Source organism: Symphalangus syndactylus, chromosome 13 (assembly GCF_028878055.3).
Source record: "Symphalangus syndactylus isolate Jambi chromosome 13, NHGRI_mSymSyn1-v2.1_pri, whole genome shotgun sequence".
NCBI lineage: Eukaryota > Metazoa > Chordata > Mammalia > Primates > Hylobatidae > Symphalangus > Symphalangus syndactylus.
The window spans coordinates 52,773,376-52,845,464 of NC_072435.2; the positions used below are offsets into that span (position 1 = coordinate 52,773,376).

General features: G+C 44.3%; 1 protein-coding gene and 1 long non-coding RNA gene across 3 annotated transcripts; one reads left to right on the forward strand and one right to left on the reverse strand.

Moving 5' to 3' along the window:
- Positions 1 to 30,513: 30,513 nt before the first annotated feature.
- On the reverse strand, positions 30,514 to 35,586 carry UQCRFS1 (ubiquinol-cytochrome c reductase, Rieske iron-sulfur polypeptide 1). 2 transcript variants are annotated; one of them, XM_063615041.1, is made up of 3 exons: positions 35,356 to 35,457; positions 35,205 to 35,298; positions 30,514 to 31,406 (listed from the first exon to the last, which is right to left on the reverse strand). In XM_063615041.1, the coding sequence occupies exons 1-3, from the start codon at positions 35,416 to 35,418 to the stop codon at positions 30,796 to 30,798; spliced, it is 768 nt and encodes a 255-aa protein (XP_063471111.1). In that variant the 5' UTR covers positions 35,419 to 35,457; the 3' UTR covers positions 30,514 to 30,795. The 2 variants fall into 2 exon arrangements, with proteins under 2 accessions (XP_063471111.1, XP_055093164.1); XM_055237189.2 differs by having other exon boundaries at positions 35,205 to 35,586.
- LOC129459898 (uncharacterized) lies at positions 35,530 to 38,670 on the forward strand. Its single transcript, XR_008650093.2, has 3 exons — positions 35,530 to 35,742; positions 36,022 to 36,180; positions 37,587 to 38,670. It is a non-coding gene; the product is annotated as an uncharacterized lncRNA (long non-coding RNA).
- The last annotated feature ends 33,419 nt before the right edge of the window (positions 38,671 to 72,089 follow it).

Sequence of the window (72,089 nt, forward strand, 5' to 3'; positions counted from 1 at the left end):
CATTTAAAGAAGGACTAATATCAATCCTACTCAAACTGTTCTGAAAAATAGAGATGGAAAGAAAGAATACTTCAAAACTTATTCTACAAGGCCAGTGTTACCCTGATACCAGAACCAAACAAAGACACATTTTGAAAAGGAGAACTACAGGCCAATATCTCTGATGAACATTGATGCAAAAATGTTCAACAAAATACTAGCAAACTGAATTCAACAAAACATTAAAAAGATTGCTCATCATGACCAAGTAGGATTTATTCCAGGAATGCAAGGGTGGTTCGACATACATAAATCAATCGATATGATACATCATATCAACAGAATGAGTACAAAAACCATATGACCATTTCAATTGATGCTGAAAACGCATTTGATAAAGTTCAATATCACTTCATGATAAAAATCCTAAAAAAAACTAGGCATAGAGGGAACATAACATATTAAAAGTCACATATGGCAGACCCACAGCTAGTACCATACCTAATAGGGAAAAACTAAAAGCCCTTTCCTCTTAGATCTGGAACACAGTATGGATGCCCACTTTCACCACTTGCTCTAGATGGGATTTCCAGTACTATGTTATTCATTATAATACTGGAAATCCTAGCTAGAGCAATCAGACAAGAGAAAGAAATAAGATCCAAATTGGAAAGGAAGAAATCAAATTATCCTTGTTTGCAGATGATATGATCTTATATTTGGAAAAAACTGGACTCCACCAAAAAACTATTAGAACTGATAAACAAATTCAGTAAAGTTGGCTGAGCACAGTGGCTCATGCCTCTAATTCCAGCAATTTGGGAGGCCAAGGTGAGAGAGTTACTTGAGGCTAGAAGTTCAAGATCAGCCTGGACAACATAGTGAGACCCCATCTCTACAAAATATGGTTTTGAAAATTATCTGGGCATGGTAGCACACCCCTGTAGTCCCAGCTACTCAGGAGACTGAGGCAGGAGGAGCACCTGAGCCTGCACTCTAGCCTCGGTAACAGAGCAAGACCCTGTCCCAAAGGAAAGAAAAAAGAAAAACATTCAGTAAAGTTGCAGGATACAAAATCAACATACAAACATCAGTAGGAATTCTATATGCCAAAAATGAATAATTTGAAAAGAAATTTTAAAAAGTAATTCTATTTATAATGGCCACAAATAAAATAAAATACCTAGGAATTAATGGCAAAGAAGTGAAAGATCTCTACAAAGCAAACCATAAAATGCTGATGAAAGAAACTGAAGAGGACACACACACCCACAAAAAAAAGATATTTCATATTCATAGATTGGAAGAATCAATATTGTTAAAACAGTTATACTACCCAAAGCAATCTACAGATTCAATGCAATTCCCATCAAAATGCCAGTGGCATTCTTCACAGAAACAATAAAACAATTGTAAAATTTATATGGAATCACAAAAGACCCAAACTAGCCAAAACTACCCTGAGGAAAAAAAACAAAAAAAAAGAGGAATTATATTACCTGACTTCAAATTATACTACAGAGCTACAGTAACCAAAACAGCATGGTACTGGCATAAAAACAGACACATAGACCAATGGAACAGAATAAAGAACCCAGAAATAAATCCACACACCTACAGTGAACTCACTTTTTACAAAGGTGCCAAGAACATACATTGGGGAGAAGGCATTCTCTTTAATAAATTGTGCTGGGAAAACTAGATATTCACATTCAGAAAAATGAAACTAGACCCCTATTTTTCACCATATACAAAAATCAAATAAAAATTGATTAAATACTTAAATCTAAGACCTGAAACTATGAAACTACTAAAAGAAAACATTGGGGAAACTCTCCAAGACATTGGTCTGGGCAAAATTTTTTTGAGTAATACCCCACAAGCACAGGCAACCAAAGCAAAAATAGACAAATGGGATTACATCAAGTTAAAAAGCTTCTGCAGAGCAAAGAGGATACAATCAACAAAATAAGAAACAACCCCAAGAATAGTAAAAAATATTTGCCAACTACCCATATGACAAGGAATTAATAACTAAAATATATAAGGAGTTCAAACAACTCCATAGGAAAAAAATCCTAATAATCCAATTAAAAAACAGAAAAAAGATCTAAACAGATCTTTCTCAAAAAAAGACATACAAATGGCAAACAGGCATATGAAAAAGTGCTCAACATCACTGATCTTCAGAGAAATGTAAATTAATGAGATACCATCTCACCCCAATTAAAATGGCTTTTATCCAAAAGACAGGCAGTAATAAATACTGGCAAGGATGTGAAGAAAAGGGGACAGACCCTTGTACACTGTTGGTGGAAATGTAAGTTAGTACAACTAAGGAGAAGAGTTTAGAAGTTCCTCAAAAAGCTAAAAATTGAGCTACTGTATGATCCAGCAATTCCACTGCTGGGTATATACCCCAGAGAAAAGAAATTAGTGCATCAAAGAGATACTCCCGTGTTTGTTGCAGCACTGCTCACAATAGTCAAGATTTTTTTTTTTTTTTTTTTGAGACGGAGTCTCACTCTGTTGCCCAGGATGGAGTGCAGGGGCACGATCTCGGCTCACTGCAAGCTCCGCCTCCCAGGTTCATGCCATTCTCCTGCCTCAGCCTCCCGAATAGCTGGGACTACAGGAGCCTGCCACTGTGCCTGGCTAATTTTTTTGTATTTTTTAGTAGAGACGGGTTTTCACCATGTTAGCCAGGATGGTCTCAATCTCCTGACCTCATGATCCTCCCGCCTTGGCCTCCCAAAGTGCTGGGATTACAGGCTTGAGCCACTGCGCCCGGCCAATAGCCAAGATTTGGAATCAACCTAAGAGTCCATCCACAGATGAATGGATAATGAAACTGTGTTACTTCTACACAATGGTGTACTGTCCAGCCATGAAAAGAATGAGATCCAGTCATTTGCAACGACACAGGTGAACTGGAGATCATTATGTTAAGTGAAATAAGCCAGGTACGGAAAGACAAACATCATGTGTTCTCACTTATTTGTGGGATCTAAAAATCAAAAAGATTGGAGTCATGGACATAGAGAGTAGAAGGATGGTTACCAGAGGATGGGAAGGGTGGTGGGGATAGGGGGAGACAGGAATAGTTAATGGACACAAAAATATAGAATAAATAACAGCCAGTATTATATTTGATAGCACAAGAGGGATTATACTCAATAATAACTTTATTGTATATTTTAAAACAACTAAAAGGGTATAATTGGATTGTCTACAACACAAAGGATAAATGTTTGAGGGGATGATACCCAATTTCCATAATGTGATTATTATTCATTGCATGCCTGTACCAAAATATCTCATGTACCCAGGAAGTATATACAGTATGTACCCACAAAAATTAAAAATTATAAAATTTAAAAAAAAGAAATAATAGAGATCATAGGACATCTGAAACATTATGTTTAAAGTAACAAAAGGGAAAGAAAGTGTCAACATAAAATTCTATATCTAATGAAAATATCCTTTAAAAATGAAGGTGAAATAAAGACGTATGCAGCTAAGAGGAAGGGGAGAAAAATCTGTCACCTGTAAACAATAAATGCTAAAGAGAAATGATGCCAGATGGAAATTCAGATCTAAAGGAAGAAATTAAAAGCACTGGAAATGATAAACATGTTGGTAAATATAATTTTTTTTTCTTTACTGAAAGAACCATATGGACAGATGTTATTTGACTGTGCTTCTCAAGGTGTTCATCCACCCATGACTCAAGCTTCATACTGTCGCTCCAAGTCTTGGAAATTGTTTTGGGTTTTTGTTGTCATTGTTTTTGTTGAGGCAGTGTCTCACTCTTTTGCCTAGGCTGGAGTGCAGTAGTATGATTTATGGCTCACTGCAGCCTTGAATTCCCGGGCTCAGGTGATCCTCCCACCTCAGCCTCCCAAGTAGCTGGGACTACAGGCACATGTCACCATGTCCAGATTTTGCTTTTAATATTTGGCAGAGATGGAGTTTTGCCACATTGCCCAAGCTGGTCTCAAACTCCTGAACTCAATCAATCTTCCCACCTTGGCCTCCCAAAGTGCTGGGATGACAGGCATGAGCCACTGCACCTAGCCTAAGTCTTGTACATTGTTATGTCTGCCTGCTGTTGATTGGATAAATATGTTGAATTGATAGGGACACAAACTGGGAATCTGTGTGGCTGCCTCTTTTGCTGAGGAAATGAAAGTAAAAGCTGTTTGCAGATGCCAGTGCTAGGGTGTATCACAGCTTCTCGATGACATCTTGACAGGGGCAGAGACCAAAGACAACACAGTGAGGGCTTGCTGGAGAGGGCCACCTGCACCACACCGGTGGTGACTTCATGGCTAAGGGCCGGTAAACAGAGAAATCTCAGGGGTGGAGACAAGCTGCCCTCATCGAGGGTTTCTGGAATGGATTGTGCAGGGTTATTAATTCAACACTCACTGCACATGTACTGAATACCTACTGTGTGGCAGGCATTGTGACGAGTGCTCTACAGGGGTCAAGATGTGAAACAGTCACAGTCCTGTCTTCATAGTATGTAGGGGAGATACAGCCACAAATTAATCTAATGTGAGAAAATTCTAACGTGAACACTCATAAAAATAAAAATGATAGCAATAGCTAACAGGAAGTAAATCCCTATCATGACCAGCACTGTGCTGAGCACTTTATACGCATGAACTCATTTGACATCCACAACCCCCTGAAAGGAGAAACCGCCAACCCCATTTGCACCAGCGAAGAAATTGATGCTCTTGAAGTTTCACCAGATAGAAAATAGTGGAGCTGGAATTCGAATCCAAGTGCTTGATTCTGAGGCCCAGTTGCTGATCACGACAATGCAGGAGCAGGTAGAGTTTGGTGGGTTCTGAGGATGGAGATTGCTTCTTCCCAGGAGGATCATGTAAGCCTCCGTAGAGAAGGGGCACGTTAAACCTAAATTCTATCTTCTAACCTTGAAGATAGAATAGGGACTTGTACAGACTAGCGCTCCATGAATAAGAAATAAGAGCTCAGGGGTGCCAGGGCCTCAAAGGAGGAACAGGTAGAGTTTGGTGGGATCTGAAGATGGAGGTTGTGTTTTCCCAGGAGGATCATGTAAGCCTCTGTGGAGAAGGGGCACGTGAATAGGCCTTGAAGGTAGAATATGGACTTGTACAGACTAACACCCCATAAATGAAAAATAAGAGCTCAGGAGTGCCAGGGCACAAGGAGCAGTACTGTGTTAGAATATGCCACTGGGTGCTGGGGATATACTGCACCCAGTATAGATGGCACAGGGTCTCAGGACTGCATCAGACATGATCCCAGCCCAGTAGTTTTCGTGGGGTCAGGTGGGTCCTAACTAAATCCACAAAGAAGAGAGTGGCAAATTAATCTTTTGCCTTGACTGTAGCCACTTGTAAATAAAAATATGAAGGTAGCCTGTAGTCCCAGTTACTCAGGAGGAGGCTGAAGTGGGAGGATCACTTGAGCCCAGGAAGTCGAGGCTGCAGTGAGCTGTGATCGCGCCACTGCACTCCAGCCTGGGCAACAGAGCGAGATCCTGTCTTTAAAAGGAATTGTTTTTTAAACTACGAAGACGTTTTTCTTCCCTGGTGTGAAAGCAAGATTTGTGGAATTTGAACAAACTTGCCAAATATAGTCTGGCAGGGCCTTTCTTCACCGAAAAAAGATGACTCAGACAAAAACAAAGGAGGCGGGGACTGAGATAAAGAAAAAGAAACCTGACCACCATTGTCACCTGTTACAAACACCAGCCACTTTGGTCACCAGTGCTAAGGCCAAGCCATGTGCTAATTTCTAATTCTGATGCTTTCATGTGGACAAATCTAGTCACCCAAGGCAGAAACCGGAAGCCATCTGAGACACTGGCCATTTCCACATCACATTAAGTGCCAAGTCTTATCAGTATTGGCAAATTGAAAACAAAAAAGATTCCATTTTTTTCCTACGTATTCAGACTTCTCTGCCACTGTTTGGCCGCCGTATTTCTGAGTGACATGGCCTCCTTAGTAATTGTCTTGCTTCTAGTTTATTTCCCACGTACTCCAACCTCTCTGCTTCTGCCGAGTTAGCCTTCCACAAATGTAAAGCAATTTCCACCTCCTGTTGAAAGCCCTTCAATGGCTTCTCACTGCGCAGAAGGTAGATTTTATACATAACCTACGAGGCCCTTTGTGACCTCACTCCTGCCTGCTGTCCAAGCTCCTCTTCACCCACTACCCCTGGATTCCAGCACCCCTCTGGCGCCCATTGCGTGCCCTGCTGTTTCACAGCATCATACACCGCGTGACTCACTGTAAGCTTCCCAAGAAAGCCTTTTGTATAGTCAGGGTTCTCTAGAGGGACAGGACTAGTAGCATAGAATATGAAAGGGAGTTTATGAGGGAGAATTGACTCACATGATCACAAGGTGAAGTCCCACAATAAGCTGTTTGCAAGCTGAAGAGCAAGGAAGCCAGTCCAAGTCCCAAAACCTCAAAAGTAGGGAAGCCGACAGTGCAGCCGTCTGTGGCCAAAGGCCCGAGAGCCCCTGTCAAATCACTGGTGTAAGCCTAAGAGTTTGAAAGCTGAAGAACTTGGAGTCCAATGTTCAAAGGCAGGAAGCATCCAGCACAGGAGAAAGACGAAGGCCAGAAGACTCAGCCAGTCTAGTCCTTCCATGTTCCTCTGCCTGCTTTTATTCTAGCCTCGCTGGCAGCTGAAGGTGCCCACCTGGATTGAGGGTGGGTCTGCCTCTCAGAGTCCGGGGACTCAAACGTTAATCTCCTTTGGCAACACCCTCACAGGCACACCCAGGAACAATACTTTGCATCCCTCAATCCAATCAATTTGACACTCAATATTAACCATCACACCTTTCCTCCTCGTGTCCACCTGGAGGCCCCAGCTCTAGCCTCGCCCTCCCTGGGAAGCTACCACTGGCAACCCCAGTCCCGGGCCTTCTGGACCTAACACCTCAGCCCACACCATGCCCTGGCACAGCCGCAATACTGCAGCTGGGCTGATGCTTCCTAGATAAATGAGCGCCTTTTGTCCTTTGCTTTTCTTACCTGTGTCTACCCTCGTCTCCCCACCACTATCACCTATGGCCCCTCCCGGCATCACGATCATTTGCCCAGAATTGCCTCCCATCTGACAGCCTCCGAGAAAGACGTCCAGCACGAAGCTCCGAAGGCACATATACATTGCCTCCCTCTCATTGGGGCTCACCTTAATTTGCCAACACTGATCAGTGTCACCACACACAAGTGATGGTAAGGGAGGCATTAGCAGGAGCACCAGTGACATTTCTTGGCATCAGCTGGGGAGAACACTGCCTTGAAAAGTGAGCCTGTTGACACCCAGGAATTGAATTTCCAGATCCTGCTGGGGAACCATGCAGGGAGCTTCTCACAAATTCTGGAAGCCCCAGGTAAGATGTGCTACTCGCCCCATCAGCTCAAACCTATTCAACTCCACAGATTCTCGATGTGCACCAGCAAGGTGCTAGGTGTCAGGTCCCCAGCTCCTGCCCTCTTGGAACTTCCATTCAGAGATGATGGGATGTCAACCAAGTAGTGTTGCCAAGAGGACTCAAAGGAAAACTCATGTGTGGGATGTTAATAACTACTCATGAAAGCGAGTCTTTATTTAAACATTTAGGAACTACTGCATAAAAAATGAATGGTTTTCTTTACTCTTGAGCTTCTTGGAACCTTGAAAATGACAGTGATTGCCATGAAGCTCAACAAGAAGGGTCCGGTTTGCAGCCTTCTCCTCCTAACATGCTGACACAGAACCCCTGTGCTGAGGCAGACCCACCCTCAATCCAGGTGGGCACCATCTGGATTCCAAAGAATCCACATCTTTGGACAGCATTTCACCAAATAGACTATAGCAAATGTTTTAGGCCAGGCACAGTGGCTCACACCTGTAATTCCAGCACTTTGGGAGGCCGAGGCAGGCAGATCACCTGAAGTCAGGAGTGCGAGACCAGCCTGGCCAATATGGTGAAACCCCGTCTCTACTAAAAATATAAGAATTAGCCAGGCACGGAGGTAGGTGCCTGTAATCCCAGGTACTTGGGAGGCTGAAGCAGAAGAATCACTGGAACCCAGGAGGCGGAGGTTGCAGTGAGCTAAGAGTGTGCCATTGCACTGCACACTGCAGCCTGGGCAGCAAGAGTGAAACTCTGTCTGAAAGAAAAAAAGAAAAGAAATAAATGTTACAGATTATTACAATGCAGAATCCCAGTGCACCAATTACAGAGGGGGCCCAGAGAGGCTAAAGCTGGTGATAGGGGGATTTCTGAGACCGCCTCTCAACAAATGGGTGCAGAAGTAGGGTGTTGGGAGGATACCATCTGAGCTCAGCCAAGAGGCAGAAAGCATTCCAGACCTGGGTAACAACTTGCACAAAACCTTGGAGGTCTGAAACGCTGCCACAGCACTGGAGATCTGCACATCATTCTGTATCATTGGAGTGTGAAATATTAAGGGGTGCAGAGCAGAAGAGAAAATGAACACTGTGCAGGGGACAGACCAGAAAGACCTTTGAAACCACCCAAGGGGTTTGAGCTTAGCTGTTGCTTTGTTGTACCTGTTTGCTTAGTGGCTAATGACATTCCTTCATCTGTTCTTTCCTCCATTCGCTCCACCAGCATTTAGTGAGCATGTGTGCGGTGCCCAGCTCCACAGAAGGGAGGGGTGCAGGGGGGATTCAGGGGAGGCTGGAGACCCGGCAGGGGCCGGAATCTGTAAGCTCCACAGACCCGCACAGCTCCCTTGAAAGCCATTCTGTTCCTCGTGCCCACGGGGGAGGAAGTGACCCAGGGTCTTCAGACATCTCTGGGCCTGGGATGGAGAGATGAGGCCACCACAGCCTGTCACCTCAGCCAGAGTCAAATTAATAACACGGATCATTGTCACTGAAGGCATGAACTTTTGAAATAATTGAAAGGAGACTTTGCCTGAGAGAGGAGTTCTAGGAAGACAGAAGTGAAAACAAAGCTGGAGATACATAGTGCTGGCAGCACCCACCTCTAATGCCCTCAGCCCAGCCATGTGGGGATGACAGGAACACGGGGATGACAGGAACACACAGCTGCTAAGGCGAGTGATTTACGGAGCACATACCAGGAGGGTCCAGGGTGGTGCCAAGATGCAAGCCATGAAACAGGGCGGATCACCTGTCCAGGCAGATGCTACCTGCAAACACAAATGTGGGCACAGAGAGGCCAGTGGAGGTGAAAAATCTCCTTCCCGGCTACCCAGGTGAGTGCCGGCAGAGCTACACGGTGGTCAGCCATGGCCTCGCCATCAGCTCCCTAATGAGCTTCCAGCCAGACAAGCTGAAAATAACAGGACCAGACCAAGTGAGAGCTGGGTCCCATCAGGTCATTGGCACATGCAGCCAACGTGTCCAGCACAGAACAGCAGGCGCTGCCAGTTCCTTTCTGTCAATGCAACAACCTCTGGCGGGGGGAGGGAGCCTTCTCCAACCTCCCATGTGTGAACTGAGACCCCAGACCCTCACCCTGTGCCCAGCACCCCCAAGGCATGGAGAATTTTGTCTGTGTCTCCTGATTTCAAGGGAGAGGCCATAAGCTTTGATCTCTTAGTGCCTCTGGGATTTGAGGGTTACCTAACAGGCAGAAAGAAGTGAAAGACCCAGCAAGGAAGAGTGGGGCAGCTGGTGATTCCCAGAGTGGGTTCCAGGAGCATGGGCCTGGAGACGTTCCCTCCAAACAGGCTTCCCTGCTGACAGTAACACTGAGCATGTCACATTCATTCATGAGAAGAGTTCTGAGCCAAGAAACAGGAGACAATCAGACCCTGAGGGGTGGAGGGATGCGGTACATCCAAGAGGTTCTGACCCATCAAAGAGTCGCTAGAAGGGCCCAAGAGTGTCTCACGCCCTCCACTTGTCTAACTGGTTTCCACCCCTCACACACCAGCAAGCACACTTTTCCTGGTAGAAAAAGAAAAGCAATTGAGACGATACAGTTCACTGAGGCTTACTGGAAGTGCATAACAAGGGTTTGTCCTCCTAGGTTGCTGATCAGGACTAAATGTTGCTGTCCCAAGAGCAATAGGTTTTCTATACTACAAGTTCTGCTTATGTGATGTCTCAGACTGGGGTTAACCACCTCAGCTAATTAGTAGAAAGGCTTCCAGCCACCTACACATGACCTGTGATCCCGGAAGGAAAAAACGTCTGCTGCTGAACCAAAGCTCCTTCACCCTTCTCATTGCCAATAAACAGCTTCGCAGTCACACGGGAAGCGTCTCTTTGGACTTAGGAACAATGGCCTCCAGCAGCATTTTGGAATCTCACCCATCAGTAACTAGAGGAGCTTCTATAAATCTTTGTAGTGAGAAAAGTTATTGTGGCTTCAGAATTGGATAGCTAGGTTGGAAATTGTAGTTTGTTCACAACTGGCTGTGTGACCTGGGCCAAGTTCCTCTCTCAGCCTGTTTTCTCATCTGCACAGTAGGACCATAGCTGGAGTTTACTAATTCCTGTTCCATTGCTCTGTGCTTACCAGAGCTCATATATCTCCTCTTCCATTTTGCTCCTGTGTTTACTATTTTTGCTCCTGCAATGAATTAATAACCGGCTACCACATTACAGGTTCCAAAGAGAACATCTGTGTGAGGGTCACTGTTGGCCTCATCCAGCAAAGCTTTACAAGACTCCCCAGTAGGCTGCAGGTCTTGTCTCCTCCCTGGTCACCAATACAGGACATGGTCACCTGTGCATAAGACATTGGGCTGTGGGTGAGGCAAGCAGAGAAGCCACGTCCCAGAGGCTGTGCATGACGATGGGCCAAATGCTTCTGTCTGGTTTGGGTGGTTTTCTTCCTTCCCTCACAGGACAGCCGGGGTGGACCATAGATCCCAAACCTCCCTATGCAGATCTCATCCTGAAACATTTGCTTTCCAAGTAAAGCCTTAACATTCAAGAAGACAGCCCTCAGCTCAGAGCTGGCTCTCTGCCTGGATTTCTTGTTCTCTCCCTGTCGGTTTTCTGAGATCCGTGGCAGTTATTCTCAAAAAAACTCTGATTGTTCATTCTTCTCTCCATGCAAGTTCTGTGGTTCTAAAAAGGGTTTGGGAATTGGCAGCACGGTGATACAGTAATTCCTGACAGCCAGACCAAGTCACCTGCTAGGTTTGATCAGAAGAGCGCCGCCTCCCATCCCAGCGCCCCAGGGTCTCCATGGCATCTGTGCATCTTTTTCCTCTTGTGCCCTAGTTTCACTCTGGGAAACCTCCTCTCCATAAGTTAGACCTAAGCCTGTCAGTGTATCCCTGCTTTGGACCACAGAAATTTGTTCAGCAGTGGACGTATCACGCAACCAGAGCCCGTGCGACCTAACGACCCTGTGCTGATACATATGATGGAATTTTAATAAGGGGTAGCAGCTGCCCTGCCTTGCCCTTAGAGCATCTCCTTAAAAGCACAACAGGTAGGCCAGACCCTAGAGTCAGGAGTTAGATTTTACAATGCTAGGTCTCCAGTCTCCAGATTTCACAGCACAAGGTCACAGGCCTTCTGACCCTGGGACTGTATGCACAGGCCTTGGAAACTGACTCAGCGGTCTCTCGGGAGGTGTGCAGAAGGCTGTTACAAGGCACATCCATTAGTCTCTCAAGGAGGGAAGAGTGGTTTTCATTTTTCTTCTACTTTGCTGTAGAAAGTGTGTGAAATTCGGCCCAGATTGTGTAGAGTCTCCTGCAGGCTCCTTGCATGTGTGTATCTAATATGCATACTCAGGAATAAATCACATTTCCTCTCTCATCTATATGGGTATGAGGGGAGAGGAGTCTTTTTGTTGGCAAGACTTTTTATTTCTCCAACAGCCCCGTTGCTGGAAATGCTGGCATTGAGTCTCTCACTCTCCTCCAGATTTAAAGCTGGAGAAACGCACTGCAGCCATTCCTGTGCCCTCAGGGAAGAGGCTGCCTGAGAACAAGGCCAACACCAAGGAACTGGGTCACCAACCTGGGAAGAAGGAAGAGGATCAGGATGACTTCACCCCAGTCCCTGGGTCCAGCCGTGCCTGTCTCTGGATTTTGCCATTGCACAAGCTGAAATGTTCCCTTTTCGCTTAAGTAAATTGGGTACAGTTTCCTAGCTCTTGCAAGAGAAAGCACCCTCACTGGCTTAATGCCCAAGCATAAGCATCTTAAATGCTTGTCTAAATCTTGAAACACAGCTGTGGTGTAATACACTTCTGAGTCAGAAGAGCTATTTAGGCACAGCCTTTCCCTCTTGCCAGAGCCCCTTACGTGACGCTGTCACTGGGTAGTGGCTCGGCCCATGCGTGCTCACACCCAGTGTGGAAATTCGCTGCTGCTAAGACAACCCACTCTCTCTCCACACAGCCCTACCTAGCAAGAAGCCCTTCCTCATCCCCCACTCCAATGCTTCTCCCTCAAGCCATTGGTTGGCCCCCAGAGAACAAGTGTGGACCTTTTTTCCTTAAGGGCCCTCTCAGTCAAAGTCAGCTGTCATGTCTCTGCAAGACAATATGCTCCCCTCTAGGCTCAATTTCTTGTCACTTATGCACCTAATACACAGTCATTTCCTACTTAAAACCAAATCAATAAGTGAGTAGTGCTTCCTTTAATGAGGGCTAAAGAACAGAAATCCAGTTTTACCTCTTATGGAGCTGATGGCCTCAGCATCCTACAAGCACATCAGAACTCTGCCTGGCTTCTCGACAGGCAATTACCTGGAACACCAGGTTCAAGGATGGAGTGGAAGATGATGGAAGAGTGTGTTTTTGTGAGGAGGCCAGAAGACACTCATATTCGTTACAGCCCCAGGCACAGAGAGGTTCTCCGGTCCAGTCCTGTAGATGAACTAAAGATGCCTCCAGGGGCTGTGCTGAAAATGGACCAGCTTGGGCCCAGCTTCTCTGTGCCTCTCCCCAGTAAAGAGGAAGAAGAAATCAAAAGGTGTTAACTAATGAAGAACACAAGCTTTGCCTCTTCCTGTTTGAACTAGAGCGAGGTACTTCCCTGTATCCTCTTCCTCAGCAGGGAAAATGACCACCTGTCTCAGGTGTGTAGATATCTAAGTCCTCAGACCCATATGTGAAGACATACTAGTGGCAGTTGTTACAATAATATGATTACGGCCAGGCATGCTGGCTCATGCCTGCAATCCCAGCACTTTGGGAGGCCAAGGCGGGCTGATGACTTGAGTCCAGGAGTTCGAGACCAGCCTGGCCAACATGGTGAAACCTCCATCTCTACTGAAAATGCAAAAATTAGCCAGGCATGGTGGTACATGCCTGTAATCTCAGCTACTAGGGAGGCTGAGGCAGAGAACCACTTGAACCCAGGAGGCAGAGGTTCCAGTGAGATCGCACCACTGCACTCCGGCCTGAGTGACAGAGTGAGACTCCGTCTCAAAAAAATAAATAAATAATAATAATAATAAAATTACAATTATTTCTGACTTTCTGAAGCTTCCGGCCTAGTGGTGCCCCCCTTGATGGGTGAGTCTGCTGGTTCGCCTGTGAAAGAAGTGCTACCGGCAATTCAAACGGCTTGCCTGCCGAGGCTCTTTAGGTCCCTCCAAAGTCACATGCCGATCAGATTATTTTATTAAAGAACAGAGTTATTGCAAAGGAGTGCAGCTATTCACAGAACACAGGGAAGCAAGGAGCTGGACCCCAGCTTCTCCCTTAGTTGGCTTGAAAGTTCGAGTGCCAGGCTTCCTCCCAGCGGGGTGCACTGTGTGGGGGCCCAAGAAGAGTCCTGCCGGGAAGTGGGAGCTGAGGCTTTGGGGAGCTCTGGCTCTTCCTGCCTCACTGTCTACAATCCTTGGACTAATTCTGGATGGCAGAGTAGGGTCAAGAATGCTAGCATCAAACCTTCCCTATTGTGGGGAGTTGAAGGGAGGTCAGGAGTGACAGGAAGTGAGGTCAGCAATGCTGAGCATCATCTAGGCAAGAAACAGGGAGGCCTTGTAGAAACTGTTTGGCGCTGCAAACCTGTGCACCACTGAGGCATTATGGCTCCTCCTCCACGTGGAGTGTCTTCTCTGAGAGTGCCTCAAGGTGCGAGGGGCAGTGGGAAGATTGCAGAGTCCCAGGTCCGCTGCTTATTAACCTCGAGACTTCAGCAGTCACCACACAGCTTCCAGACCTCGAGTGCCCACTTGTGAAATGGGAAAGCTGGGCTAGGCCAGTCATTCACATTTCATGGCTATCGGCCAGGTCCCTGGTGCGCAGGCATGCAGCCACCTGCCGAGGGTGAGTTGGCACACAGGCAGCACCTGTCTCTGTACTTGACAGGGAGTGTCTCAACAGCAGATGACTCCAAAGTCAAGGCCCGTAGAGTCAACCCAGATTTTGACACGACTGCTCGGTCCCCAGAGCACTTTAGAAGAGCGATTTGGATAGGTCTATGGATGGACAAATGAAAATATCTGAGAAAGACGCTACCTCATGGGGTCCTTTTCTTTGAAGTGATCAGAAATAGCATAGAAGGCTGGGTGCGGTGGCTCATGCCTGTAATCCCAGCACTTTGGGAGTTCGAGGCAGGTGAATCACCTGAGGTCAGGAGTTTGAGACCAGCCTGGCCAAAATGGCTAAACCTTGTCTCTACTAAAAATACAAAAATTAGCTGGGTGTGGTGATGGGCACCTGTAGTCCCAGCTACTTGGGAGGCTGAGGCAGGAGAATCGCTTGAACCTGGGAGGTGGCAGTTGCAGTGATCTGAGATCGCACCATTGCACTCCAGCCTGGGTGACAGAGCAAGACTCTGTCTCAAGAAATAGCATAGAAGGCTTTAGCAGGACCATTGATAACAGCAATACCTCTGTTTTGAAGAGTATAACCATAATGGAGGCTTCCAGGACTGAAGCTGAAGAAGAGCTTTCCAACACCAGTTGAGAGACTACTGGGTAATGTCATAGTTAATATTGCTAGAGTGGCCATTAAAATAACATAATTATGCTAAGTAGTTTGAAAAAAGGAGACAGAGTGCAATGGAACACACTTGTGACATGAACTCTGGGTAATTTTGCTGAGATAATTTATGCCAATAACTCCTCGCAAACCCCCATCAAGTTGAATGACTGTCTGCTGAGGGTCTCACCCATAAGGTAATTTGATGGCTGGTTTAAAAAGAAAAGTGATAGGATAGGATTGTGTCTGGGCTAAATACAAGAAGGGGGCTGGAGGGGGCAAAGTGCAAAACACAAGTCAGCTGTGTTCTCATATCAGATCAGGCCTGGCTAACACATTTTGGAATTGTTATAGAATGAGGATCTATCTACCCTGCGGTTTTCTAGTACATAGCTTGGGTTTTCTCCTGGTCACCTCAAGTTCTTCCCTTCAAAATCAAATGCCTTAGCAAGGGCTGACTGGTTCAATGAGTTGTGCAGACTGTTCCACAGGCAGCTTTCTCTCCCTTAGTATATCAAGAGAATTCTCACAGTGAACTATTTTGTACAGGGGATAACTTTCATTAAGAAAAGCACATAGCCCAGCACTTTGGGAGGCTGAAGTGAGAGAATTGCTTGAAGCTAGGAGTTTGAGACCAGCCTGAACAACATAGTGAGACCTCCATCTCTATAAAACTTTTTTTTTTAAGCCAGGCGTGCTGGTGTACCCCTGTAGTCCCAGCTACTTGGGAGGCTGAGGAAGGAAGATCCCTTAGGCCCAGGAGTTGAAGACCGAAATGAGCTATGATTGTGCCACTGCACTCCAGCCTGGGCGACAGAGCAAGACTGTATATATATACAGATTTTTTTTGAGATATGGTATATATATATACACACACATATATTTTATATGTACATATATATATACACACACACAAAATACAAAGATTCATTTCTATGAAAAAAATGCCAGAATAACATACGGGGAAATATTAAGAATGTTTATCTTTGGGTAAGATTTTTGGTAGTTTTTCTGTGTACTTTTCTGTGCTTTCAAGGTTCATTATGTTTGAATTAGAAAAACTATTTAAAATGTCATCTTTCTTGAAGTTTTCTACACTTCATCTCTATCATAACTCTGTCTTCTCCCATAACTGTGAAGAGTTTAATTCTCAATAAAAGGAAAATGTTAGATCTTAAATGATCTTCCCTTGTTCCACCCTCATATCAATCACTGATCAATTCCCCAGCTCCTTCTCAAGTTCAGTAAATAAAAGGAAACTGTCCAAACGTAAAGTGCCTGCCATGTGCCTTTACTGCTGGAATGTTCCACCCTTTCACTAGTCTACCCTCTCATTGTGTTCCTTCCTCCCCCAGGAAGTGCGAGTTCTTCAGCACAGACCTGCAGCATTTCCTAGCAGCTCTGCCCAGCCTCCTTACCTCACTCTGCTATGAGAGCCACACCATTTCTCATCGATACTGCTTTCTACCCACCCACTCAACTCAGCAGTGAGCTCTCTCTTACAGGAACAACCATCTCATCCAAGTAAGTAGTGAGGGCAAATGACAAATACACCCTTTTCCTTAAAGAATTTGATTTACACAGGTCTTCACACTGAGTATCATCGACTCCTGGAATGCATTAGTGACGGTGGTAGCTGGAAGGATGGTATTAAGACTTACCTTTGGCCCCCTGCCTCCTGGTTCTCTTACACTATAATCTTTATAATCCATAATGTCCTGTCCATCAAACAACCTGCAACCCTTTTCTAAGAATCTGAAAGTCATTTCTCTGGCCAGGCGCGGTGTCTCACACCTATAATCCTAGCTCTTTGGGAGGCTGAGGTGGGCAGATCATTTGAGGTCAGGAGTTCCAGACCAGCCTTGCCAATATGGTGAAACCCTGTCTTTACTAAAAATACAAAAATTAACCAGGCATGGTAGTGGGCACCTGTAATCCCAGCTACTCGGGGGACTGAGGCATGAGAATCGCTTGAATCCGGGAGGCAGATGCTGCAGTGAGCCAAGATCGAGCCACTGTAATCCAGCCTAGGCAACAGAGTGAGACTCCGCCTCAAAAAATAAAAATAAAATAAAAAGTGACTTCTATGCTTCTTCCAAAGCAAGAGAGAGTCCCCACTGGTCACTGGATGAACTTGTGTGTTTCCGAGCATTTTGGATCAGATTTATTGGCACTTACCGGAAGCAAAAAAGAGCCTGGAGATAGCTCTATTTTATTTCCATGATACCTAGTCCCCAGTTATATGACAACTCTAGACTGAGCCCAACATGTAAAAGCCAGAAACTCATTGGGGTTTTTTTAATCCAAATTATTTGCTATAAACACGAGCTTCCTTTAGGCCAGAGATTCACAAATTTGGCTTCACATTAGAATTGATTGGGGGCTTTAAAAAATCTCCATGGCCAGGTTGTTTCCATCCCATTTAAATCAGTTTAAACAATGATTAATGCCTGGAGGTGGGTCCAGGCATAGTTTTTAGAGCTTAACAGTTGATTCTAACATCTACCAAGTTTGAAACACTGGCCCGAGGCTGTGGTTTTCAATCATGGCTGAAATTGGAATCACCTGGAGATGTTTTAAAAGTTCTGACTGGCAGGAATGCCTGAGACCAATTAAGTAGCAGGCTCTGGGAGTGGATCAGGTGTCAGTGGTTTTTGAAGATCCTCAGATGACACTAATAAGGAAACAAATACGAGAACCGCTCCCCTAGACAAATCCCTTCATGAAAAGCACAAGGAAACCTCTTGGTGGTGTCCCTCACTTCCTGAAAATAGTAAAATTGGCTCCTTCCCTTAGACTGCCTTCCCTATTAGCAAATGTCCATTCTTCCCATCGAGCCCATTGAACTTACTTCCTCCAGAGTAATTCATATTCGGTGTCGTCCACTCTCACCTTCTGCAAGTAAATAACTTTCCATCCCACATGGCTCTGCCTCTCTCTATGGCTCTGTAATTCCTGCAATCTTTCCTGGCAAGTGGACTGTTTTTGGCAAACACACAGACAAACAGACACACAGCCTAGAGAGAATGTCACACTTTGATACTTGAGACTTGTCCATCTTTGAAAGGTGCAATAAATATCTGATAATAATGTAAAGGAAGAACATGTGCTAAATGAATATATCCGTACCTGGGCAGGGAGCAGAGCGAAGAAGGGGGCAGAGAAAGGGGGCTTCAGTTGGATAGATAATATTTTATTCTTGAAAATCTGAAGCAAAATGTAACAAACTGTTAGCATTTGTTAAATTTGAATGGTAGGTTCGTGGGTGTTTATCATTCTTGTGCTTTTTTGTATGCTTGAAATATTTCATTAAAAATTTAAGAGTCTGGCTAGGCACAGTGGCTCACACCTATAATCCCAGCACTTTGGGAAGCTGAGGTGGGTGGATCACCTGAGGTCAGGAGTTTGAGACCAGCATGGCCAACATGGTGAAACCCCATCTCTACTAAAAATACAAAAATTAGCCGGGCATGGTGGTGGGCACCTGTAATCCCAGCTACTCGGGAGGCTGAGGCAGGAGAATCACTTGAACCTGGGAGGCCGAAGTTGCAGTGAGCTGAGATCATGCCATCGCACTCCAGCCTGGGTGACAGAGCAAGATTCTGTCTCAAAAAAAAAAAAAAAAATTAAGAATCATAAAAATATTTTCTAAAAGCTGTTCTCTCTATACACAGAGGATATTTATCCTACACACCAGTTACAAAGGAAGCAAGTTTACTGTTTCAGTTTTCAACAGCGCTGGGATTTGTTTTTGTTTTTAGTGAGTTGAGTGGTTCTAGATTGGCACTGAACAATGTGGTAGCCACTGTCCATGTGTGTGGCTGTTTGAATTAACACTAAAATAACATGTAAAATTCATTTATTCAGATGCACTAGCCGTGTTTCAACTGCTCAATACTGGCACGGATTCTAGAACATTTCCTTCATTACAGACAGTTCTATTGGATAGCTCTGGTCTAGATAATACATAATTACGTAACAAGATGCAAATGACTTTTCTACAATTAGTCTCCTGCTTCCCTTTGTATTGGCTTGAACTAAAGCCATCTGTGACTAGAAGTTATGAGTGACATAAGTAAATAAATGGTAAGTCTATTGTTTTTAGTCTTTCTGGAAAACATTTACTAAACTCAAAATCACTGAACCCACGTATCAAGAACTGCATATTTATAGCACTTTTGCGTATAGATAGATATCTATGGCTAGTATACAAAGCCTTGACCACTGACAAATATTGGGAAGTAGCTGTCGAATATTAATTAATAGGCAGGACCAACTGATGTTCAAAGTGAAGTAGTAGGTCAGGAAAAATGTCTGCCCAGATAGTCAGGACAATATAATTTCAAGCTTTTCAAATTACCAAACAAAACAGGTTGCTATAGCAGGTAAAATAACACTAAATCTGTGGAAAGAAAAGTCCTACTCCCCACCTGCCCCCAACCCTGCTCTCCTGCTCCATTCTAACAGCACAGCCACACACGTTCACACTCTGCTCATGCCGACATAGTAACGCAGCAATATAGACATACAGGGCATTTTTGTTTCTTACCAAAGAGAACTATGTTACACATTTTGCCATTTGAGCTTTTTCACTTAGCAATATGTCATTGTAGACATCCTTATGCATCTGTAGATACGAATAGAACTTTTTCCCCAATCTCTTTCTGCATATGCATTGAAATTCATACACGTATATTCACACACACATAGATATATATATTTCTGAACATATACTTATATATGTACAGATTATATAATTGTATAAAATTATACAGTATAGTTTTTTGTAATTTTTATAATTTTCTTGTAAAATTAGTCTGTATAAGCATATATTCATACATATATTCATATATATGAATATACCATTCATAAATATATTCATATATATACATATATATATACACACGTGTGTGTGTGTATATATATACATATATATATATGTATACCAATATACCATTCATGCCGAGCAGGGGCAGGAGGCAGGCAGCGGTGTTTTTATGCATTTTCTGTGATAGCTAGCTTGCCTCTATATACCTACTCTCTTCCCTGGCTCTTCCCCCACCAGAGCCATCTCAATCCCAGATCATCCACGTTAGCAAGATCTAGTTTCTTCCACGTTTTCCATATAAATATGATCATATACCTATTCATATAATAACATACAATGACTTTTTTTTTTTTCGCTCTGTTGCCCAGGCTGGAGTGCAGTGGTGCAATCTTAGCTCACTGCAAACTCTGCCTCCCAGGTTCAAACGATTCTTCTGCCTCAGCCTCCTGAGTAGCTGGGACTACAGGCGTGCCCCACCAACTAATTTTTGTATTTTTAGTAGAGTTGAGGTTTCACCATGTTGGCCATGCTGGTCTCAAACTCCTGACTTCGTGATCCACTCACCTCGGCCTCCCAAAGGGCTGGGATTACAGGCGTGAGCCATTGCACCTGGCCTACAACAACTTCTTATTGTTCCCTTTATGTCATTGTCACTTAGTTTGGGACCACTGTAATTTCACCAAAGCAAACATCTTTTTTTTTTTTTTTGAGACGGAGTCTCGCTCTGTCGTCCAGGCCGGAGTGCAGTGGTGCAATCTTGGCGCACTGCAAGCTCTGCCTCTCGGGTTAATGCCATTCTCCTTCCTCAGCCTCCTAAGTAGCTGGGGCTACAGGCGCCTGCCACCACACCTAGCTAATTTTTTGTATTTTTAGTAGAGACGGGGTTTCACCATGTTAGCCAGGACAGTCTCGATCTCATGACCTCGTGATCCACCTGCCTCAGCCTCCCAAAGTGCTGGGATTACAGGTGTGAGCCACCGTGCCCGGCCACAACATCTTTTTACATTCATATCGGGAAAATTCAGCCAGATATCAGGTAAAATTCATCCCCAATATTTCACGTAGTTTCTTTTCTATTTTCCCTAAGCATTGGACGGTTTGAGAAATAAAGGGACACAGTACAAAAGAGAGAAATTTTAAAGCTGCGCATCCGGGGGAGACATCACATGTTGGTAGGTTCCGTGATGCCCCCTGAGCCGTAAAACCAGCAAGTTTTTATTAGGGATTTTCAAAACGGGAGGGAGTGTACAAATAGGGTGTGGGTCACAGAGATCACGTACTTCACAAGGTCATAGAATATCACAAGGCAAATAGACGCACGGCGAGATCACAGGACCACAGGACCAGGGCGAAATTAAAATTGCTAATGAAGTTTTGGGCGCCATTGTCATTGATAACGTCTTATCAGGAGACAGGGTTTGAGAGCAATCAGTCTGACCAAAAACTTATTAGGCGGGAATTTCCTTGTCCTAATAAGCCTGGGAGCACTATGGGAGACTGGGGCTTATTTCATCCCTACAGTTTCGACCATAGAAGACGGCCACACCCAAGGGGGCCATTTTAGAGGCCCACCCTCAGAGGCGCATTCTCTTTCTCAGCGATGTTCCTTGCTGAGAAAAAGAATTCAGCGATATTTCTCCCATTTGCTTTTGAAAGAAGAGAAATATGGCTCTGTTCCGCCCAGCTCACCAACAGTAAGAGTTTAAGGTTATCTCTCTTGTTCCCTGAACATTGCTTTATCCTGTTCTTTTTTCAAGGTGCCCAGATTTCATATTGTTCAAACACACACGCTCTACAATTTGTGCAGTTAACGGGATCATCACAGGGTCCTGAGGCAACATACATCCTCCTCGGCTTGTGAGATGATAGGATTAAGAGATTAAAGTAAAGACAGGCATAGGAAATCACAAGGGTATTGACTGGGGAAGTGATAAGTGTCCATGAAATCTTCATAATTTATGTTCAGAGATTGCAGTAAAGACAGGCATAAGAAATTGTAAAGATATTAATTTGGGGAACTAATAAATGTCCATGAAATCTTCGCAATCCACGTTCTTCTGCCATGGCTTCAGCCGGTCCCTCCATTCGGGGTCCCTGACTTCCCGCAACACATTCACTTTTCCAGACTTCTGTTTTTATTTCAATGGAGAGTGTCAGAAGAGGAACTGCTGGGCCAATGAGAGTTTATTTTTGTTTTTGGAAAACAGTCTGGAGAAGTGTATGAAAACTTTCTCCTATTTATGCCAGCAATGTGCAAGAGTATCATTTTCTCACACTTGTTCAACAGCAAAAGATGCTATTACTCTTGGAAGTTCTGCCCATCTGATGGATGTAAAGTGACACCTCATTGCCATTGTGTTGACTTTGACAATGACAAGATCTCATACCTACTCATCTATTAGGCACTCAGATTCATTTTTTTCTAATGAGGGTATTTCACCTACATTTTTTCCTACAGTTTTGTACTTTTCTTGTCAATTTATAAGATCTCTCTATGTATGTTATAGATACTAACTCTTCATTCGGATTAGCATTTTTATTTTACAAATCTATTTTCATCTGATTTGACTAGTATCTTTTGAAATTCAAAATTTTAAAAAATACAAATAGGCCTATCTTTTCTGCTATAGGTTCTGTTTGTTTTGTTTTTTGTTTGTTTGTTTTTTTTGAGACGGAATCTCACTCTGTCACCCAGGCTGGAGGGCAGTGGCGTGATCTCAGCTCACTACAACCTCCACCTCCTGGGTTCAAGCAATTCTCTGCCTCGGCCTCCCGAGTAGGTGGGATTACAGGCACCCTCTGCCAAGCCTGGCCAATTATTTATTTTATTTTATTTTATTTTTAGTAGAGATGAGGTTTCACCATGTTGGCCAGGCTGGTCTTGAACTCCTGACTTCATGTGATCCACCCACCTCAGCCTCCCAAAGTGCTGGGATTACAGGTGTGAGCCACCACGCCTGGCCTCTGCTATAGGTTTTAAGTGTCCTTCCATGATTAAGAAGGTCCTCTCCCCACTTAAACTACATGTACAGTTCCTAAAATTTTTCCTTAAAAAAATTTTTTACATGCATCTTTAATCCCACCAGAGTTTATTTTTAAGCATGATAGGAGCTGGGGTCTATCTCTGTTTACTTCCAAATGAATAGTAGGTGTTGCCAGCACTGTTTATGAAATAAACCAATCTTCTCCCACTGAATTGAATCCTGTCTTTCTTGTATTAACTTCTCATAGCTTGAAATCTCATTCTTGATAGTCTATTTTGTCCACTGACCTGTCTGTCCTCATGCCAATGTCATATTAACTTAACTACAATAATTACACTGTAGGTTCTCAAATCTTTATTCTTCTGTTTCATACTTTCCTTGGATATTTTTGGATATTTATTTTATATAAGCTTTATGATCATTTTATCCTAAATTGGATCAAAACAAAATGCTGTAGAGAGTCTAACTGGAAGTTTATTATTAATAAATGTATGTTAATTTGAGGAAAAGACTTTTTTTTAAGTGAAAGCAAAGCAATCTTATTAGAACAATAGAATACAGAAAAATGTATTTTTCTGTACCCTCCATAGACAGGGCAGGGTACCCCACAGGCAGAGTTACCTGTAAAATCCTTTTTTTTTTTTTTTTGAGACAGAGTCTCGCTCTGTTGCCCAGGCTGGAGTGCAGTGGCACCATCTTGGCCCACTGCAACCTCTGTCTCCTGGGTTCAAGCAATTCTCCTGCCTCAGCCTCCCGTGTAGCTGAGATTACAGCCACCCACCACGAAGCCCAGCTAATTTTTGTATTTTTAGTAGAGACAGGGTTTCACCATGTTGCCCAGGCTGGTCTCGAACCTCTGACCTCAAGTGATCTGCCCTCCTCACCTGAGGTCAGGAGTTCAAGACCAGCCTGGCCAACATGGTGAAACCCCATCTCTACAAACAATACAAAAAATTAGCCAGGCGTGGTGGTGGGTGCCTGTAATCCCAGCTACTAGACTAAGGCATGAGAATCGCTTGAACCCAGGAGACAGAGACTGTGGTGAGCCGAGATCATGCCACTGCACTCCAGCCTGGGCGACACAGTGAGACTGTCTCTAAATAAATAAATAAAATATACTCCTCTATTTTAATTATTTCCTATTTATATTAGGGATAGCTTTTCCACATCTATTGATGTCTTTATTTTTCCTTCTTTGTTCATTTAATAGACAGTGTTGATACCACCTTGCATTCCTAGAATAAATCTCAAAGTTTATTATTCTTTTGCAGTATTATTATATTTGTTTTACTAGCATTTTATTTAGGAAATTTCATTAATTCAGTAAATGATACTTTTTTATATTTAATGTCAGGTTTTAATATTAAATTTACACTAAACTCACAAAATGAATTGTTGGAGCATTCTATAGAATGCTATGGATTGAATATTTGTCGCCTCCAAAATTTATGTTGAAAGTTAATCCCCAGTGTGGCAGTATTGACAGCTGGGGCCTTTAAGAGGTGATTAGGTCCATTCACAAAGTAATGAATTAACGGGTTATCACAGAAGTAGATTAAGTGGTTTTATAAGAGGATAGAGACCAGGGCTAGCACACTCAGCCCCCTCACCGGGTGACCAGGTGATGCCCTGCACCACCTTGGGACTCTGCTGAGAGTCCCCAGCAGCAAGAAGTCCCTCACCAAATGCAGCCCCATCACCCTTGAACTTCTTAGCCTGTCATGGACATCACCTGGGAAAGTGTTAGAACGCAGAATCTCAGGCCCTATTCCAGACCTACAGATCAGAATACACATCATTAACAAGATCTCCAGGTAAAGTGCATGCACAGTAAAATTGGAAAAGCTCTGACCTGAATGAGCTGGAAGTTTAAATTGGAATTACCTTTTCTTTAATGTGTCATATAGAACTCAGCTATGAAGCCATTCAGTCATGGTAACTTCTTATACTTAATCTAGGCTAATTGGTATGTTTAAGTTTTTTACTTCTTGGACTAATTTTTGCATTTTATATTTTTGCTAAGAAGTCATCTGTATCCCCTGGTTTTAACAACTTTGTTACTATGGAGTTGCATGCTTTTATTATTTTAATTTCTTCCATCAAGTGAGGATGGCTGGCTCTTCATTTTATATATTTTTGCTTTGCCTCATTTTTCTCGTTATCAAGCTTTACAAAAGCCTTATATATTTTCTTGATCATTTCAAAGAACCAGCTTTTACAGCCAATTAGTATTAATTCTTCAAAGCGAAGAGGAGGGGCAAATTACAATGTGAACCATTGTCATGGATGAATTCAGCTTTGCTTTCCATTAACATCAAAACTATGTACACACGCAAATCTGAACTTCCAGGGGCCAAAGTATTATGAGAATGCAGGATTAATACCAACCTTTGATTCAGAATCGCATTCTGACTAGGGTCTACATCCACCTAAGTGGCCTTTCTGTCTACCTAATCACATTCTAAATGCCATCTATTGCCTTGTTAAATAATGCTTTGAGCATTTGTGTCTTGTTTTACAGCTGATATACCTTTTTTACCCACTATTTCATTTGCAATTTATATTTAAAATGGTATAATAGATAATGTTACTAAGAGGAACACTGCCTCTAACCTGATTTTCATGTACTGAGATCAACTGGGGCCCCAGGAATGCCTTGTCTCTCCAAAGGGCTGAAAGGGGCCAGCCACAGCAGAGTGTGTCTTGAGCAGAGAGCTAAGAAAGCAAGTATTCCCTCAGATAAAGCAAGAGGCACGAGTTAAAATTTTAGCCATGCCCCAATGCAGGAAACGGCAGATTTCAGATACTCACTCTAGACAGGCCAATTTTGTGAAATGCATTAGCTCTCCTCTCCCTTCCATTAAGAAACCAAGGTTTTGTTTGCCCTTTTAAAAATGTATGAAAACCTATTACTTAGATACTTTCATTTCTTACCTTTGCAAATATTCTAATAAAATAAGGATTTCAAAAGCCAGATGACAGTTAAGGTTTTGCACTCAAATTGATCCAAGTTTGGGATAATAGCTGCAAAAATATGAAGTGTAGTTTATTGAATTTAGGATTTTCACTTCACTGATAGCCCAGTCTTAGGTTGATCATTATGGAAGAGTTACTACAGAGATATTGCTAAAGCCCTCCACAAAGTTAATTTTAATCTTGTGCCACAGACCAGAGATTTCTGATCTATAATAATCTATTTCATAAGCACTCACAGAAGCAAGCAATTGAATAGTCTTCCTTTTGTGGTGTATTTAGGTCTTCTTTTAAGTATCTGGACTAGAAACCATCTTAACCTCATGTTCCTGGCAGTACTGTGTTTAGGACATTGTTAAACTTCAATAAGTAGTGCTGAGTACTGAAAAGGAGAAAATCATCCTGAATCCTTCCTACCTCAAAAGAGAATTGATAGTTCACCTGCTTGATAATATTTTTCCTCTCTAATTAAAATGTTCCCCTCCTAAATCCCAGGATGGAAAATGAGTAAGACAGATAAAATGGTAAAATTAAATGAAATGACATCCATTGCATTTACAAGTTTTGAAAATAAAATACTAAAGGACAGACTTTTTGACATTGAAGTCTTACACAGGAAGAATATTCATTACGAAACAACATAACTAAAGTAAAATCTCAGTTTTTAGGATCTTGAATTCATTATTTATGCTTTTCAACTTTTTCTTATGGGAATGGTTTAAATTTAAATCCAAAACATACTGTAATATCTCCTCTGATCTCAAGTCCTGGAAAGATAAAATACACTGATTTTTGATTGTTGTTGTTGTTAGACCTGATGTTTACAAAATACTCTTTGGAAAATCTTCCTTTCAAATGCCACTCAGAAATTCACTTTTTTTTTTTTTCATCTAGAGCATGCAACTCCATAGCTGAGTAGTTGCCATGGGCCTCGGCCTTCAGTCTGGTGGTGGAGGGGAGACAAACTAGGAACGTGAGCTTTACAAAAGAGATTAATATAAATACCACAATGGGTATTTCCTGGTTATTTCGGAAATACTTACTGAGAAAGGGCCTGTGAGATAGGGAAGGCTTCCTGCAGGGCGCTGCACCTAAGCAGATAGGCAGGCAGTGGATGAAATAGCTAAAATAAAGATAGGAAGGGACAGCTTGGGAAGGGACTGAGAGAAAACTACAAAGAATATAGGTTACAGGAAAATTCTGTTACTAGAGCAAGGGGTTTACTGATGGGATGCAGGTAAGGACCTTGTATAAGGAGTTTTGACATATCCCTTGACACATACTAATGTGCTACTTCCTAAAACAACCCTGAGTGGGTATTATTTTTCAGATGAAGGAAGAGGAATGGATTGAGTAATTTATGTCAGGTCACACATCTAGGAAATGGCAGAGCCAGGACTGGAATCCAAAACCAATGTCATATTCTTAACCTCCACCCTACTTGGCAGCTACATGGAGGACAAATTTTATGGGGACAGAATTGGAGGAAAGATCTATCTGGAATTTTACTGCAGTAGACTAGGCAAGACTTAACAAGGCCTCAATTAAAACACTAGAGTATAAAATGGGGATCAGGCTATAGGCTCTGGACTCGAGACTCCCTGGGTTAAAATAAAAGTTTTGGCTCAACAAACCTATCAGGTATGGTTGTAGGAAAAAAAAAAAAAAAAAAAAAAAAACCGCCGGTGTGCCTCAGTTTCCCCATCTGTAAACTAGAAATAGCAACATTACCTGACATTACCTGGGATTTTAAAGATTAAGAGAGACCATACACCTAACGTACACTTAGCCTAGTGGTCAGTAATGGGTGCTCAAAAAGTTAGCCATTATTAGAATGCTACAGATGACAGAGACAGTAATGGTCTTGTTAAGAGTAAATTGGCAGGCCTGACGCAGTGACTCAGGCCTGTAATCCCAGCACTTTGGGAGGCCAAGGCAGGTGGATTCCCTGAGCTCAGGAGTTTGAGACCAGCCTGGGCAACACGGTGACACCCCATCTCTAAAAAAATACAAAATATTAACCAGGCGTGGCAGCATGTGCCTGTAATCCCAGCTACTTAGGAGGCTGAGACAGGAGAATCGCTTCAACCTGGGAGGTGGAGGCTGCAGTGAGCTGGGAGGTGGAGGCTGCAGTGAGCCAAGATCTTGCCATTGCACTCCAGCCTAAGCAACAGTGAGACTCCCTCTCAAAAAAAAAAAAAAAAAAAAGAGTAAATTGGCAGAACTAGGGGACTGATTTGGGGCAAAGTGGAGAGAAGATAATGGATGGAAAGGAGGCAGGGAAAACTAGCAGGTTTTTCGCTTGCCGGGTAGTTAACGAGGTAGATGGAGAGGGCACCAACTAAAATAGAGAAGCTGGTTCATCGGAAACAGAGATGGCATCTTTTCCTTTCAGACAGTTTGAGTTTAAGGTGTTAACAGGACATCCAAACATAGATGCCCAGTAAGCACAAGAATATGAAACTCAAGGAAGTGGTCAGGAGTCACTAGCAAATAGGTAGTGATAAAGTGTGTTAGAACAGTGGGCTAAGGATAGCAGTCCATAAAATATAAACATTATTTTGGGTTAATATACAAAATGCAATGAAATTCAAAAGACATGAAAACACAGAAAATGAAATTTAGTACTGTGAGAATGAAGAATTACTTCTGATATTTAAATAGTATGTTCCTACAGTTTAGAAAAATGAGGGTACTAAAGCACATTTTGATCCAATCAAGACAAATGCCCTCTATACACTCAGACTGAGTCAAAGTTTTTACAAGGGTATGCTCAGAAAGACCAAAGAAAATTTGATGTTATCTTTAACAAATAATGCAACATTTTCAAAAAGGCCATTTTTGTAACACTTTTTAAAGAGTAATGAATGGGCTTGGCTCTCAAGATTGTCCTAAGAATCATCCCCAATAAAATGCAGTACATGTTAATGATCTGATGTCAAGGTGCTAGCTGGTCAGGTTTACTCTATAAGTCATTTCCTCCTAATATGTAGGATTTTGTTTTCACAGAATGGTAAAAATGTTAACACAGGTCTGCCATATACATTCAGCAAAACAGCATGAAGTGACTTGACTTGTCCTGTCACTTGTGGAACAAAGCCTTCTTTAAAAACTAAATGGGCTGCTAGGATTTAACAGCATCCCACCATCAAATTCTAAACATAATAGATGAAGTAAGCAGCCACCAAATATAGTAATTCCGGCACTAAGTGAATACCTAGGGACCTGCAAACTTCCTACTTCTGTCCTCCACTGCCATGTAGAATTTCAAGGTATCCCTAGGGAGGGGGTGCTGTTGACATTTTTAGCAGCACAAGTTTTTTAGTGTGTGGACCTGTGTTCCCCTCACAACTCAATGTTTCACATTCCAACTCTGCCACCAACCCCTCCTCCAACCCCCGATCCGAAGAGTGCCTCCACTATCTAGAGACACAGAATATAAAATACTTCCATGTCCCACCAATTATCACACATGCTAATTTCATTTCTAGAATGGTAAAAATGAAGCAAAGACTAGTATCTACTCATAAGCATAGAAAGTTTGACATTTTTTTTCTGTCAACACCTAGCTATTAATTAACATCAAAGGCTGGAATCCTGGATGGTCAGTTCCCTTTGGGCAGACCCGACCTAACCATTTTTGCCATTTTAAAAAAGTATACATGAGATCATCAGGTAGACTCAGTAAAGCACATGACTGGTCCACCTCCAAACAGCAAAGACAAACACATCAAAAAGTGGCTGTGATTCTCAAAGGACAAAGCCCACTCCCAACTCCCAGGGAAAAATGGACCTTAGTCTTGTTTCACCTGCGTAATTGGAGGCAGAATAGGATGTGAATTCCCATGTGCTCTGCTTCTGGTTCCACACCATCTTACAGTGAAAAGTGCTGAGTGACTGTAAACCCAACATGAAAAAAACATTCAAAGTGTCATCACTACAGAAACAAACCCAGCAGGACCACTTCTGCATGCAGGCAGTATTAGGTCTCAGATGCTCCCTTTCTGCCTCCTGATAGTGGATGCAGGAGCTTTGGGGACATGATGATCCACACACAAAATGAAGTAAATGGCAGAGCACTCTCATTTTGGAAAGCTTCTCTCAGATAATATCCCATCACTGCCTATTAAGACTAAAGGATTTTTGCCGGGCGCGGTGGCTCACGCCTGTAATCCCAGCACTTTGGGAGGCCGAGGCGGGCAGATCACGAGGTCAGGAGATCGAGACCATCCTGGCTAACACGGTGAAACCCCATCTCTACTAAAAATACAAAAAATTAGCCAGGCGAGGTGGCAGGCGCCTGTAGTCCCAGCTACTTGGGAGGCTGAGGCAGGAGAATGGCGTGAACCCCGGGGGGCGGAGCCTGCAGTGAGCCGAGATCGTGCCACCGCACTCCAGCCTGGGTGAAACAGCGAGACTCTGTCTCAAAAAAAAAAAAAAAAAAAAGACTAAAGGATTTTTAAGTACTAATTTACACTCATAAGGGACTAATAAAATTTCCTGGCCTGTCACTTAAGGAGAAAAACCAGCAGACCAGACCTGAAGATAAACCCTCAGAGCTACTAATGCCTCATTCAGGACTCTTTCCCACAGATTAGACTTGACATTATCACACGGCTTACACAGTAGGGAGGAAACGCACAGCCAGGACTCTTACCAAGTCCGGTGAATAAGGAATACCTAGATATTATTGTTTCTGTCAATGCCATAGACACTTCCCAGGACTTGGAGATGACCTGTTAATTTTACTTCATCCCAACGATGACCTTGCAGAATCTGCGTCCCTGACACAAAGCAAGAAGCAAATATTTGGGCAAGAAAATAAAGCCAGTTACAGATTTCACAAGTATCTTGTACACCAGTCTACAGTTTTTAATTAGAATTAGCTAAAAGACATTGTACCTTTCAAGTGTATGACTGAGCATAACAATGTTTAACAGTGGCTTTATTAAGTGAATGCTTGAAAAGTATTCAACATTAAATTCAATTTACTTCACATTAATGTTTGCAAATACATCATCAATTTTTACATATTTCAAATCAACTTCAAGTACAGAAGGCTTGCTCTCAAATAAGTCTTCTGAGGTGACATAAAGACTGAAAGAAGCCTATGACTTGAGTCCAAGTCTCTAACCAACAATCACCATATCGTCACTGGTGAACTCATATGTGGGGACTTCAAGGTTGAGAGGAGCAGGACCCAATCTGATCCTGCCAGATGCATCATAGTGTGACCCATGGCAAGGGCAGTAATAACCACCAAAATCTCCTGCATTTGCAATGGGTACACAACCAAGATGAGTGCAAACGCCTATCAGGATAACCCATTCAGGCCTCTTTACTCGATCTAGATCATGCTGTGGGTCCCTCAACTGGGATAATTCAACTGCAGCCTCCTGCTCAATTTCCTTCTGGGTTCTATGACGCACAAACAGGGGTTTGCCTCTCCATTTGAAAGCCATGTTCTTGCCTTCTGGAATATCGGATAACTTGATTTCGATTTTCGCCAGGGCCAACACATCAGCAGAAGCACTCATGCTGGAAACAAACTGGGTGACGGCATTCTTGGCAGCATATGCGACACCCACAGTAGTTACTGCAGTTACCAAATAGGAGAAACCTTTCCTAGCCTCGCTGCTTTCTCTTGAAGACTTCGTACTATCTAAAACTTCAGGGCGGCGGTATTCAGAGAAGTCAGGCACCTTGACGTCTGTGTGGGAATAACAAACAGAAGCAGGGACTGCAAGACAAACAGAAGGTTAAAAAACACAATTAGATGAGCATCCTGAAGGGAGTATATATCAGGAAACAGCCCTTTATGGATTCACAGGTAAAAAACCAAATTCTAAAAATGTGAAATATGGCACTCACTGGGTCTCAGAAATAGTCAAATTGGCGGTGCTAGCATATAAAATCTTAAAAATGAAATGAAGTGAACCACTATCTATCATATTGGTATGAAATCACCAGATACTATTTGTAAATTGAACTCCCCCTGGTTGGCTGAACATTGCTGATTCAGGATTCACAACACCTCAGTGCATCGCGCTAAAAACGTTAAACAGCAAAATAAACAGTAATATCTCAAAGTTCCCGAAGATTCAACTGCCAAGACATACTATATAAATCATGCTTAATACCTCCCATACTCTCTGGATTAGAAGGAGACCCTAAAACTCATCTAGTCCACATAGTAAGTTGACGTGTGATCACCTCATTAAGGCAAATGTCCGCCCCTTAAAGTCCAATCTACGTTCTCGGAAAAAACTGTTAATTCATAAAATAATAATGATACAATAATAAACATTCTGTGAACTGTATAACTCTAGCTGCAGAAAAATTAAGGTTTCTATTTTATACTCCAGTGTATAAATTAGTATTACTTTAAATGAAAACCACTAATAGGCAGGGAAGGACATCCTTATCAGAGCTCTCAAAATAAAATGAAAACTGCAAAAGAACTAATTATTTCGATTTAGCAAGGGAAAATAAAGGCAGAATTTTCATATCTCCCCCCTTCAGTAAAGGGCAATAGTTACCGTAAAAGTAGGTGTATTATCTTCCCTTTTCACTGCTGTAGTTCTCTCAACTGGGGCACTTCTAGTCTAGGCCATAAAAGAGCCCAAATGAATGTTAAACAAATAATTACTATGTAGTGATTTGGGAGCAAGGAGTTTGCTTGGTAGTTTAAAAAACAAAAACAAGACACAGTTACATCCGTCTCTCCCATACTATTTTTAAATATCTGACCAAAAAAATTTTTTACCTAGTACCACTTTTAAGTATGTTTCAGGAAGCAAACCTCTTTGCAGATTGTACATTCATCTTAAGAAATTTGCCACAAAGTTTCCATATTAAAAAGGGGAACACTAAAAATTCCTCTTTTAGAAAACGTGTTTCCAAAATAAAGATTTCTTTTAAGATGCATTTTTATTGTAATAACCTGCAATTCTACCTTGCTCTACTAGGATATCATCTTAATATACTGTACTTCCTTGAGTAGTCAAACATTACAATATGGAATACTTGAACTGCTTTTCACATGATTCTCAAGGTCAATAACTTTATAGAAGCCAGAAGTATTCACAAACAATAATGAAACCTACCAAAATCACTCTATATGCTTTTCTGACTAACTCAATCACTTCCTGGAGAAGACCAGGACACAGATACTGGCAGCTTGAGATTCACATCCCAGAATCTGTGGAGTCAAAGTGACATTACATCCTATACTACTACTCTAACAAATAAATGCTAACCTGCTAGTATACATTGGCATTTGGAATTAAGCATAAATTACTTGCTCCTAGCACTACCTGGGATTACAGAAAAGATGTTTTTCCTCCCTAAAAATAAAGGAATCAAAAGTTCATACTTCTACATTAAAAACAGTATCCACAACCTTTAACAGTATACAAGGAAATGTACAAGAAAACTCAATAAAATGGCTTTTCCCTTCTCATTCAGAGATTTGGTGGCAAAAGTCTCCTCCCACTCTATCTAGCTGGTTACACTTTAGTAGGCTACACCACCAAGAATCCTTTCGGAAATTAAACTGCCCTGTTGCAAAAATCATTCTCCAAATATTTACATGAGCTGCATTAGGTCTGACTTTTAGTAAGATGCTAGATTTAATTCTAACCTAAAGCAAAATCAAATACTTAAAGGAGAAAATTTAAGGAATTTTAACAAGTTTTATTTTAAAGTGAGCTCCAACGTGCCTTGGAAATCTGCATGAAAATAGTACAACCTTCCTCTCCAACTCAAGAATCTTCTCTAGATCCAACCCCTCCACTCCCATGAGCCATCCTGCCATGAACCACCTAGACAGACTATAATGTGAACTTAAATTACAGGCTGAAATGATTACAGAAAAGGTTTTTGCCTTATGGTTCTACGTTATTTGCCTGTTTCTAAAAAAAACTTCTCTAAGTCAGGTAAGCCTCCAATTTTTTGAAGAAACTTTAGCAATATGACAAATTCCAAAGATGCTTTTCTGTTGCTATTGAAATGTTCTCCTTCCTTCCTTCTCACCTCCAGGTCCCAAGGATGGGCTAGGGTACTCTACACCCGCCGTGGACAGTTTCTTCAAAACCCACTGATGCTCCTTAACAAATACCCATTCACTAATACTTTGCACTAACTGTATACAAAACCCGACGTTGTGAAAGATAGAAAAATAAAGAAGACATTACCTTCTCTATGCCCTTAAGCCCAAGGTTGGAGGAGTTCCCAATAAACACAATACAGAGTGTAAAGTGTATGTGCTATAAAGACAGACAAATCAGCAAATAAAAACTTTATTCATCTGATCCTTAACTGAGATTGAAAAGATGGGTAAGGAAAACATATGGACATGTAGCAACTTAGTGGAAAGACCACGAAGAAAGTGCAGAGACCAGGGTGAATGAAGGCAGAGTAAAAAGAAAAGTGGAGGGCAATCTGGTTAGCGTGCAGGGGAAGAGTCACAAACAGCTATCAATGGAAACAGGCTGGTAACACAATGAAACACGCAGACCTGGTAAAGACTGTGACAAACTGGAGAAGACCACTTGCTCCAACTGCGGGGGCGGCCACTACACAGCACACTATGGACTTTTCCCAAGTAGAAACTAGATCCCAGTATTTCCCAGTATTACCAGCTTCCAGCATTTTAAGAGATGCCATTAGCCTTTCCAGTTTTTTTTTTAAAACTACACAGCCTGCAGACACACTGCCCATAGGCTGCCATTTCTCTATTTCCGATACAGGGCCAAGTAAAGATGGAAGGCGAGGCAAAGAAAATAAACGGGGATCTAAGGACAGAGGGCGTGGAATAGCCCCTGCGAAGAGCTCAGTGGCTAGGACAATTCGTCTTGTCAAATCCCTGCTACCACATGTCCACACCACGGATCCTGGTGCCAGTCATTCTACCTCGTCTGTTTTCTCATCTGTAAAATGTAAATGTCATTAATCTCTGCCCGTTCTTGAGGACTGATTATGTTGTGACACTACACTGTAACTGACCTTGTGTATTTTTTTTTTTTTTTGGTGGGGGGGTGATGAAGGGGAAGGACACTGAAGGGATCGGTAGTGGTGAGAAGACCGACTTCCCAAATATTAGTAAGTTTCCACTTCTTAAGCATGTAAGTGCCCAAACTGTGCTAATGGCTTTACGTAGAATTCCTCCACCTAAGCCTCACGACACCCCTACAAAATTGGTAAAGATATGAATCCATTTCACAGGAAGTACGTTTAGAAACTTGCCCGAGGTCAAACGACCTGCAAGCAACAAAACCCCTCAGAGGTGGCTGGAACAGCTGGACTGCAGAGCTCGTGAACACGGCCGAGGAGGAACCAGGCGAAGCCGGCGGACGCGAGTCCAGGCCGGCCCCCAGAAAGACGCCCCGGGCCTGGGGGCCAGGCCCAGCGTCGCGGAGGCCGCCCGGCCCGACCTGATTCAGGCTCCGCTCGCGCGCCCGCGGCCGCTCCCTGCTGAGGGCCGGAGGAGCGGGCACCGAGAACCCCCGCCCCGCTCGCGGCCCTCGCCCCGACTCACCATTGAGGCCCACGGAGGCGACCAAAGGCCGGCGCACGGCCTGGCCGCTCAGCGACTCCCGGCTGAGGAAGGGCCGCTTCAGGTCCAACACAGGCTGCTCCGGGGTGGCGGGCACCGTGGCCTGCACCAAGGGCCGCAGCGCGCCCGCCACCCCGCGGGACGTGGCCGACAGGACGGGCGCGAACGGACCCGAGCGGGCTGCGACCGACAACATGGCGACAGCCGCTCCAACCGCCAAGCCGGTCACACGGACGACCTTCCAACCACGGCGCAGGCGCGAGGAGGCGCGGGACGCGTGACGTCAGCGCGCCGCCGGAAAGGAAGCTCTGCAGTTCTGCAGTCCTGCAGGGCGGGGCAAACCTGGAGAGGCGCTGCGTCGGGGGACCTGGCTACAAGCCGTCGCTGGGGGCGGGGCTTGCGGCCCACCTGTCAGTCCCGGTGCCACCTGGTCTGTGTCCCGGGAGATCCCCAGAAGAAAGAGAGGGCTGAACAGGGGACCCCACTGACGTCCGATGGGCCGACTTTACGATCTTTTAGGGTAAAAATTTCATCTAAGAAGACCTAGAGATAACAATAAACGATTATAGTTTAACTTAGGATGGTAATATATCTCAACTAGGACAAAGTCCAGCACATGGTAATCGCTATGTGTTTACTATGATGATTTTTATTATCTTCGTCTAACAGCAACAACAACAAAAAGGCCAGAGGCATCTGTGCAAAGCTCGATAATGCTAATGGATTATGTTTATTAAGCATTCACTGTGTATTTGGTTTTGCGTCTTATTATACCTATGTTCTTTCATTTGTTATCAAGGTCTCTATGAAGTCAGAGCTATTACTATCAGCATTTTACCCACGAAGAAGCCGAGGTTTAGAGAGATTATTTTCCAGGAACTGGATAGCCAGCAAGATGTGAAGCAGGGTAATCTGTCTCCTGAGTCTATGCTCTTCAGTGCCACCACTGTTTCCCCAAGTAAGATTTTAGAATTTTAGAGGATGCGCAGAGTTCGCTCATTCACTTTCCATCACATAGTGAGAAAGTTTTGTTTTGTTTTGTTTTTCAATGCTGATTGCACCAATGAGAAAGTCTCAGTTTGGTGCTAATACATCTTTAATTAAAAAAAAAAAGTAGAGATGAGGTCTCATTATATTGCCCAGTCCAGTCTTGAACTTCTGGCCTCAAGGAGTCCTGTCTCCACCTCCCAAAGTACTGGGATTATAAGCATGAGCCAATGCACTTGGCCTCAGTTTGATCCTAATATATCTTTAATTCCTCTCTACACTTATCTCCCACTTTTAACAGAAAAGATCTTGAGTTAGAAGCTCTTAGCAGAGAACTGAGTCTAGAGTGATTTCATTATATGGTTCATAGTATTGATTTTCTATCCATACTGGTTTTCTATTCTATACTATACTGAGATAAAGTTTTTCATTTATTTAGGTCAAAAATGATTTAAATATTAAGTAAATGTTAATATAAGCAGTGCACAGAATTGGCTCTGTGCTGTGCATGGGCTCTGTGATCTGGGCAAGTTCCCTCACCTCTCTGTGCCTCAGTTTCCTCACCTGCCAAATGGGGGCAGTAATGATGCCATGTGTGTTGTAAAGTTACTGGGAGGAGTAAATGTACTAAAACATGTAAAGCACCTACAAGCAGGCCCAGCACACAGGCAGCACCAAGTGAGGATTTGCTGGTGGTGTTTTTATCTGAGATGCCACCTCCTCTAAGAAGCCTTCCCTTGATCCTTGCTGACTCATTGTTATTCCTCATGCCAGGTCCAAAGTGTACTGACAAGTTTCCCCTTTGACCTTCCTATGACTCCCCTTAGGGCCTAGGCTTTGCCCAGCCTTATAGCCCAAGGGACTATATTGTACTCTCAAGATTGGAGGCTGCCTCCTCAGGGGCCACCCTGGCCAGGCTCATCACACAGCTGGCTCAGTGCTCTCCCTTGGCAACAACCTTAGGATAAAAGACATTTCCGGAGAAGTTGTCACACACCATGCATGGTTTGAATGCTACACATGAAATAATATCACAATTCCCTCTGAGTTGGTAAGAGTCAATGAAAAATGAATGAATGAATGAATGAGCCTTCACAAAACCTTCACAATGTCCCAGTTGGATGAACAGAATAGGAATTATCTCCAGACTTCCTGGGTTCAATTTTAGTTTCACCACTCACTAGCTGTGCCCTAGGGCAAGTTATTTAATCTCTGTGTGTGCCTCCGTCTTTCTCTTGTAAAACAGAGATAATAACAGGATCTACCCTAGAGAGTTATTTTAAGGATGAAATAGATTAATATATGTAAAATGCCTAGAACTGTGCCTGGCACACAGTATGTAAATATCTGCAATAATAATAACTTTCTATTTTCTAGATGAAGAAACTAAGACTCAGAGAAGACAAATGACCTGCCCAAAGACACATTGATAAGAGCCCATCTGGTAGTGGTGTTCTAGTCCAGTGTTGCAGCAGAGAGATGGGTAACTGTATGGCGGAACATCTGTCCTCTCGTGGAAGAAGGAGGCCAATGTTCAGGAGTGGCAGGCATACTGGAACTTGGACTTCTGTAGGCCAACCTGGGTTCCACTTGGTAGATGGGGGTCTTGCTGTGTTGCCCAGGCTGGTCTCAAACTCCTGGCCTCAAGCAGTCATCCTCCCTTAGCCTCCAGAGTAGCTGGGACTACAGGTGCACACCACTGCAACCCCTCAGTGGTTGTTATTTAACTGAAAGGGGTTTTAGCTGTCATATGTCAGCTCACTCTGGAGCCAGACAGCCTGGCCTTCATGCCAGCTCTGCCCCTTACTAGCTGTGTGACATCGGGCAACATTACTGAGTGTCAGATTTCTTATTTGTAAAACAGGGATAAAAATGAGATTGCTGTGCAAATTAAAGAATCCATGTGAAATATTTAGCACACTGGCATACAATGAGAGCTTAATAAACATTGTTAGTTTTGTAAACTGAGGGAAAAAAATAGCCACAGGCCTGCGAACATAAATGCTTGGTAAGCTTCTCAGTTCCCTGGAAGTCTGACAAGCAATGCCTATGTATGAACAAGGCAGGAGGAAGCATGACACCAAGCCTTCCTTTTAACAAACACTGTTTAAATCAGAGGTCGGAAGTCATGGACTGGAGATTCATTCTCTCCCCATCATTTCTGCCCAGAGACACCTGGTGATCTGGCATACACAGTGCTATGAACCTCAGAATTACTTGCTAGCATTTACAAATTGTGAGTACTCCCACATACAAACTGTGGTAGATGGAATAATGCCTCCCCACAAAAATGTCCACAGCCTAATCCCTGGAACCTGGGAATATGTTACTTTACACGGCAAAGGAATGTTGCAGCTGTGATTGGAGATTGAGATAGGGAGAGTGTATTAGTCTGTTGTCATGCGGCTATGAAGAAATACTTGAGACTGGGTAATTTACAAATAAAAGAGGTTTAATTGTCTCACAGCTCAGCACGGCTGGTTGGGGGGCGCCCTCAGGAAATTACAATCCTGGCAGGAGGCACCTCTTCACAGGGTGGCAGGAGAGAGAATAAGAGCAGAGCGAAGGGGGAAACCCCTTATAAAACTATCAGATCTCATGAGAACTCACTATCATGAGAACAGCATGGGGGAAACTGCCCCCATGATCCATCACCTCCACCTGGTCCCGCCTTTGTTACAATTCAAGGAGATTGTAACAATTCAAGGTGAGATCTGGGTGGGACACAGAGCCAAACCATATCAGAGAGTCTTCCTGCAGTGTCCGAGTGGGTGCAGCATGTTCATAGGGTCTCAGAAGAGGGAAGCAAGAGGTGAGAGGACAGAAATGCCACATTGCTGGCTTTGAGGGTGGAGCCAGAGGAGGGGCCTGCAGTCAGAGATAGAGCTGGAAATGGAAAGGAAACCTTCTCCCTTAGAGTCTCCAGAAGAAGTACAGCCCTACAGACCCATGTTAGGCTTCAGACCTCCAGAATTGTAAAATAATAAAATTGCATTATTTTAAGCCACCCGAGGCCCATGTCCTCAACATAGAGAAAGACGGTGGGGTGCTGTCAGCCAGGGTAGGTACCTGCTTGGTGGTCTGAGTCCTTTCCCACTGTGTCCATTCAGTTACATTACCTGCCCATCTGCTGAGGCCTCGAGTTTGGGACCTCAGGTTTATATAATTCCTCGCACAAGCGTGATCGATTGATTCCGGAGAGTAGCAGAACACTGATACATAGGGGAATCTCCTAGTTCCAAGTATGAGTTGTAGTCTAGATACTTCCTGTTCCCTACAGTCTTTTTTTTTTTTTTTTTTTTTTTGAGACAAAGTTTTGCTCTCTTGCCCAGGCTGGAGTGCAGTGGTGTGATCTCGGCTCACTGCAACCTCTGCCTCCGGGGTTCAAGCAATTCTGTCTCAGCCTCCTGAGTAGCTGGGATCACAGGCACGTGCCACCATGCCCAGCTAATTTTTGTATTTTTAGTAGAGATTAGGGTTTCGCCATGTTGGCCAGGGTGGTCACAAACTCTTGACCTCAATGATCCACCCGCCACAGCCTCCCAAAGTGCTGGGATTACAGGTGCGAACCACCGCGCCCAGCTCTCTTCCCTACAGTCTTGATGTGTTCGTCTGGGCAATGTGTGTTGAGGGGGCATAGGGAGGGGAGCTCTAAGGCAAATGTGCTAGGATTCTGCATTCGTCATCCTCAAAACAAAATTGGTCACTGGGTAGTTCTGCCTGTGATCCTGCATAATGTGCAAAGCCAGTAAGATGCCTTTGCCTCGTCCCCAGGGAACATGCCTCCCAGCCACTTTCATCTCACCTTGTGCCCACACAGAAAGGCAGCCGCCTCCCTGCTGAAGGGACCCCACACCTGTCTCCTGTTTCCACACAATTATCCCGGGAAATGCCTGGCTTCCCATTTCCAGTTGCAGCTATCGTGACAGTTTCAGCCTCTCCCCACAGCCCACGTACCTCGCTTGAGCAGCGAGATGTGAAGACGGGCAGCCACTTGAGAACTGCACAGACTGTCCTTAATCTAAGCCATTTAAAAGGCATTTGTGTTCCATAAAACCCGTTTCCGTAATTCTGTGCCCCTACTTCTTTGAAAGATGGTAACCCTAGGGAGGAGAAGAAATTAGCCAGGGAGGAGAAGTTCAGATGTGCTGATATTTTAATCGCTCATTCTTTCATCACATTAGTCACATTCATTAAGTATGATTAATTTCAGGCTTTGTTGAAAACCCTATCAGTTTCCCTATCAGCCACACATCCATCTCTTGCCAAGCAGGCTGCTGCAGTAGAACCAAAGTCCCCCAATGTTTTTTACACCTATATTGTATTATGTGCCCCCTGAAAATGTGTGGAATTAATTGAGTTCATTTGTTTCAAATACTTTGCAAGAGCCTGGGCTCTGGAGTCAGGCAGCCTAAGTGTGATCCCAAGTTCTCCCATTGCTGGAGTCACTTGGGCAAGTGACTGACGCCCTCTGAGCCCTGGTGTCCTCGTCTGAGGATGGAGATAAGAATACCTATCTCGAAAGTTGGTTGTGAAGATGAAAGAAGGCTTTCAAATTGCTAAGTTAGTTGGTTATGATTGTAATTAAGGGCCCTTGGAGATGGATCATTCATCCATTCATTCATCCATTGAGAAGATTTGTGTACAGTGACTACTGTATGCAACACTGTGTGTCCACTGCTGATGAGAGAGACAGCAGCGAACACAGCAGTCAAATGTGTGTGGCCCCCAGGACCTTATATTTTAGTGGTGGAAGCTAGACAACCACCAAATGTGTAATATACCAGATGGTGGTACATTCTATGGAGGAAAGAAACAAGGGGCAGGGAGTCCTGGGCTGGTGGGACAGGGTGCTATGGCTCAGAGGGAACTCAGAGATCACGTAATTCAGGCCCTGACCTGGAGGGCTCATGCTTTGCACACTGTGCTAAGAATTTGGACTTCCTTTCTCCAAGAATAAGGACAATGAGAGCCAGCAAGCAGGGAAGTGGAGCAAGGATGGTGCCGTCCAGCTGCTCACCTGCTGGCTGGAACTCCCGGAGGACTCTGTAAGGATGCAGGTAGAAGGTGTGTAAGCATGTGACTGCATGGAAGCCCTTGGCATGTGATCCACTCTGTGTTCCAAATTGCCATCCTTTCTGCGTGCTGTTAGGGACTTCCCCCGGCTCTCCCTGCAGAGTGAGGATTACTCTGAGAGAGACGGCTCTAGGATGAACTGTTTTGATGGAGAATTGAACATTTTTTGGAGGGAAGGAAGATTTCGAGGTGTGGGGGATAAGTTGAAGGAGTATGGCTCTGAAAGTCCTTGGGCAGTTTGTAGAGGACGGAGAAGGTGGCAATGTCAGTTTCTGCCCCACTCCCACCTCCACCTCTGGCCTTCTCAGTGGTCCCACAGCTCCCCAGCGTCTCCCTCCCCCCACCTCTGCCTCTGGCCTTCTCCGTGGTCCCACGGCTCCCTACCTTCAGTCATCTTGTTCTCAAGCCTGAAGTGTTGGATCGACTCAGCTGCAACCCAGCTCAACACCTCTGTGAAGCTTTGCCCATCACTCAGGAGAAGCCGAGATCCAGAGACTGATGCCCATGCTTTGTCTTTGCAGAGGGAAGCCCACCAGAGCCCTCTTCTCCCTGGGGAGGAACTGGCTCCCTGAATCTCGAAGACAACCCCAGACAGCCCTGGGGACCTTGAATGTGAGCAAGGGGAGCAGGAAGGAGGCTCCAGCCCACCCAGGGCCCCTGCAGGGTCTGCACACACAATTATAGGTCCTCATTTCCCTCTCCTAATGATGCCCCAAAACATTAAGGGAAGTTAAATCAAACCACCAGGTGTCCAGCATGAACAGGCGAAATAATAAATTCACGAGGTAAATAAGACGTTTTATTTGTACTATTTCAAAATTGGTAGATGCAGGAAAGCAAATTGTGATGTGCTTGGAATTTAATTTGTATTTCAAGGTACTAATGAAGGCAGCACCCATTTTCCCAAAGGCCTTTTCATCCCTGAATCTTGAGAGCACTTTTCTAAGCATACTGGGAATAAATTAAGTTGCAAAACCTCCATGAAAAAGATTACGGTTAAAACATAATTTTGAGGAACCACTTGAGTTTATCCATTTATCTGCTTTTAAGTACACACACCTATCTTTTTTACAATTATTTTTCACAAAAGAAGGAACTTTGTGTGACGTATACAAGCAGGTAATGGCAAACCTCCAGCATCTTTAAAATAAAACTCAAGTTGGGCTGGGCAGGATATCACATGCTTGTAATCCCAGAACTTTGGGAGGCCAAGGCCGGTGGATCACCTGAGGGAGCTCGAGACTAGCCTGACCAACATGGTGAAACCTTGTCTCTACTAAAAATACAAAAAATTAGCCAGACATGGTGGCGGGTGCCTGTAATCCCAGCTACTTGGGAGGCTGAGGCAGGAGAATCACTTGAACCCAGGAGGCAGAGGTAACAGTGAGCCAAGATCACGCCATTGCACTCCAGCCTGGGCAACAAGAGCCAAACTCTCTCTCAAAAACATAAAATAAAATAAAAATAAAACTCAGGCTGAACTAAACCAGCCTTCTGAGTCAATGTGTAGATGTTCCATAATGAAGTATGCTGATTAATAAATTATTTGATTACCAGGTAAGTATACCTGCAATCAATATAACTGCCCAAAAGCTCTGAATTAGAAATGGTGCAATAAAATATAACTGAAAGGTATTAGGAACTGGTAGTTTTAATTACATGGAATGATTAATTGATCATTTAGATAGTATTGATCTACAATTTATTTAATTCTTTGCAATTTAATTTGTCAGATTTGAATCCAAATAACTGATGATTTGTTCCATGAATGCCAGAGCTGGAAGGGATGGAGATGGCAGAAGAGACAAGACTGGACCATGGACCTGGTGGTTCTGTGCAGAGGCCAAAGCTACTCTCCTTCCCACCTGGCCCTATGCTGGGCCTAACCTGGAGCCCCCTCCATCCTCTGCCTCATTCATCTCCGGGTCAAGGTCCGGCACGAACTCCACGTCCTCAAGGAAGCCCTGGTGGACTTGGGCAGACCTGGGGACACGTCCAGCCTCCTGGCAAGATGGGGGTTACAGGAGTGTGTATAAAGGGGAAGGCAAGAACGTGCCCTTGGTGGAGCAGTGAAAAGAAGCCCTCATGTGACAAGTGTTTTGCTCCTAACCCGCCTCCTGTGGTGATGTCTTCTAGGTTAACTGCTCTTGCTGATCTCTGCACATAAACCAAGCTAACTGTGAGAGGCCTTTCATTTCTAGTTTAAAGCAAGGAGACCACAGTTCCTTCTGAACACTCACCCCCAAGGAGATAAGGAGGGCATTCCATGAGCAACACTGTGTGTTAAAGACACACACGAGCACTGGGACCTGACCAAGGACAAACACGTCTCTAGCCCCCTCAGACCCTTGCTGCTGCCCAGATGTCCGCTGTCATCGGTCACATCCTAACCTCAACCCCCTCTCTCCTCCCACATAAAAGGAGGCTGAAATTCATAGTAACTTCGGATAGTTCTTTAGGACACTGGCCCACCACCTTCTTGGTTGCTGGCTCTCCAAAACAAAGCCCCCTCCCTTGACCCAACTCCTTGTCTCTTGGCATACTGGCTGTCGTGCAGTGCATGGTACCAGCTTGAACTTGGTTATGATGGCACGGCCTGTGGCGGTGCTCAGTGTGTGTGGATGAGTATTTTACAGCTACTGTTCTATTTCCAGTCCCCTTCCTCTGGACGGCTGTGGGATGTGCTGTGGGTGCCCTCTCTTAGGCTGGAATAAACCACCCTACCTTCTCCTCTGCCTTGTCTCCACCAAATAAACTCCTTAAGGCAGGGATAGAGTCTTGCACTCCACGAAGAAGTATTGCTGCATCCTCAGCTGAGTAAGAGTGACCGGGCTCCTTCTATTCCACCTGTAATGGAACTTCAGGCACGCAGAGAGAGACAGCAAATTTGTGCTGGCTGAAGGGGTCAGCAAATGCATATGAGGCTTCTTGTGCTCCAGAGAGAGAATGGAGTGCAGTCAGTGAGACTCTGATGGGAGACAGAACCAAAAGCCTGGGCAGAAGGGATCGTGGAGGTGCCCGGGGTCGGGAAGGATGGGAAGGGTGAGGAACACAAGAGATCACCTGGAGGCATGAGAGGAGAAGGCAGGCACTGGGGACGGTGCCACTGATCCAGGTGGAGCAACATCCTAGGACCCGAGTGCTGGGCAGGTGCATCCGTGGAGGGAAGCTTCTCTCCTCTCTCGGCTCCTGCTGAGACAGGCATTCATTCCCCTGGCTTGCCCTGCAAGAGACAGGGGCTCCAGATAGATCTCTGCTGTCTAGGGAATAGAATGTGAACATTTGAAAGTTCTAGAGGTCAAGCCTTAGGTTCCCTCTCAGCTCAGATCCCAAATGGTACACTCCACCCCAACCCCCTTTTCTTGTAGCTTTGCTACATGGAGAGGAAAATGACTTGCCAGACACCAACAGTGCCTTCTTAGCACTTTTGTGCGAAGACAACTCAGACCCTAAGAGAATGGGGTCTAATTTGCAGGTGCCACTGGAAGGCAGAGGTCACGGGAGCCCTGGACTTCAGACAAGGTAGAGGGATCCTGGAGACAGCACATCTGGCCCTGGAGCCTGCCCACCCGGGGAGTGAGGGCAGCTCTCCTGCTCTCCCAGGAGGCCTGCCCGAGGACCACTATGTCCTCTATGTGTGGGATTCTGCAGTTTATACTCACAACCCAGAGCCTTTTGCCCAACCACCCTGTTTGTAGGAATGTGTCCTAAATAAGCATCAGACAAGTACATGAAGATGAATGTGCAAAGACGTTCATAACAGGATTGTTTATAATCATGAAAAATGATCTGCAGATTTCCTGTCTGCTGTGCAGGATGAGTTAGATGGAGATGCATCCATAAAATCACTTTGCCCTCATTTAAAATTATATCATAGATCTATGTTTAATGACATAGTAAACGGTACTCAACGCATTAAGTGAAAAAAGCAGTTTATACATCAGGATGTATATGATCAAGTTTTTGTTAAATGGATGCGTGTATGCATGTCAGTAACTGTGTTTGCAAACAAAACGTCTAGCAAGATGTGCATCAAATATTAACAATCATTATCTTTGGATGCTGGATTTATTAACATCTATTTTTTACTTCGCCCTTTGTTTTTCTATGTTATCTGACTCTTTTACACTGAGTTGATATTATTATTTTTACAATTAAAATATCAATCCATCAATCTACCTCCATTTGGGAGGTCCATTTCAACTACACAAGAAGACAGTATAGGGAGGAATAGCACTAAGTATGAGTGCCTGTGATTCAGAGAGGGAAGCGACTTGGAATTCTAGCCCAGCTCCTCCACCTGCCCCCTCTCTAACTCTTCCACTCTCCCGTACTTGCTCCTGGTGCCCCAGCACTCCTGGGTGCCTCCTGTCTTCCCAGCATGCACAACCCAGCTGAGCTTTTTATTAGTACCCACTTTACCCCGATCTTCCCGCCCTCCACACCTCTTGTCATTCCCAGTCACTCCATTGATTTTTATTTTTTTATTTATTGACTTCATCACCCTCTGAATCAACGGTGTCTGTTTCTTTGCCTGCTCACTTACAGTTGGCCTTGTTTACTACTGTGGGAAGCTGATGGTGTCTACTGTAGCCAAATCAGCACATTTATTTATTTATTTATTTGGAGACAGAGTCTCACTCTGTCACCCAGGCTGGACTGCAGTGCCGTGATCTTGGCTCACTGCAACCTCCGCCTCCCAGGTTCAAGTGATTCTCGTGCCTCAGCCTCCCAGTGGGACTGCAGGTGTGAGCCACCACACCCGGCTAATTTTTGTATTTTTGGTAACGACGGGCTTTCACCATGTTGGCCAGGCTGGTCTCGAACTCCTGATCTCAGGTGATCCACCCACCTCGGCCTCCCAAAGTGTTGGGATCACAGACATGAGCCACTGAGCCCAGCCTACTTATTATTATTATTATTATTATTTTGAAATGGGGTCTTGCTCTGTCTCCCAGGCCAGAGTGCAGTGGTGCAATCATAGCTCACTGCAGCCTTGAACTGCTGGGCTCAAGCACTCCTCCTGTCTCTGCCTCCCAAATAGCTGGGACTACAGGTGTGTACCACCACACCTGGCTGTAATCAGCACCTTTAAAGAACCTCAAGATGGACTCCTGCCCATCCCACCCCATGAAATCTACGTCTGAATATTAGAGAAACTCCAAGGGAGTTCTCACTTTTCCCATATCTTCTCTGCTCACACCTGTGTCCCCACAACAGCATACATCTTGTCCACTGTATGTGCTGGGTGAAGAAGTAACAATCGAATTGATAGATAAGTGGATGCATGTCTCCTGAGCCTTGGGGAAGGAAAGAGAAGACAGAAGAGGGCTACATTAGAGAGGAAAGTTTTTAGGCCACTGGGCAGGTACAAACAAGGCCAGGCATGGTGGCTCACACCTGTAATCCCAGTACTTTGGTAGGCTGAGATGGACAGATCACCTGAGGTCAGGAGTTTAAGACCAGCCTGGCCAACATAGTGAAACACCATCTCTACCAGAAATACAAAAGTTAGTCGGGCGTAGTGGCACATGCCTGTAGTCCCATCTACTCGGGAGGCTGAGGCAGGAGATTCACTTGAACCCAGGAGTCAGAGGTTGCAGATTGCCGAGATCGCACCACTGAACTCCAGCCTGGGCGACAGAGCGAGACTCTGTTTCAAAAGAAAGCAACAACAACAAAAAACAACAGTAGGTGAGTATCAATGAGAAGGAACCCCTATCCCCAGCAGTTGGTGAGTTGGGAATCACGCCAAGGAGGACACTCGGAACAGCCAGGTCAGAAAGCAGCGGCCCCTGGTGATGGCCTGGCCTGCCCAGACAGTGAATGCCGTTTTCTAAACCTGGTGAGATGATAACCTTTTAACCTGCTATGTAAAGCTATTTTTAAACATGGAGGGGAAAAAAATAACCTTTCCCCGGGTGAAACCATAACAGTCACTTAGAGCACAATGGATCTTTATTTTTTATGGCCAACTTATAAATTGTTGAAAATAAGAGTTTCAAATGGAAATGTTGACATAATAATCTTATCTATAGCAGCATGAATAACCAACCATAACCGTTATTATTCTGTGTTCTATGAACGTTGGCTTTTTTGAAAGTTCAACTTGCTCAATATGTTTGCCTTTTAACATGAGTTAAGAGGTAATCTGCATGAACACAAATAAAGAAGTATCAATTCAGTGGCATTATGAATTAATTAGCTGCAGCCCACCATCATGAGTTGGGAAATGCAACCGCACTTTCCATCTCTTCTATTTATAGCCCACTCTTGCTACGTTACACCTTTTCAGATATTAAGTACCGAACATGGTTGCTTCTTAAAAAGGTTAATTATCCAAAACAGGTTTATGGTACCTTATCTAAAGGCCACATATTCTACTTCTTTGGCATCTTGGATTTACATAATTACAATCAGTGGAAAGCTTATCAGTCAGATTTCCTTTCCCACCACTCCCTAGCAGGCACCTTTGTCCTCTTGAGATCTACCAGTACTGGGGGTCTCCACCAGCTGGTCTTTGTTTCTTACTCCGGCAAAGCAACATCGACAGCTTGCAACAGCCAACTTTCCTTGCCTTAAATGTGAGGCACATGGAATGACCACATGAGCAAGGCAGGCTGAATCCAGCCCAAAGCCTGCAGCACCTGGAGCAGAGCTCACCAGTGGATGCTGTGGGCAAAATCAGGCCCAGAGCCATGGTTTCTTTGGCCTATAAAGTGTTAAAAAATGGGATTGTGTGCCTATAATCCTAGCTACTCAGGAGGCTGAGGCAGGAGGATCTCTTGAGGCCAGGAGTCTGGCTATGTTGCCCAGGCTGGTCTACATAGCCAGACTCCATCTCTACAAAAAAATTTTTTAAAAAAATTAGTCGGGCGTGGTGGCATGGATCTGTAATCCCACCTATTTGGGAGCCTGAGGCAGGGGAATCGGTTGAGCCTGGGAGATCAAGGCTGCAGTGAGCTATAATTGCACCACTGTGCTCCAGCCTGGGTGACAAAGCAAGACTCTGTCTCAAAAAAAAAAAAAAAAAAAAAAGGGAATTTTCAACCAGTATTCGAAAATTTGGAGGTTACACACATACACATGCACACACCACACAGACAATCAGATTGTCAGACCATATCAGCCATGCTCCCAGGTGGCAACCGTGAGGGGCAGTGTGGAGGCCCCAGTTCAGACAGGGCCTGAGCTCTGCAGCTTCTCCGCGGTTGCTCCCAGCTCCCATTGTCTTCTACAACATGAAGCTGAGTGCATTGAAAACTGTATGGTACCTCCTTGGCCCTTGTAACTGGAGGAGACATTTACACAAGGGCAGGGCTGCACCTGGGATAGGGAGGGAGAGGAGTACAAGACACCACCACACAGAGGCATGGAAGGAGAAGGCAGGCCCCAGGGTTGGTGTCCCTGATCCAGGTAGAGTGAGCATGCCTGGCACCTAAGTGCTGGGCAGATGCATCTGTGGAGGGAGACTTTGCTCCCCCCTTGGCTACTGCAGGGAGAGAGGCAGGAGGAGGCCTCCCTGGGAGGTGCTCCAGGGGACCAGGTTGCAAATCCAAGCCCTGCAAAGCCAAGAAGGCAGGCCTCCAGCACTCTATTCAACCACCCGCAGACAGTGTGCAAGGTGAGCAAGACAGAAGGCAGGACTGCAGGAAGTAAGCAAGGAGGTGACACAGCCAGTGCCTGGAGCTGAGAGTGAGAGCTGCTCATGTGCATGATCAGTGAGGGCCTCTCTGTGATGACAGCAGGGGAGCAGAGAACAGAACAAGGTGGCCCAGGAAGAGCTGGGGTAGATGTTCAAAGGCCCTCATATGGGCGTAAAGGCAGTACCTCCTAGGCTCTGTGGAGACGATGGGGTGATGGGTGTTAGTGAGCTAGCCTAAGGTGAGAGGGGAAAGCCTGCAAGAGCTTGACCAGCTAGTGTTTTTCTCTTTCTCTTTTTCTTTTCTTTTCTTTTTTTTTTTTTTAGAGACAGATTCTCGCTGTATTGTCCAGGCTGGAGTGCAGTGGCTGTTCATAGGCACCGTCCCACTGCTGATCAGCATGGGAATTTTGACCTTCTCTGTTTCCAACCTGGGCAGGTTCATCCTTCCTTAGGCAACCTGAGGGTTCTGCACTCCTAAGAGGTCACTATTTGGGAGCTAAACTTAGTGCAGACACCCAACTGGCACAGTGCATTACAGCCCCAAACTTCTGAGCTCAAGCCATCCTCCCACCTTGCCTCCCAAGTAGCTGGACTACAGTGTGCACCACTGCACCCAGCAAGGGCAATGTTTTTTGCATTGTGAGGACCCATTATTAGATCATAAGATCCATTCATTGGATCTTAACCAATATTTAAAAAATAAAAATAAAAAAATACATCATAAAACAGCATAGAATAGTGGAGAAAATACAAATGCGTTGCTCGTAGGAAGGGTGAGCTTGCTTTGTGAGCCTTTATTTCAGTTTTACATATGCACATGCACACACACTGGGTCTGGACTTCGAATGTCAGGCTGCAGATGCCTTTACCTTGCTGAGGCCCCCAGCTGCCCACCTGAAGGAAATCAGATAAGTGAAGCTGATGCGATGTGATCCCTTAAAAGTCAGGCGGAACAGTCAGGAGGCCCTGAGCTGAACATCGCCAGCAGCAAGGTCACAACTGCCAGAACAGCCAAGGCCACTCCTGCTCAGCACAGAGAAGGCAGCCAGGCAGATTTCTTGGAGCAGCTGCTACGAGAGTCTGCCCAGTGTGTTGGAGAAAGAGCCCTACATGTGGAGTACCTGCCAGGTGCCAGGCACTGCACATCCCGACCTCTGGGTGAGCTGTGCTCCAAGGGCCAAGTCCATGTCAGCGTTGCCATAAGAGACGCCCCAGGCTCAGCAGGCAGTGCATAACCCTACCCCCCGACCATGAGCTGAGTGTTTCTGGTCCTCACATCAGCCCTGCAAGGCAGATCTTATGATCTTTGTGTTGGGGTGAAAAACTCAGGCACAGTATTCAGTGATTAGCTGAAGGGGCAGAGCCAGAATTTAAACCCAAGTGAGCCTGACACCACGGCCTAGGTTTTCTCTTCCATGACACAGCTCTTACAACACTAAGAGTCAGAGGAGGCACTGTTCCTCTCCTGGGGCTTCCAGAAGAATACTGTTTACAAGAAATAACAATTATAGGTAAAATGAGGGGTGGGGTGAGGGATACTATGGACACAGCTCTGCATTGGCTGGGAGAGGGACAGATCAAAAGCCTTCTAGCAAATATCAACTCCACAAGGACAGGCACTGTGTCTGCCCTGCCTTCCACCAAATCCCCAGCTTTCAATACAGCACCTAGAACATGGTAGCTCAGTAAGTATCTGGTGGATGGGTAAATGGATAGATGGATGGATAAATGGATAGATGAATGGATGGATGAATGAATAGATGGGTAGGTGAGTGGATACATGGATAGATGAATGAATGATCGATGTATGGATAGGTGGATGGATGGATAATGGATGGATGAGTGGATTGATGGGTGAATGGATACATGGATGGATGGATGGATGGATGGATGGATGGATGGATGAATTGATTGATGGATGGATAGGTGAATGGATACATGGATGGATGAATTGACGGATGCATGGGTGTACGGTGGATGGATGGATAATGGCGGACTGGATAGACAGATGAATGGATGGATACATACATGGACGGATGGATGGATGCATGGAAAGAGAGCTGTGTTGTTGGTCAACACCTTCCAATGGCTCATTTGTTAGCAGGCCACATTCTCTTTATTGGCCTCAATTCTGCACTTGTAGCCTGAGGGCCTGAGTTCAGACTGTATTCAGGGAGCTTTCATGGGTGCCATCAGAGGTCTCCTGGGCAATCCTGCTAGACTGGCTCCTCCCTCCGTTCCCACCCTTATCCCTAGAAAAGCACAGAATGCCAAGACTACCCAGTTGTGCACCTGAGGCAGCCCAGTTGGGTATCTCTAAGAATGTATGTAGATTATGAATGTGACTGATCCCACCCTTGGTGCTGCAGCTTTGAACTGACACTTAAAAAACAAAAAACAGAACAAACACGCAAACACACACATTTTGGAGTGAGCTTGGCTAACTGCTTCTGAGCCCTTCCTGTGTAGGTAGAGAGCACAGTAATTAAATGGACTGGCCCTGGAGCCAGACTTCCTGGGCTCATCTCCTTCATGGCAGTGAGAACAGGCACTAGATTCTCTGAGGTTTCACTTATCCTCTGTTAAATTGGATAGCACCTGCCTCTCCAGGTCACTGTGAGGATCAGACCCTCCCCTTAGCGGGGACATCACTGGAGCTTTATGCCCTAACTGGGATTCTAGACTTTCCACATCGTGGGGGTTTACCGACAGGTCGGTAAACCCTGTCGTCGGTAAACCCTGTCGTCGGTAAACCCTGTCGCAGTGGCAGGGCTTCTCAAGTCCAAGTTCAGCACCACCCCCCAGAAACAGGTGAGATGTCCTTTTCTTGGGTTTATAGTGTCCTGGAGCTTTGTGAAGGGGCTGGTGTATCGCATGAGGTAATGATCTGGGACTGGATGGACTCCCAGGACAGGTGTGAGTGTCACCCCTACTGGGTGGCCAAGGGGCACAGTGCTGGACACTGACAACATGAAGTACTCACATCTATGCAATGCTGACTCTCAAACTCAAGCAAATAGAGTCCCATTTAACCGAGGATAAGTGAAACCTCAGAGAATCTAGTGTGAGTGGGGCACAGGGCCAGGTGGCCTGCTGAAGAATTCACTGCCTCGCCATCCCTGAACACACACACATGTGGTTTCTCCCAGACCTTCGACAGGCTATAGCCCCTGGCTTTCCCCAGTACGTTTCCTTCTTACATAGTTTTCCCAGGAGCCTAACACCTCACTCCCACCTAACTCTTCTTCCTCCCTGCTTTCCTGAGACATATTTTAGCCATTTCTACTACCACCATTGCCTCAAAGCCTGTTCTCTTCCTTTCACAGGGAAACTTGCCTTATTATCCTAGGAGCCTAAATTATTATCAATGGAAAAAAAATTGCTTGCTAGAAGGCAAGCCTGGCTTACTTATTACACCCTACTGAAAAATGGGAGAACAATCACCCAGTCCGACAAAGGAAGGGGGACAATGACACTTGTATGGCACTCACTAGATAGGCTCCATAGCATATTTTCTTTTTACTTTTTTGAGACAAGCTCTCACTCGGTCACCCAGGCTGGAGTGCAGTGGTGCAATCTTGGCTCACTGCAACCTCCATCTCAAGACTCAGGTGATCCTCCCATCTCAGCCTCCTGAGAAGCTGGGACCACAGGCCTGTACCACCATGCCTGGCTAATTTCTTGCATTTTTTGTAGAGATGGGGTATTGCCATGTTTCCCAAGCTGGTCTTGAACTCCTGGGCTCAAGCAATCTATCCTCTTTGGCCTCCTAAACTGCTGAGATTATAGGCATGAGCCACTGTGCTCAGCCTAGCATATTTTAAGTGAAAGAAAATAGTAGTAAACTTGAAGACAGATCAGTATAAATTAATTCAGTCTTAGGTATATACACAAAAAGGTTTTAAAAATAAAAATAATTTCAGAGATGTGTGAGACAATAGTGTGTGGTCTGAAATGCAGGTCATTAGAATCCCAGAATGAGAGGAGCAACAGAAAAGGAAAGAAAAAAATATTTAGAGAAAGAATAGCCTCAAAAGCTCCAATTTCTGTTGAAAAAATTAACTTACAGACGCAAGAACTCAATAAACCCCAAGTACAATAAAACTAAAGAAAATTCTACTGGATATATAATACTCAAAGTTCTGAAAGCCAAAGAAAGAGAAAATTTTTAAAACATTCAGCAAAAGTGACTCCAGAAGAAAACCAGTAAGAATAATGACTGATTTCTTATGAGCTATGGATGCCAAAAGAAATAGAAACAATATAATTCAAGTATTGTAGAGTGGAAAAGAACAGTCAACTAAGAATACTATATTCAGATAAAATATACCTCAAAAATGAAGGTTAAATAGAGACACTTTTAGAAAACAAATACTGTGATAATTTGTTACCACCAACAGACCTGCACTACAAAAAAAGTAAAGGAAGTCCTTTAAGCTGAAGAAATAAAGAGCTCTGAAAATAGTGGATATGTTCATAAATACAAAGGAACATTTGTTTAATTTTCTTCTTTTAAAAAATATGATTGTTTAAAGCAAAAATTGTAATACTGCACAAATGGGTTTATAATGTGTGTGTGTGTGTATATATATATATGTGTATATATATATATATAAAATGAAAATAACACTAAGAATAGGGTGGCAAATGGAAACATACTATTTCAAGTTTCCTATATTTTATGTAAAGTAAGTTGATATTAACCATAAGTAGAATGGGTTAAGTTAAAGGTAGCTATAGTAATCCCTTTAGGAACCACTAAAAACATAATGCAAATACATGTGTTTTGGAGACAGGGTCTCACTCTGTTGCCCAGGCTACAGATGTGTGCCACCACGCCTGGAGGTTTTTTTTTTTTTTTTTTTTTTTTCTTTTTTTTGGAGAGATGAGGCCTTGCTGTATTGCCAGGCTGGTCTAAAGCAGTCCTTCTGCTTCCACCTCCCAAAATACTGGGATTACAGGTATGAATGCCTGGCCCTGCAAAATATATAGGTAGAAAGCCAATAGGGAATTTAAATGAAATACTAAAATATTTTAACAAAAAAGAAGGCCAGAAAGTAAGAACAAGGGGAGAACAACACCAAATAGATTAGGCAAATAGAAAATAAATAGAAAAATGGCAGACTTTGCTAAACCATGTCAATAATTACATTAAATGTAAAAAGAATATTCACTTCAATCAAAAGGCAGAGATTTTTAAGGGTTGGATAAAAAGCAAGAATTGGCCAGACACAGTGGCTCATGCCTGTAATTCCAGCATTTTGGAGGTTGAGGCACGAGGACTGCTTAAGCCCCAAAACGTCAGACCAGCCTGGGGAACATGGCGATACTGCAACTATACCAAAAAAAAAAAAAAAAAAAAAAAAGATGGAGGTAGTGGCACATGATTATGGGTCTGTCTGTTCAAGAGGCGTGAGGATCGCTTGAGCCTGGGAGGTTGAGGCTACAGTGAGCCATGTTCTCATCACTGCACTCCAGACTGGGTGAGAGAGAAAGAATCTTGTCTCAAAAAAGAAAAAAAAAAAAAGAAAAAGCAAGAATCAAGCATATGCTCTTTACAATATATACAATTTAAATTCAAATACAAGAAAAAATATGTTGAAAGAAAAATATGCAAAAAAATGCAAAATGTAAACATACACAAGCTGAAGTGGTCATAATAATATTAGTCAAAATAGATTTCAAAACAAGTGGTATTATTACTAGAGGGGAAGAAGAATTTTGCATTACTACAAAAGAGTCAGGCCAGGTGTGGTGACTCTTGTCTGCAATCCCAGCACTTTGGGAGGCTGAGGTGGGCAGATCACCAGGTTAGGAGATCGAGACCATCCTGGCTAACATGGTGAAACCTCATCTCTACTAAAAATACAAAAACTTAGCCGGGCGTGGTGGCGGGCACCTGTGGTCCCAGCTACTCAGGAGGCTGAGACAGGAGAATGGTGTGAACCCAGAGGCAGAGCTGGCCGTGAGCTGATATCGTGCCACTGCACTCCAGCCTGGGAGACAGAGTGAGACTGTATCTCAAAAATAAAAATAAATTAAAAAATTTAAAAAAAAGAGTCAATACAATCAGGAAGATATGGCACTTATAAGGGTGTATGTGCCTAATAACAGATCTTCCAAATACATGCATAAAAATTGACAAAATTAAAAAGCAAAATAGACAAAGCCACAGTCATAGTAAGAGACGTTAGTGCACCTCTCTCAGGGATGAAGAGAACTACTAGACAAGAAACCAGTAAAAGTATGGAATGTCTGAAGAACATTATCAACCACCTTCACCTACTTGACATTGATAGAACCCTACACCAAACAGCTGCAGAACACATTCATTTCAAGTGCAAATGGATGTGCACCTAGTAGATCATACACTATGTCATCAAACAAATTCAATAGATTTCTAAAGAATGAAATCTTACAAAGTATGTTCTCTGATCACAAAGAAAGTAAATTATAAATCCTAGCAGAATTCAGTCAGTAGCAGAAATCTCACCCTGTCTAGCATCCTGAGAAACTTTTGAGGAAAATCTCCTCTCTGCAGCTTTTCAGTAAGCACTGAACTGGGGAACTTCAAAAATAAATTTTTCTTTTAAAAATAACTATCCTGTTTCCACTCTGATAAGCACATGAGCAACCATTCCTCACTTTGAGCTGTTGGCAGAAAATGCAACTCCAGCTGGAGTTAGCAAAAAATAAATGCATTAGCTCATGTGAACAGAAAACCCCAGCATGAGGATATGGTCTCATTCTCAGCCTCCCCTCAGCCTCCCAGCTCTACTTTATTCTGTGTGGACTCCCTCTTGAGCAATGTCTTCTACGGCAGGATGGCCACTTTCATCTTCATGTCTGGCAGAAACAGAGCTAGTGTTCGCCAAGAGTCACCGCCTTTCGTTATCACTGGTTCTGATTGGCTAAGTCTAGATCACATGACACTCTTGACTCTGAGGTTGGCATCAATCATTCCACTCACTGCAAGGGTTGATGGTGAGTTGGTGGTTTCCCAGAGGGACATTGAGATTGAGAAGAGAGAATGAACTGAGCAGGCAATGACAGCAGATGTGCACTCCCTGCACCCACTGGGTTTAAAGATGGTGGAGCAGGAGGTAGGGAGAAATGTGGAGGGATCTGATGGGCAGATGAAATCCCAGCAGGTCAGATCTCACCCCAGAACCCAGCTTAACCCCCCTGTCTTTCCTGACAATGGTCACTTCCAGGTGGGGGGCTGATTAGTGCATGTGTACACACACACACACACACTCATTGTTTTCATTTCCTTTCCATTTCTTCACAATGAATACAACATATTATTTCTGTATTGTGTTTTGAAAACACAAATATTTAAAGCAAAGACATCCTTTGGGGGTTGGAGTCTTTTTTCTTTTGGGGGGACATAGAGTAGAATTATGAAAAGATGCTTATCTTCAAGGTCAAAACTGTATACTCCACAGCTGCTGTTACAAACATTTAGCAAGTTTCTACTTTTACCCTCAAAATAGGAATAACTTCTGATTTAATTACCTCATAAGTTGTGGGGGAAGCCCTCACCAAAATATGGAGCATTTGAGTTAGTGTATGCAAACTGGCTTTCTATACCGAAGGTGTTTTACAAAGGAGAGAAAATGTTATCTGTATTTCAATTCTGGAAGCCACAGGAAAGTAACATGTGTTTTGGAGCTCCTATTCAGAAAGGATCTTTTTCCACCCTTCAGAGTCACAGCCTTCTTTCCCCCAAAGGGAGAAGCCTTTACCTGTTACATCTCTAGGCTTTAACCACCACACAAATAGAAATAACAAGTGTGGCGTGGAACCAACCCAATGGACAGAGGCAATTAAAAATAAATCAGGCATCTTGGAAAAAGTCATTTGCAGAAACAGTTGTGTCCACAGCATGAAATATGGAGGAAATACATTAAAGCAAAAATTAATTTAATAAACACTCACCCTCATTCTTTTTAAAGGATCGAATAGTATAAAATACTTCATTAGGCAAAGTCTCAGCAGGGAAACATGGACTTTTTCAAAAAAAGACTTTGTAAATTAGAGATGGAAGAAAAAAAAGAAGAGAGAGATGGGGAGAACATGGCTTTTGTCTGAGTGTGCAGCTTTAGAATAGGGCAGGGAAGTTCAGCTATGGGGAGAAGATGGTCAGGGTGCTTAGGACCCCCTCATATCCCAGGGGTCCCATCATGCTAGAAACACACAAAGCCAGTGAGACAATGGCAGCCGCCACCCAGATAATCCACACACACAGAAACACATCTGATTTAAGACCCAGAAATGGCTTCAACAGTGCCATCTCCTGCCCGACGCTGCTCTGCACTTGCTCTGGGAGGTGAGTAGAAATGCCACTGAGGAAGGTAATCATCTGATCTCCCCCTACTTGATCCCAAGGCCTTGCACGGTGCTGGGGGATCAGCTGATGCCCCCAAATGCCTGCCGATTGATGTAATGAGCATTTGGGGGTGCCAACCCAGGGTCCTTTTTCTGTTCACTTCCTACTGATACCCAGCTTTTTCTTCAGGAATCCACCTCAGCTCATGGCTCAACCCAAAATTCCAGATTGGGGCTTTTAGTGGCTGAAATAAATTCAGGTATTCCATTTCCCAGACCTGGTCATTAGTTCAGCAGTGACCCTTCTGCAGTGTTGAGACAGGAACACTCACCAACTGGATTCTGTGATGTGCAGGCAAGAAACCTAAAATTGTGGGAACAACTATGGCTGCAAGAAGGGAAGTCAGCCCAGGGCCAAAGCCAGCACACACAGAAGGACCCAGAGGGAGATCAAGCAAAATAGGGCACCCTGATCATGCCATTCCTGAAGCTGTGCTTTCCTTGATTTCCAACAGTTTATTCCAGTAGGAATAAATCTTGCTTGTTTTATAGGCTGGTTGGAATTTTGCAGCTGTTTGATGTTTGCATGTTAAGAGTTCTGACACTGAGCAGGTTGGAGAATGAGAAAGAGCAAGACAAGAGAAAGGAAGGGAGAAGGAAATTAAGAAAGGGAAGAAAGGAGAAAAGAGAGGGAAGAAAGGAGGAAAGAAAGGAAAAGAAAGGAGAAAAGGAGAGGGAAATTACGAAAGAGAATAAATGAGAAGAGGCAAATCATAACAATAATAACCCAGAAGAATAAAAGATTTTTAGGGCAGTATGGGGTTGTGTAGACTGATATGTCCAGCTCTCATATTATAGATGAGAAAACAGAGGTCCCAAGAAGCAACGTGACTCTGCCAGGGCCACACCATCAGTGTGACTCAGCATGAGGACCCAAGCATCCTGGCGCCCAACCTCCCTCTTTCTTCCCCCAAGTCACAAATATAGAGAAGCAGTTTTTATAGCTAAAGTAGTTCTTACTTATTACAGAGAATTTGAGATGTGCACAAAAGTAGAAAAAAGAAAAAAGCCATAATGTTACCATGCAGATATAACCATTATTAACATTTAACCAGTTTTCCTGTCAGTATTCCTCTGTATTTAAGGATCATTTTTACAGAGTTTTAAACCCTCAGTTTACATAAGTGTATTCCCTGCTTTTTTCTCTATCTCGTAAGCATTCCCCATGTTATTGTATATTCTTCAGGAACAAAAATGTTTGACTATTTAATATTCAATCAGGTAGACAGACCCTCATTTATTTAACCGTTTTCCTACCAGTGGACGTATTTTTCAAATTTTCAAAACTTACTTTCAAAACGCTCGAAGATCCTTGCATAAAACTTTTTTGTATGTAAGATTATTTACTTATAATTGATTCACAGAAGTGAAATCTTAGGGTTGAAGGGCAGGAATTAGGGTTGCCACGTTTAGCAGCTAAAAATGTAGGATTTAAATTTTTTCATTTCAAATTATTTATCTGCAATTGAAATTTAACTGGGAGTTCTGTATTTTATCTGGCAACCTTAGCAGGAATATTTTTAAAAGTTTCCATACATATTTCCAATGCCCTCAGGTTAGAAAAGAGAGAGAATGAGGGAATAACATCTAACATTCTATTTTGTGCCATGCACTCATTTAAGTATTTTATGGCCATTTAAGTGCATTTAAGCTTTGTGTTGACCTCTAAGTTAAGGAATTATTGTGAGCCCTGCTTTGCAGATGAAAAAGCAGAGGTCGACGAGGTTAAGTAAAATGTTCAAGACTACACAACTAGGACTCCGGGGAACTAGAATTGAACCCAGGCAGCCTGACTGCTACAGTGTCCCCAGAAAGCCAAGGAAAGAGTGAAACACGCCGAGAGAGGAGATTCAGGCTGTGCCTCTAGAGAGAAGCAAACATCCACGGTCCGTCTTGCCCGGCTCCCCCTCAACGTCAAAATCAGCCATGTGAGCAGCCTTTCCCGACTCAGAGACCCCAGATCCTCACCACACATTAGCAGGATATTGATCATTCACTGAACACATTGGGGCAAGACAGGGATCCACACATAATGGAAATAATTCCATACAATCCATTTTAAAACTGGTCAATCCCATCTCGAATTCCTCTCCAGCCGCCAGGCTGGGCCTCCCCCTCTTTCAGCCTCCACACCCATCACTCCACTCAGCTAAAAACACCCCCTCTACCACCTAGACCTGCCCTCCCTGGAAAGGAGAGGTTATGCTTAATAAATCTCCCTGTTTTTCAAAATATCAGACAGTAAGGGACTTTATTCCTTCTTTCTTCCCTGTCTCCCATACATTTCCTTGTGTTCACTTCCTCCCTTCTCCATGTGACACTCACAAAGTACCAAGAAGATCTTCCTCCACCCAGAGGCAATGAAGACGTCCCAGGCAACAGCCCTAGGCAGACCACAGAGGGTAGCCAGGCTCGAAGGCTTCAGACAAAGAGCCGGAGGGCCCAGAGGGGACACAGCGCTCCCACCTGGGTAGCGTGTAAGGCTTCATGGCACAGGTGCCACTGAGCTGGGCACTGAAGGACTGATAGATTTTGTACATGCAGAGATGGATTGGAATTAGGCCAGGGGTGAAAAGGAAGCAGGGGGCTGCCCCTTCCCAGTGAGAACACTTTGAGGACCCAGTCTAGGGAAAGAGAGAGCAGGCCTTGAGCTTGAAGCAGACGGAGTTCTCCGAATCCCCATGCATACTTATCAGCAACTCCTCATGGCTGATGCCGAAAGAGTCCTGGATGAAGCCAGAGCTGGCTTCTGGGATCTTGTTTTGGGAAGCATCCCCACATGGCCAGGACCCCCAACCATTGCTGGGACAATATACAGTTGATATGCATGGGTTCACCCAGGCCATCTTTTAAATGACTCACAAAATGCGTCTAGGATTTTAAATCTGCTCATAAAAATGGATCAATCAGCACAAGGCTGAAATAATTAGTTCCTTTTGCTAGGAAAAAAAAAATAATGCTTCTTAATTATTGTACTGATTGCGTGAGAGTTTTTTTTTTTTTTAAATGCAACAAAGAGGCCTCTGAAGGCCCTGTCCTTCTACCTGCCTATAGGGGAAATAACCTAATTAAAACAAAGAAAATAGATGAATATTTAATGGTATGGTTTTCCCCCACTACTTTTTACTTCTCAGCTTAACCCAGTGAGAGCTCCAAAAATTCCTCCAACAAAGAACATGCAAAATCCCACGAGCGTGACCTGTCAGAGCAGAGTTTGCATAAACAGCTCTGCTTCAGAGCTGACGCCAGAGCTCCTCCCTCAAGCCAGCCATGGCTGTTGCTTCCACAGCCCTCTGAGGGTGCCCTGGCCTCCTGTCCTAAACATCCAGGGCCTTCAGAGCTGCCTGCCCCGGAGATCAGTCCCGACACTGCCCCTTTGTTATGAGGACCTTGGGAAAGTGGCCCAAGCACAGCGGCACTGCCTACGGGTTGCCAGAAGGATGCCACGGAACCAGGTAAGTAAACACTTAGCAGAGTGCCTGACATAGAGCAACAACTCAGCCAATGACTGGACGACATCTGTGACTGTAACACACTTGGAGACTAAGGTCCAGGGATGAGGGAGGGTGATTTTTCAGAAGTCACAGACAGGTTGGTGGTAGAGCCATTGTTAATTACTCCTCCCTGTATTCTCAATTACCTCCCATGTGTTGGCCTCCAGTGCTGGCTGTATTCTCTGCCACTGGTAGAATGGTCCTTCTTGCCTGGACTTCTGTGCTCGTCACTTTGGGCTATGTAAATGCCTGTGGCTGTCCTCGGGATCTACCTCCATCCTATTCTAGAATGGGTAAGTATCCTTCTATATCTGCTAAATTATTTTTGATTCTAAGAGACAGAAAGGTTAAGCACACTGACGTAAGCCAAAAGGGGACTTCATCACTGAAATACCCTAGGGTAGAACTTCAGGCATAGCTGGATCCAGGGGCTGGACTGATGTCCCCAGAGCTTGGCTTCTCCCTCTGGATTCTCTCTCCTGCAGCCTCAATTTTCAGATAAGCTGTCCTCTAGGGGTTGCAAGATGGTTCTTGAAGCTCTCACCTCTCATCTAAGCAAGTAAGCAAGCCCCGCCCCCACTCCCCCCAAAACCCGCCACAGGGCTCCCAGAAAAAGTTTCATCATAGCCGATTGACTCAGGTAGAGTGGGCAGCATGCCCATTCCTGAACCAATCGCCACGTCCAGAGACATGTGATGGAAGACCGGCAGGGCTATTTCCTCTGAGTTCCTGTGAGTATCATTAGTGCCTCTACTCGTGAGTCACCCAGGAGGAGGAAAGGGTGGGTTGTTCAGTAGTTTTCTTAGCCAGAACTAATTTTCACTAATAAATCTGTACTTCTGCTCTGGAGAACAGTGAAATGTGAGTGCAGGTGGTGATCACACAAGGAGACTGACACATCAAATGCAGCCCTCCGATGGACGGGGAGTGTCTGCACTGGATCTTCAAATGTGGATTCATTGTCAGCATGAAACATTGGCAGAGTTCCCACAGACATTCGGGTGCCTAGCTTCCTTGGTAAAATTAGGTTGCGGCCAGAAGGGCATGTCCCTGGCTCTGCCCTGCTAGTCTTTATAGCAGGCCACAGAACCTGCCTTCACTGCTCTCAGTTACCGCCTGGCTGCTGTGGCCGGCTAAGTTTGCAACCCCTGGTGGAAGTCCACTCAAGGTTCATGAGAATCCCCCTCAATCTAGAGCACTGTTCACAGTGAGCGCCTCCTTGCAGCTGAGCCCTCACACCAGGAATGCCACTTCTCCCATCTCCAAAGAGTGTCACAGCAGGCCTGGGATACAGATGGGCCATTTGGGGGAAGGAAGCTACGATTGATGAGGTTGAAGGATACCGAGGTAGAAACAAGTGTTAACCTGCGTAGGCCAGGCAGTGGGAGGTAGGAGAGGAGGGCTTTCCTCAGACCCTATCCCTGGGCCTAAACTGGAAGAAACTCAGATATAGGGCCCTATGAAGTCCAAACGGGGAGCAATTAAAAGGTGCATGGGGCCAGGAGTGGTGGCTCACACCTGCGATCCCAGCAGTTTGGGAGGCTGAGGTTGGCAGATCACTTGAGGTCAGGAGTTCAAGACCAGCCTGGCCAAGATGGTGAAACCCCATCTCTACTAAAAATACAAAAATTAGCTGGGTGTGGTGGTGGGCGCCTGTAATTCCAGCTACGCGGGAGGCTGAGGCAGAGAATTGCTTGAACCCGGGAGGTGGAGGTTGCAGTGAGCTGAGATCGTCCCACTGCACTCCAGCCTGGGCAACAGAGCAAGACAGTCTCAAAAAAAAAAAAAAAAAAAAAAGCGTGGTCAGCATCTTCTGTCTCTCCACCTTCCCCATCTCCCTGCCTAGGGGGAGAACAGGAGCGGCACCAGGATGGCAGACAGGACACCTAGAATGCTGGGCAGTTTCACCTTCCCTCCATCCACACCTTTCCCCACAACCCTGAGGGTCCCCCTGAAAATCAGTTTCTCAGGCTGACAGCTGTTCTGTAGGTGTGGAATGGGGGCTGGTGTTCAGGTAAGCCAACCTGGATGACAGCAAGACAGATGGCTTTCTCAAAAGTAAAATACAGCCGGGTGTGATGGCTCACACCTGTAATCCCAGCACTTCAGTAGGCCAAGGCAGGAGGATTGCTTGAGGCCAGGAGTTCTAAGCCTGGGCAAATAGCAAGACCACCAAAATTTTTAAAAATTAGCTGGACGTGGTGGCATGCGCCCGTTCCAGCTATCTGGGAGGCTGAGCAGGAGGATCACTTGAGTCCAGGAGTTTCAGGCTGTAGTGGGTTATGGTCGCACCACTGCACTCCAGCCCAGGTAACAAGGGAAGACTCTCTCTAAATTAAAAAAAAAAAAAAGTAATCAATTTCCCTCTTGTGGTGGCATCTCACTCCCACTTACACCCTAAATCTGCCCCTTCCTCTCCACCTGTTTTGCCTTCAGCCTAGACCTAGCTCCATCATTCTTACCTGGACAGCTGCTCCTTCTTTTTAACTATTATGATTATTTTTAGAGACAGAGTCTCATACTGTCACTCAGGCTGGAGTGCAGTGGTGCAATCACGGCTCACTGCTAGCTCAATCTCCCGGGCTCAAGCAATCCTCCCACCTCGGCCTCCCGAGTAACTGGGACCACAGGCACTAACCACTGTGCCTGGCCAGCTCCTTTCTTTCTCCTGGGCTCCCATCAGCCACTCTTGCCCTGCCACACACCCACAACCTGCTTAAAATCTGCAAATGGCTTCTGATTTCACAGGGATAAAATCCTTACTATTTGCAGAGGCCTAAGAGGCCTTTAGTGATACATCTCTCTTCATTTTTGCTGCTCCTGCCCCGTGTCAGATGCTGGGGGTGCCTCACCCCTTCCACCTGTGTTTTGCCGAGGGGCAGTGCCCTGCTCCACGCTCCACCCCGTGGCCTAGAACTGCACCTGTCACAGAGTGGGTGCTGAATGAAGGAATAAACACATGATTGCATGAATGAATGAACACGGTTTGGAAACAATTTGAGCAGTCTGAACTTCTGTTTATCAGTAAAGACAAGTATTTGTGAATCCCTATAGACTTCATTTAAAAATTTAGCTGGGGTACAAGGATGGTGCGGGGAAACCGGAAAGTTGGCATTATTTTACAGTTTATTTAATTCTCTCCTCCTGCTGGCACTAATTTGATTCATCTCCATAGCTAACGGAAGGACGGAACTGAAATATTAACCTCAAAGGCGGTGCGGAAGCAGATAATGGGGCTGTGCCTGCAAGCACAGAGTGGAAAGATAAAAGAGAGGGACGGCTGCTTCCAGGGGAGAATTACGGAGGGAGAGAGGTATAGAAGCCTTTTTTCTAATGGTTCATTTTCTTTATCTTTAGTCCAAAGTGATAAAAGCAAATAAATTTGTGTTTAGAATCACAGACATAGTACAGGACCATTATAAAAAGACATCTTCCCGGTGAAACTTCGTCAGAAGTTCTTAATGTCGAAAGCGTGCAAAGTGGATTAAAATATCACAGGCAAGCAGCAGAGATTGTCAAAATGACAGAATATTATTAAACCTGTATATTTATCCCTTCATTTTCATCTCCACACGAGACCCCAGCGTGGTGCTGTTTCTGTGTGAAGCCCTTGGCCACATGGCCAGCTGAATGTGGGCGGGGAACCCGTCTGGGCAGAGCTCAAAATGCCGTCCCAGCTCCCCGGCCTCTGGCTTGAACAGAGTCCAATCTAAGAGTCAGAATACAGACAGAAAGCAGCCCTTCTGCCTGGGTGACATTTAGCTGGCATTCCTTCCCTCCTGAGGGAACTCGTGGGCAGTGACAGCAGAAAACACCGCAGGGAGAAGGGGCGGGAGTGCAGGGACAGCTGTGAGATTGGCATGGGGTGGCTGCTTCTGTTTACAGGGTCCCTGGGGAAAGAAGAGCAGGTGGGCGCCTCGAGGCTCCTTTCTCTCTGGGTGAGTCCTAGCAGCTACCACCGATGGGGAGTATCCTCTGTGCCTGGCTGTGTACCTGGGCTTTGGACGCATTCTCTCATTTATCCTCATCACAGCCCCTGAGGAGAGGGCTGTTGTTCTCCCCGTTTGACAGATGTGAAAACCACAGATTAGAGGCCAATAACTTGGCTAGGGTCTGCAGCTGACACTTGATGGCACCAGGTTACAGCCCAGCTCTGCCTGATTCCAAAACAAAGCAATCCCTCCGTGGTGCCCCCTCTAAGGCAGCTCCAGGGGTAAAAAGCATGGAGTCACTGTGGACGCATAGATATGGATACAGAACGCTCTTCAGGACAGCATGTCCAGGGCACAGGCAGCTGCAGAGCAGTGGCTCCAGGCTGGAAGAGCTCAACACGTCTGCATTGGCTTCTAACAGCTCTGGAAAGGTGCTCAGCGGGGACAGGTGGGCCAGCAGTTGGGAGCTGGCGGATGGAGGCAGGAAGGGAAGCGAGACCTGCATTTCACTGTTGACCCCATTGTGCTGTTTGAATTTGTCTTTCTGTGTGCATAGATTTGAAAACACATATGGTAAAACAACGTGAAAAGTAGCTTAGCTAGATGGAAAAAGAAGCCCGGGAGGTCACCTCCTCACCTGACCTCTCCCTATTGCACACACACCTTGCTTCCATCTGCCAGGCTGGGGTTGCCCAGGCCTCCTGCCTCATTTCTGAGCCAGGATCTCCTCAGGGCTCTTTCCCTCTTCAGTCGAATGCCTGCTCTCCTCTCCCTTTCGGCGTAAGTCTTGCTCCTCTTCAGCCTCAGCTCTATTTCTGCCTTCTCCAGGCAGTCTTTCCTGACCACCCCAAGCCCTCTGTCCTCTCTCAAGATGGTGCCCAGCAAAGACAACTTTCCTGTCCATAGCCCAGACTCACAGCCTCGCTAGTACGGTTTGGATCTGTGTCCCCACCTAAATCTTATGTTCACTTGTGATCCCCAGTTTTGGAGGTGGGGCCTGGTGGGAAGTGATTAGATCATGGGGGTAGTTTCTAATGGATTAGCACCATCCCCCTAGTGCTGCTCTCATGATAAGAGTTCTCACAAGATCTGCTTGTTTAAAAGTGTAGCTCCTTTCCCCTCTTTCTCTTCCTCCTGCTCTGGCCAGGTAAGACATGCCTGCTTCCCTTTCACCTTCTGCCGTGCGCCATGATTGAAAGTTTCCCAACGCCTCCCAAGAAGCTGTCACATTTCTTATATAGCCTGCGGAACTGTGAGCCAATTAAACATCTTTTCTTTATTAATTGCTTGTCTCAGATTTTTTTTCTTCCTGTTTTTCTTTTGTTATTATTATTATTATACTTTAAGTTCTAGGGTACCTGTGCACAACGTGCAGATTTCATACATAGGTATACATGTGCCATGTTGGTTTGCTGCACCTGTCAACTTACCATTTACTTTAGGTATTTCTACTAATGCTATCCCTCCCCCCTCCGCCCACCCCACGACAGGCCTTGGTATGTGATGTTACCTGCCCTGTGTCCAGGTGATCTCATTTTTCAATTCCCACCTGTGAGTGATTGGTTTCCTGTCCTTGTGATACTTTGCTGAGAATGATGGTTTCCAGCTTCATCCATGTCCCTGCAAAGGACATGAACTCATCCTTTTTTATGACTGCATAGTATTCCTGGTGTATATGTGCCACATTTTCTTAATCCAGCCTATCATTGATGGACGTTTAGGTTGCTTCCAAGTCTTTGCTATTGTGAATAGTGCTGCAATAAACACACATATGCACGTGTCTTTATAGTAGCATGATTTATAGTCCTTTGGGTATATACCCAGTAATGGGATTGCTGGGTCAAATGGTAATTCTAGTTCTAGATCCTTGAGGAATTGCCACACTGTCTTCCACAATGGTTGAACTAATTTACACTCCCACCAACAGTGTAAAAGTGTTCCTATTTCTTCACATCCTTTCCAGCGTCTGTTGTTTCCTGACTTTTTAATGATTGCCATTCTAACTGGCGTGAGATGGTATCTCACTGTGGTTTTGATTTGCATTTCTCTGATGGCCAGTGATGATGAGCATTTTTTCATGTATTTTTTGGCTGCATAAATGTCTTCTTTTGAGAAGTGTCTGTTCATATCCTTCGCCCACTTTTTGATGGGGTTATTTGTTTTTTCTTGTAAATTTGTTTGCATTCTTTGTAGATTCTGGATATTAGCCCTTTGTCAGATGGGTAGATTACAAAATTTTTCTCCCATTCTATAGGTTGCCTGTTCACTCTGATGGTAGTTTCTTTTGCCATGCAGAAGCTCTTATAGTCTAATTAGATCACATTTGTCTATTTTGGCTTTTGTTGCCATTGCTTTTGGTGTTTTAGCCATGAAGTCCTTGCCCATGCCTATGTCCTGAATGGTATTGCCTAGGTTTTCTTCTAGGGTTTTTATGGTTTTAGGTCTAACATTTAAGTCTTTAATCCATCTTGAATTAATTTTTATATAAGGTGTAAGGAAGGGATCCAGTTTCAGCTTTCTACATATGGCTAGCCAGTTTTCCCAGCACCATTTACTAAATAGGGAATCCTTTCCCCATTTCTTGTTTTTGTCAGGTTTGTCAATGATCAGATGGTTGTAGATGTGTGGTGTTATTTCTGAGGCCTCTGTTCTGTTCCATTGGTTTATATCTCTGTTTTGGTACCAGTACCATGCTGCTTTGGTTACTGTAGTATAGTTTGAAGTCAGGTAGTGTGACGCCTCCAGCTTTGCTCTTTTTGCTTAGGATTGTCTTGGCAATGCAGGCTCTTTTTTGGTTCCATATGAACTTTTAAGTAGTTTTTTCCAATTCTGTGAAGAAAGTCAGTGGTAGCTTGATAGGGATGGCATTGAATCTATAAATTACCATGGGCAGTATGGCCATTTTCATGATACTGATTCTTCCTATCCATGAGCATGGAATATTTCCATTTGTTTGTGTCTTCTTTTATTTCGCTGAGCAGTGGTTTGTAGTTCTCCTTGAAGAGGTCCTTCACATCCCTTCTAAGTTTTATTCGTAGGTATTTTATTCTCTTTGTAGCAATTGTGAATGGGAATTCATTCATGATTTGGCTCTCTGTCTGTTATTGGTGTATAGGAATGCTTGTGATTTTTGCACATTGATTTTGTATCCTGAGACTTTGCTGAAGTTTCTTATCAGCTTAAGGAGATTTGGGGCTGAGATGATGAGGTTTTCTAAATATACAATCATATCATCTGCAAACAGGGACAATTTGACCTCCTCATTTCCTAATCAAATACCGTTTATTTCTTTCTCTCGCCTGATTGCCCTGGCCAGAACTTCCAACACTATGTTGAATAGGAGTGGTGAGAGAGGGCATCCTTGTCTTGTGCCAGTTTTCAAAGGGAATGCTTCCAGTTTTTGCCCATTCAGTATGATATTGGCTGTGGGTTTGTCATAAATAGTTCTTGTTATTTTGAGATATGTTCCATCGATACCTAGTTCATTTACAGTTTTCAGCATGAGGGGCTGTTGAATTTTGTTGAAAGCCTTTTCTGCATCTATTGAGATAATCATGTGGTTTTTGTAGTTGGTTCTTTTTATGTGATGGATTGATTACGTTTATTGATTTGCTTATGTTGAACCAGCCTTGCATCCCAGGGATGAAGCCAACTTGATCGTGGTGGATAAGCTTTTTGATGTGCTGCTGGATTCGGTTTGCCAGTATTTTATTGAGAATTTTTGCATTGATGTTCATCAGGGATATTGGTCTAAAATTCATTTTTTGTTGTGTCTCTGCCAGGCTTTGGCATCAGGATGATGTTAGCCTCATAAAATGAGTTAAGGAGGATTCCCTCTTTTTCTATTGATTGGAATAGTTTCAGAAGGAATGGTACCAGCTCCTCTTCGTACCTCTGGTAGAATTTGGCTATGAATCCATCTGGTCCTGGACTTATTTTGGTTGGTAAGCTATTAATTATTGCCTCAATTTCAGAGCCTGTTATTGGTCTATTCAGAGATTCAACTTCTTTCTGCTTTAGTCTTTGGAGGGTGTATGTGTTCCGGAATTTATCCATTTCTTCTAGATGTTCTAGTTTATTTGCTTAGAGGTGTTTATAGTATTCTCTGATGGTAGTTTGCATTTCTGTGGGATCGGTGGTGATATCCCCTTTATCATTTTTTATTGTGTCTTTTTGATTCTTCTCTCTTTTCTTCTTTGTTAGTCTTGCTAGTGGCCTGTTAATTTTGTTGATCTTTTCAGAAAAACAGCTCCTGGATTCATTTATTTTTTGAAGGGTCTCTTGTGTCTCTATCTCTTTCAGTTCTGCTTTGATCTTAGTTATTTCTTGCTTTCTGCTAGCTTTTGAATTTGTTTGCTCTTGCTTCTCTAGTTCTTTCCATTGTGATGTTAAAGTGTTGATTTTAGATCTTTCCTGCTTTCTCTTGTGGGCATTTAGTGCTATAAATTTCCCTCTACACACTGCTTTAAATGTGTCCCAGAGATTCTGGTGCATTGTGTCTTTGTTCTTATTGGTTTCAAAGAACCTCTTTATTTCTGCCTTCATTTCATTATTTACCCAGTAGTCATTCAGGAGCAAGTTGTTCAGTTTCCATGTAGTTGTGCAATTTTGAATGAGTTTCTTAATCCTGAGTTCTAATTTGATTGCACTGTGGTCTGAGAGACAGTTTGTTATGATTTCTGTTCTTTTACATTTGTTGAGGAGTGCTTTACTTCCAATTACGTGGTCAATTTTAGAATAAGTGCAATGTGGTGCTGAGAAGAATATATATTCTGTTGATTTGCAGTGGAGAGTTCTGTAGGTGTCTATTAGGTCTGCTTGTTGCAAAGCTGAGTTCAAGTCCTGGATATCCTTGTTAACCTTCTGTCTCATTGATCTGTCTAATATTGACAGTGGGGTGTTAAAGTCTCCCATTATTATTGTGTGGCAGTCTAAGACTCTTCGTAGGTCTATAAGGACCTGATTTATGAATCTGGGTGCTCCTGTATTGGGCGCATATATATTTAGGATAGTTAGCTCTTCTTGTTGAATTTGTAACGGCCTTCTTTGTCTCTTTTGATCTTTGTTGGTTTAAAGTCGGTTTTATTGGAGACTAAGATTGCAACCTCTGCTTTTTTTCGCTTCCCATTTGCTTGGTAGATCTTCCTCCATTCCTTTATTTTGAGCCTATGTGCGTCTTTGCATGTGAGATGGGTCTCCCGAATACAGCACAGTGATGGGTCTTGCCTCTATCCAATTTGCCAGTCTGGGTCTTTTAATTGGGGCATTTAGCCCATTTACATTTAAGGTTAATATTGTTATGTGTGAATTTGATCCTGTCATTATGATGTTCGCTGGTTATTTTGCTCATTAATTGATGTAGTTTCTTCATAGCATCGATGGTCTTTACAATTTGGCATGTTTTTGCAGTGGCTGATACCAGTTGATTCTTTCCATGTTTAGTGCTTCCTTCAGGAGCTCTTGTAAGGCAGGCCTGGTGGTGACAAAATCTCTCAGCATTTGCTTATCTCTATAAGATTTTATTCCTCCTTCACTTATGAAGCTTAGTTTTGCTGGATGTGAAATTCTGGGTTGAAAATTCTTTTCTTTAAGAATGTTGAATATTGGTCCCCACTCTCTTCTGGCTTGTAAGGTTTCTGCTGAGAGATCCCCTGTTAGTCTGATGGGCTTCCCTTTGTGCGTAACTCAACCTTTCTCTCTGGCTGCCCTTAGCACTTTTTCCTTCATTTCAATCTTGGTGTATCTGACAATTACGTGTCTTGAGGTTACTCTTCTCGAGAAGTATCTTTGTGGTGTTCTCTGTATTTCCTGAATTTGAATGTTGACCTGCCTTGCTAGGTTGAGGAAGTTCTCCTGGATAATATCCTGAAGAGTGTTTTCCAACTTGGTTCCATTCTCCCCATCACTTTCGGGTACACCAGTCAAACATAGATTTGGTCTTTTCATATAATCCCATATTTTTTGGAGGCTTTGTTTGTTTCTTTTTACTCTTTTTTCTCTAACCTTGTCTTCTCACTTTATTTCATTAATTTGATCTTCAGTCACTGATACCCTTTCTTCCACTTGATCGAATTGGCTATTGATGCTTGTGCATGCGTCATGAAGTTCTCTTGCCATGGTTTTCAGCTCCATCAGGTCATTTAAGGTCTTCTCTACACTGTTTATTCTAGTTAGCCATTTGTCTAATCTTTTTTCAAGGTTTTTGGCTTCCTTGAGATGGGTTTGAACATCCTCCTTTAGCTTGGAGAAGTTTGTTATTACCAACCTTCTGAAGCCCACTTTTGTCAACTCATCAAAGTCATTCTCCATCCAGCTTTGTTCCATTGTTGGCAAGGAGCTGCGATCCTTTGCAGGAGAAGAGATGCTCTGATTTTTAGAAGTTTCAGCTTTTCTGCTCTGGTTTCTCTCCATCTTCGTGGTTTTGTCTACCTTTGGTCTTTGATGTTGGTGACCTACAATGGGGTTTTGGTGTAGATGACCTTTTTGTTGATGTTGATGCTATTGTTTTGTGTTTGTTAGTTTTCCTTCTAACAGATTCCTCAGCTGCAGGTCTGTTGGAGTTTGCTGGAGGAACACTCCAGACCCTGTTTGCCTGGGTATCTGTCGGCCCCTACTGGGAGGTGTCTCCCAGTTAGGGTACACGGGGGTCAGGGACCCACTTGAGGAGGCAGTCTGTCCGTTCTCAGAGCTCAAATGCCATGCTGGGAGAACCACTACTCTCTTCAGAGCTGTCAGACAGGGATGTTTAAGTCTGCAGAAGTTGTCTGCTTCCTTTTGTTCAGCTATGCCCTGCCCACAGAGGTAGAATCTAGAGGCAGTAGGCCTTGTTGAGCTGTGGTGGGCTCCTCCCAGTTCGAGCTTCCCAGCCACTTCGTTTACCTACTCAAGTCTCAGCAATGGCGGATGCTGCTCTCCAACAAGGCTGCCACCTTGCAGTTCGATCTCGGACTGCCAGGCTAGCAGTGAGGAAGGCTCTATGGGCATGGGACTTCTCAAGCCAGGCATGGGAGAGAATCTCCTTGTCTGCCAGTTGCTAAGACCTTGGGAAAAGTGCAGTATTTGGAGGGAGTGTCATGTTTTTCAAGGTAGTCTGTCACGGCGTCCATTGGTTAGGAAAGGGAAATCCCCCAACCCTTTGTGCTTCCAGGGTGAGGCGATGCCCCAACCTGCTTCAGCTCGCCCTCCATGGGCTGCACCCACTGTCCAACCAGTCCCAGTGAGAAGAAATAGGCACCCATCACCACGCCTGGCTAATTTTTTTGTATTTTTAGTGGAGACAGGGTTTCACCATGTTGACCAGGCTGGTTTCAAACTCCTGACCTCAAGTAATTCACCTGCCTTG

What these genes read in the sequence shown, in the direction of transcription:
- UQCRFS1 (XM_055237189.2), bottom strand. Translation starts at nt 35,418, where the DNA reads ATGTTGTCGGTCGCAGCCCGCTCGGGTCCGTTCGCGCCCGTCCTGTCG. An exon ending in CGCCTCCGTGGGCCTCAATG is followed by an intron (nt 31,407 to 35,204) that starts GTGAGTCGGGGC and finishes TTTGTCTTGCAG; the next exon opens with TCCCTGCTTCTGTTTGTTAT.